This window comes from Schistocerca cancellata, unplaced genomic scaffold (assembly GCF_023864275.1).
Source record: "Schistocerca cancellata isolate TAMUIC-IGC-003103 unplaced genomic scaffold, iqSchCanc2.1 HiC_scaffold_808, whole genome shotgun sequence".
Lineage (NCBI taxonomy): Eukaryota > Metazoa > Arthropoda > Insecta > Orthoptera > Acrididae > Schistocerca > Schistocerca cancellata.
In genome coordinates, this window is record NW_026046819.1 from 2,139,071 (window position 1) to 2,211,159 (window position 72,089).

Sequence of the window (72,089 nt, forward strand, 5' to 3'; positions counted from 1 at the left end):
AATCGCCCAGTAAGAAGAGCTGCAGTTCAAGTTTTAGTTATCGATTAATGAATTATTGGGCGGTTTGGTGCCTTGGACCAGACCGAGGACCTTAAGATTTTGCATGAACCGAGGACTGGAAGCCAGGTAACACGAGAAATTGTGTGAAGTGTTAATATGTAGTAAAAACCCAAGAAAATCTCCCGTTTCCGTCATTTACTATCGAATCGACATAACGCCAGATCGTCACAGTGGTCGCTTTTCTCTCTGAAACGGTTACATTTATCGTCTGCAAGCCCTTGTCGCGTGATGCGGTATGCAGAGTCACTACAAGCGGCATAGCAGAACACTGAAGAAGCATCTAAGTTTATGCAATCGCCCAGTAAGTTGAGCTACATTTCAAGTTATAGTAATCGATTAATGAATTATTGGGCGGTTTGGTGCCTTGGTCCAGACCGAGGACCTTAAGATTTTGCATGAACCGAGGACTGGCAGCCAGGTAACACGAGAAGTTGTGTAAAGTGTTAATATGTAGTAAAAACCTAAGAAAATCTCCCGTTTCCGTCATTTACTATCGAATCGACATAACGCCAGATCGTCACAGTGGTCGCTTTTCTCTCTGAAACGGTTACATTTATCGTCTGCAAGCCCTTGTCGCGTGATGCGGTATGCAGACACAGTACAAGCAGCACACTAGAACACAGAATAAGAATCTACGTTGATGCAATCGGCCAGTAAGAAGAGCTACATTTCAAGTTTTAGTTATCGATTAATGAATTATTGGGCGGTTTGCTGCCGTGGACCAGACCGAGGACCTTAAGATTTTGCATGAACCGAGGACTGGCAGCCAGGTAACACGAGAAATTGTGTAAAGTGTTAATATGTAGTGAAAACCTAAGAAAATCTCCCGTTTCCGTCATTTACTATCGAATCGACATAACGCCAGATCGTCACAGTGGTCGCTTTTCTCTCTGAAACGGTTACATTTATCGTCTGCAAGCCCTTGTCGCGTGATGCGGTATGCAGACACAGTACAAACAGCACACTAGAACACAGAATAAGAATCTACGTTATTGCAATCGGCCAGGAAGAAGAGCTACATTTCAAGTTTTAGTTATCGATTAATGAATTATTGGGCGGTTTGGTGCCTTGGACCAGACCGAGGACCTTAAGATTTTGCATGAACCGAGGACTGGCAGCCAGGTAACACGAGAAATTTGTGAAGTGTTAATATGTAGTAAAAACCCAAGAAAATCTCCCGTTTCCGTCATTTACTATCGAATCGACATAACGCCAGATCGTCACAGTGGTCGCTTTTCTCTCTGAAACGGTTACATTTATCGTCTGCAAGCCCTTGTCGCGTGATGCGGTATGCAGAGTCACTACAAGCGGCATAGTAGAACACTGAAGAAGCATCTAAGTTTATGCGATCGCCCAGTAAGATGAGCTGCAGTTCAAGTTTTAGTTATCGATTAATGAATTATTGGGCGGTTTGGTGCCTTGGACCAGACCGAGGACCTTAAGATTTTGCATGAACCGAGGACTGGCAGCCAGGTAACACGAGAAATTGTGTAAAGTGTTAATATGTAGTAAAAACCTAAGAAAATCTCCCGTTTCCGTCATTTACTATCGAATCGACATAACGCCAGATCGTCACAGAGGTCGCTTTTCTCTCTGAAACGGTTACATTTATCGTCTGCAAGCCCTTGTCGCGTCATGCGGTATGCAGACACAGTACAAGCAGCACACTAGAACACAGAATAAGAATCTACGTTGATGCAATCGGCCAGTAAGAAGAGCTACATTTCAAGTTTTAGTTATCGATTAATGAATTATTGGGCGGTTTGGTGCCTTGGACCAGACCGAGGACCTTAAGATTTTGCATGAACCGAGGACTGGCAGCCAGGTAACACGAGAAATTGTGTAAAGTGTTAATATGTAGTGAAAACCTAAGAAAATCTCCCGTTTCCGTCATTTACTATCGAATCGACATAACGCCAGATCGTCACAGTGGTCGCTTTTCTCTCTGAAACGGTTACATTTATCGTCTGCAAGCCCTTGTCGCGTGATGCGGTATGCAGACACAGTACAAGCAGCACACTAGAACACAGAATAAGAATCTACGTTGATGCAATCGGCCAGTAAGAAGAGCTACATTTCAAGTTTTAGTTATCGATTAATGAATTATTGGGCGGTTTGGTGCCTTGGACCAGACCGAGGACCTTAAGAGTTTGCATGAACCGAGGACTGGCAGCCAGGTAACACGAGAAATTGTGTAAAGTGTTAATATGTAGTAAAAACCTAAGAAAATCTCCCGTTTCCGTCATTTACTATCGAATCGACATAACGCCAGATCGTCACAGTGGTCGCTTTTCTCTCTGAAACGGTTACATTTATCGTCTGCAAGCCCTTGTCGCGTGATGCGGTATGCAGACACAGTACAAGCAGCACACTAGAACACAGAATATGAATCTACGTTGATGCAATCGGCCAGTAAGAAGAGCTGCAGTTCAAGGTTTAGTTATCGATTAATGAATTATTGGGCGGTTTGGTGCCTTGGACCAGACCGAGGACCTTACGATTTTGCATGAACCGAGGACTGGCAGCCAGGTAACACGAGAAATTGTGTAAAGTGTTAATATGTAGTAAAAACCTAAGAAAATCTCCCGTTTCCGTCATTTACTATCGAATCGACATAACGCCAGATCGTCACAGTGGTCGCTTTTCTCTCTGAAACGGTTACATTTATCATCTGCAAGCCCTTGTCGCGTGATGCGGTATGCAGACACAGTACAAGCAGCACACTAGAACACAGAATAAGAATCTACGTTGATGCAATCGGCCAGGAAAAAGAGCTACATTTCAAGTTTTAGTTATCGATTAATGAATTATTGGGCGGTTTGGTGCCTTGGACCAGACCGAGGACCTTAAGATTTTGCATGAACCGAGGACTGGCAGCCAGGTAACACGAGAAATTGTGTAAAGTGTTAATATGTAGTAAAAACCCAAGAAAATCTCCCGTTTCCGTCATTTACTATCGAATCGACATAACGCCAGATCGTCACAGTGGTCGCTTTTCTCTCTGAAACGGTTACATTTATCGTCTGCAAGCCCTTCTCGGGTGATGCGGTATGCAGAGTCACTACAAGCGGCATAGCAGAACACTGAAGAAGCATCTAAGTTTATGCAATCGCCCAGTAAGTAGAGCTACATTTCAAGTTATAGTAATCAATTAATGAATTATTGGGCGGTTTGGTGCCTTGGTCCAGACCGAGGACCTTAAGATTTTGCATGAACCGAGGACTGGCAGCCAGGTAACACGAGAAATTGTGTAAAGTGTTAATATGTAGTAAAAACCTAAGAAAATCTCCCGTTTCCGTCATTTACTATCGAATCGACATAACGCCAGATCGTCACAGTGGTCGCTTTTCTCTCTGAAACGGTTACATTTATCGTCTGCAAGCCCTTGTCGCGTGATGCGGTATGCAGACACAGTACAAGCAGCACACTAGAACACAGAATAAGAATCTACGTTGATGCAATCGGCCAGTAAGAAGAGCTACATTTCAAGTTTTAGTTATCGATTAATGAATTATTGGGCGGTTTGGTGCCTTGGACCAGACCGAGGACCTTAAGATTTTGCATGAACCGAGGACTGGCAGCCAGGTAACACGAGAAATTGTGTAAAGTGTTAATATGTAGTGAAAACCTAAGAAAATCTCCCGTTTCCGTCATTTACTATCGAATCGACATAACGCCAGATCGTCACAGTGGTCGCTTTTCTCTCTGAAACGGTTACATTTATCGTCTGCAAGCCCTTGTCGCGTGATGCGGTATGCAGACACAGTACAAGCGGCACACTAGAACACAGAATAAGAATCTACGTTGATGCAATCGGCCAGTAAGAAGAGCTACATTTCAAGTTTTAGTTATCGATTAATGAATTATTGGGCGGTTTGGTGCCTTGGACCAGACCGAGGACCTTAAGATTTTGCATGAACCGAGGACTGGCAGCCAGGTAACACGAGAAATTGTGTAAAGTGTTAATATGTAGTAAAAACTAAGAAAATCTCCCGTTTCCGTCATTTACTATCGAATCGACATAACGCCAGATCGTCACAGTGGTCGCTTTTCTCTCTGAAACGGTTACATTTATCGTCTGCAAGCCCTTGTCGCGTGATGCGGTATGCAGACACAGTACAAGCAGCACACTAGAACACAGAATAAGAATCTACGTTGATGCAATCGGCCAGTAAGAAGAGCTGCAGTTCAAGGTTTAGTTATCGATTAATGAATTATTGGGCGGTTAGGTGCCTTGGACCAGACCGAGGACCTTAAGATTTTGCTTGAACCGAGGACTGGCAGCCAGGTAATACGAGAAATTGTGTAAAGTGTTAATATGTAGTAAAAACCTAAGAAAATCTCCCGTTTCCGTCATTTACTATCGAATCGACATAACGCCAGATCGTCACAGTGGTCGCTTTTCTCTCTGAAACGGTTACATTTATCATCTGCAAGCCCTTGTCGCGTGATGCGGTATGCAGACACAGTTCAAGCAGCACACTAGAACACAGAATAAGAATCTACGTTGATGCAATCGGCCAGGAAAAAGAGCTACATTTCAAGTTTTAGTTATCGATTAATGAATTATTGGGCGGTTTGGTGCCTTGGACCAGACCGAGGACCTTAAGATTTTGCATGAACCGAGGACTGGCAGCCAGGTAACACGAGAAATTGTGTGAAGTGTTAATATGTAGTAAAAACCCAAGAAAATCTCCCGTTTCCGTCATTTACTATCGAATCGACATAACGCCAGATCGTCACAGTGGTCGCTTTTCTCTCTGAAACGGTTACATTTATCGTCTGCAAGCCCTTGTCGCGTGATGCGGTATGCAGAGTCACTACAAGCGGCATAGTAGAACACTGAAGAAGCATCTAAGTTTATGCAATCGCCCAGTAAGAAGAGCTGCTGTTAGAGTTTTAGTTATCGATTAATGAATTATTGGGCGGTTTGGTTCCTTGGACCAGACCGAGGACCTTAAGATTTTGCACGAACCGAGGACTGGCAGCCAGGTAACACTAGAAATTGTGTAAAGTGTTAATATGTAGTAAAAACCTAAGAAAATCTCCCGTTTCCGTCATTTACTATCGAATCGACATAACGCCAGATCGTCACAGTGGTCGCTTTTCTCTCTGAAACGGTTACATTTATCGTCTGCAAGCCCTTGTCGCGTGATGCGGTATGCAGACACAGTACAAGCAGCACACTAGAACACAGAATAAGAATCTACGTTGATGCAATCGGCCAGTAAGAAGAGCTACATTTCATGTTTTAGTTATCGATTAATGAATTATTGGGCGGTTTGGTGCCTTGGACCAGACCGAGGACCTTAAGATTTTGCATGTACCGAGGACTGGCAGCCAGCTAACACGAGAAATTGTGTGAAGTGTTAATATGTAGTAAAAACCCAAGAAAATCTCCCGTTTCCGTCATTTACTATCGAATCGACATAACGCAAGATCGTCACAGTGGTCGCTTTTCTCTCTGAAACGGTTACATTTATCGTCTGCAAGCCCTTGTCGCGTGATGCGGTATGCAGAGTCACTACAAGCGGCATAGTAGATCACTGAAGAAGCATCTAAGTTTATGCAATCGCCCAGTAAGAAGAGCTACATTTCAAGTTTTAGTTATCGATTAATGAATTATTGGGCGGTTTGGTGCCTTGGACCAGACCGAGGACCTTAAGATTTTGCATGAACCGAGGACTGGCAGCCAGGTAACACGAGAAATTGTGTGAAGTGTTAATTTGTATTAAAAACCCAAGAAAATCTCCCGTTTCCGTCATTTACTATCGAATCGACATAACGCCAGATCGTCACAGTGGTCGCTTTTCTCTCTGAAACGGTTACATTTATCGCCTGCAAGCCCTTGTCGCGTATTGCGGTATGCAGAGTCACTACAAGCGGCACAGTAGAACACTGAAGAAGCATCTAAGTTTATGCAATCGCCCAGTAAGAAGAGCTGCAGTTCAAGTTTTAGTTATCGATTAATGAATTGTTGGGCGGATTGGTGCCTTGGACCAGACCGAGGACCTTAAGATTTTGCATGAACCGAGGACTGGCAGCCAGGTAACACGAGAAATTGTGTAAAGTGTTAATATGTAGTAAAAACCTAAGAACATCTCCCGTTTCCGTCATTTACTATCGAATCGACATAACGGCAGATCGTCACAGTGGGCGCTTTTCTCTCTGAAACGGTTACATTTATCGTCTGCAAGCCCTTGTCGCGTGATGCGGTATGCAGACACAGTACACGCAGCACACTAGAACACAGAAGAAGAATCTACGTTGATGCAATCGGCCAGTAAGAAGAGCTACATTTCAAGTTTTAGTATCGATTAATGAATTATTGGGCGGTTTGGTGCCTTGGACCAGACCGAGGTTTTAAGATGTTGCATGAACCGAGGACTGGCAGCCAGGTAACACGAGAAATTGTGTAAAGTGTTAATATGTAGTAAAAACTAAGAAAATCTCCCGTTTCCGTCATTTACTATCGAATCGACATAACGCCAGATCGTCACAGTGGTCGCTTTTCTCTCTGAAACGGTTACATTTATCGTCTGCAAGCCCTTGTCGCGTGATGCGGTATGCAGACACAGTACAAGCAGCACACTAGAACACAGAATAAGAATCTACGTTGATGCAATCGGCCAGTAAGAAGAGCTGCAGTTCAAGGTTTAGTTATCGATTAATGAATTATTGGGCGGTTAGGTGCCTTGGACCAGACCGAGGACCTTAAGATTTTGCTTGAACCGAGGACTGGCAGCCAGGTAATACGAGAAATTGTGTAAAGTGTTAATATGTAGTAAAAACCTAAGAAAATCTCCCGTTTCCGTCATTTACTATCGAATCGACATAACGCCAGATCGTCACAGTGGTCGCTTTTCTCTCTGAAACGGTTACATTTATCATCTGCAAGCCCTTGTCGCGTGATGCGGTATGCAGACACAGTTCAAGCAGCACACTAGAACACAGAATAAGAATCTACGTTGATGCAATCGGCCAGGAAAAAGAGCTACATTTCAAGTTTTAGTTATCGATTAATGAATTATTGGGCGGTTTGGTGCCTTGGACCAGACCGAGGACCTTAAGATTTTGCATGAACCGAGGACTGGCAGCCAGGTAACACGAGAAATTGTGTGAAGTGTTAATATGTAGTAAAAACCCAAGAAAATCTCCCGTTTCCGTCATTTACTATCGATTCGACATAACGCCAGATCGTCACAGTGGTCGCTTTTCTCTCTGAAACGGTTACATTTATCGTCTGCAAGCCCTTGTCGCGTGATGCGGTATGCAGACACAGTACAAGCAGCACACTAGAACACAGAATAAGAATCTACGTTGATGCAATCGGCCAGTAAGAAGGGCTACATTTCATGTTTTAGTTATCGATTAATGAATTATTGGGCGGTTTGGTGCCTTGGACCAGACCGAGGACCTTAAGATTTTGCATGTACCGAGGACTGGCAGCCAGGTAACACGAGAAATTGTGTGAAGTGTTAATATGTAGTAAAAACCCAAGAAAATCTCCCGTTTCCGTCATTTACTATCGAATCGACATAACGCCAGATCGTCACAGTGGTCGCTTTTCTCTCTGAAACGGTTACATTTATCGTCTGCAAGCCCTTGTCGCGTGATGCGGTATGCAGAGTCACTACAAGCGGCATAGTAGATCACTGAAGAAGCATCTAAGTTTATGCAATCGCCCAGTAAGAAGAGCTACATTTCAAGTTTTAGTTATCGATTAATGAATTATTGGGCGGGTTGGTGCCTTGGACCAGACCGAGGACCTTAAGATTTTGCATGAACCGAGGACTGGCAGCCAGGTAACACGAGAAATCGTGTGAAGTGTTAATATGTATTAAAAACCCAAGAAAATCTCCCGTTTCCATCATTTACTATCGAATCGACATAACGCCAGATCGTCACAGTGGTCGCTTTTCTCTCTGAAACGGTTACATTTATCGCCTGCAAGCCCTTGTCGCGTATTGCGGTATGCAGAGTCACTACAAGCGGCATAGTAGAACACTGAAGAAGCATTTAAGTTTATGCAATCGCCCAGTAAGAAGAGCTGCAGTTCAAGTTTTAGTTATCGATTAATGAATTGTTGGGCGGATTGGTGCCTTGGACCAGACCGAGGACCTTAAGATTTTGCATGAACCGAGGACTGGCAGCCAGGTAACACGAGAAATTGTGTAAAGTGTTAATATGTAGTAAAAACCTAAGAACATCTCCCGTTTCCGTCATTTACTATCGAATCGACATAACGCCAGATCGTCACAGTGGTCGCTTTTCTCTCTGAAACGGTTACATTTATCGTCTGCAAGCCCTTGTCGCGTGATGCGGTATGCAGACACAGTACACGCAGCACACTAGAACACAGAAGAAGAATCTACGTTGATGCAATCGGCCAGTAAGAAGAGCTACATTTCAAGTTTTAGTTATCGATTAATGAATTATTGGGCGGTTTGGTGCCTTGGACCAGACCGAGGTTTTAAGATTTTGCATGAACCGAGGACTGGCAGCCAGGTAACACGAGAAATTGTGTAAAGTGTTAATATGTAGTAAAAACCTAAGAAAATCTCCCGTTTCCGTCATTTACTATCGAATCGACATAACGCCAGATCGTCACAGTGGTCGCTTTTCTCTCTGAAACGGTTACATTTATCATCTGCAAGCCCTTGTCGCGTGATGCGGTATGCAGACACAGTACAAGCAGCACACTAGAACACAGAATAAGAATCTACGTTTATGCAATCGGCCAGGAAAATGAGCTACATTTCAAGTTTTAGTTATCGATTAATGAATTATTGGGCGGTTTGGTGCCTTGGACCAGACCGAGGACCTTAAGATTTTGCATGAACCGAGGACTGGCAGCCAGGTAACACGAGAAATTGTGTATAGTGTTAATATGTAGTAAAAACCCAAGAAAATCTCCCGTTTCCGTCATTTACTATCGAATCGACATAACGCCAGATCGTCACATTGGTCGCTTTTCTCTCTGAAACGGTTACATTTATCGTCTGCAAGCCCTTGTCGCGTGATGCAGTATGCAGAGTCACTACAAGCGGCATAGCAGAACACTTAAGAAGCATCTAAGTTTATGCAATCGCCCAGTAAGTAGAGCTACATTTCAAGTTTTAGTTATCGATTAATGAATTATTGGGCGGTTTGGTGCCTTGGTCCAGACCGAGGACCTTAAGATTTTGCATGAACCGAGGACTGGCAGCCAGGTAACACGAGAAATTGTGTAAAGTGTTAATATGTAGTAAAAACCTAAGAAAATCTCCCGTTTCCGTCATTTACTATCGAATCGACATAACGCCAGATCGTCACAGTGGTCGCTTTTCTCTCTGAAACGGTTACATTTATCGTCTGCAAGCCCTTGTCGCGTGATGCGGTATGCAGACACAGTACAAGCAGCACACTAGAACACAGAATAAGAATCTACGTTGATGCAATCGGCCAGTAAGAAGAGCTGCAGTTCAAGTTTTAGTTATCGATTAATGAATTATTAGGCGGTTTGGTGCCTTGGACCAGACCAAGGACCTTAAGATTTTGCATGAACCGAGGACTGGCAGCCACGTAACACGAGAAAATGTGGAAAGTGTTAATATGTAGTAAAAATATGAGATAATCTCCTGTTTCCGTTATTTACTATCGAATCGACATAACTCCAGATAGTCAAAATGGTTGCTTTTCTCTCTGAAACGGTTATATTTATCGTCTGCAAGCCCTTTTCGCGTGATGCGGTATGCAGACACAGTACAAGCAGCACACTAGAACACAGAATAAGAATCTACGTTATTGCAATCGGCCAGGAAGAAGAGCTACATTTCAAGTTTTAGTTATCGATTAATTAATTATTGGGCGGTTTGGTGCCTTGGACCAGACCGAGGACCTTAAGATTTTGCATGAACCGAGGACTTGCAGCCAGGTAACACGAGAAATTGTGTAAAGTGTTAATATGTAGTAAAAACCCAAGAAAATCTCCCGTTTCCGTCATTTACTATCGAATCGACATAACGCCAGATCGTCACAATGGTCGCTTTTCTCTCTGAAACGGTTACATTTATCGTCTGCAAGCCCTTGTCGCGTGATGCGGTATGCAGAGTCACTACAAGCGGCATAGTAGAACACTGAAGAAGCATCTAAGTTTATGCAATCGCCCAGTAAGAAGAGCTGCAGTTAGAGTTTTAGTTATCGATTAATGAATTATTGGGCGGTTTGGTGCCTTGGACCAGACCGAGGTTTTAAGATTTTGCATGAACCGAGGACTGGCAGCCAGGTAACACGAGAAATTGTGTAAAGTGTTAATATGTAGTAAAAACCTAAGAAAATCTCCCGTTTCCGTCATTTACTATCGAATCGACATAACGCCAGATCGTCACAGTGGTCGCTTTTCTCTCTGAAACGGTTACATTTATCATCTGCAAGCCCTTGTCGCGTGATGCGGTATGCAGACACAGTACAAGCAGCACACTAGAACACAGAATAAGAATCTACGTTTATGCAATCGGCCAGGAAAATGAGCTACATTTCAAGTTTTAGTTATCGATTAATGAATTATTGGGCGGTTTGGTGCCTTGGACCAGACCGAGGACCTTAAGATATTGCATGAACCGAGGACTGGCAGCCAGGTAACACGAGAAATTGTGAATAGTGTTAATATGTAGTAAAAACCCAAGAAAATCTCCCGTTTCCGTCATTTACTATCGAATCGACATAACGCCAGATCGTCACATTGGTCGCTTTTCTCTCTGAAACGGTTACATTTATCGTCTGCAAGCCCTTGTCGCGTGATGCGGTATGCAGAGTCACTACAAGCGGCATAGCAGAACACTTAAGAAGCATCTAAGTTTATGCAATCGCCCAGTAAGTAGAGCTACATTTCAAGTTTTAGTTATCGATTAATGAATTATTGGGCGGTTTGGTGCCTTCGTCCAGACCGAGGACCTTAAGATTTTGCATGAACCGAGGACTGGCAGCCAGGTAACACGAGAAATTGTGTAAAGTGTTAATATGTAGTAAAAACCTAAGAAAATCTCCCGTTTCCGTCATTTACTATCGAATCGACATAACGCCAGATCGTCACAGTGGTCGCTTTTCTCTCTGAAACGGTTACATTTATCGTCTGCAAGCCCTTGTCGCGTGATGCGGTATGCAGACACAGTACAAGCAGCACACTAGAACACAGAATAAGAATCTACGTTGATGCAATCGGTTAGTAAGAAGAGCTGCAGTTCAAGTTTTAGTTATCGATTAATGAATTATTAGGCGGTTTGGTGCCTTGGACCAGACCAAGGACCTTAAGATTTTGCATGAACCGAGGACTGGCAGCCACGTAACACGAGAAAATGTGGAAAGTGTTAATATGTAGTAAAAATATGAGATAATCTCCTGTTTCCGTTATTTACTATCGAATCGACATAACTCCAGATAGTCAAAATGGTTGCTTTTCTCTCTGAAACGGTTATATTTATCGTCTGCAAGCCCTTTTCGCGTGATGCGGTATGCAGACACAGTACAAGCAGCACACTAGAACACAGAATAAGAATCTACGTTATTGCAATCGGCCAGGAAGAAGAGCTACATTTCAAGTTTTAGTTATCGATTAATTAATTATTGGGCGGTTTGGTGCCTTGGACCAGACCGAGGACCTTAAGATTTTGCATGAACCGAGGACTTGCAGCCAGGTAACACGAGAAATTGTGTAAAGTGTTAATATGTAGTAAAAACCCAAGAAAATCTCCCGTTTCCGTCATTTACTATCGAATCGACATAACGCCAGATCGTCACAATGGTCGCTTTTCTCTCTGAAACGGTTACATTTATCGTCTGCAAGCCCTTGTCGCGTGATGCGGTATGCAGAGTCACTACAAGCGGCATAGTAGAACACTGAAGAAGCATCTAAGTTTATGCAATCGCCCAGTAAGAAGAGCTGCAGTTAGAGTTTTAGTTATCGATTAATGAATTATTGGGCGGTTTGGTGCCTTGGACCAGACCGAGGACCTTAAGATTTTGCATGAACCGAGGACTGGCAGCCAGGTAACACGAGAAATTGTGTGAAGTGTTAATATGTAGTAAAAACCCAAGAAAATCTCCCGTTTCCGTCATTTACTATCGAATCGACATAACGCCAGATCGTCACAGTGGTCGCTTTTCTCTCTGGAACGGTTACATATATCGTCTGCAAGCCCTTGTCGCGTGATGCGGTATGCAGAGTCACTACAAGCGGCATAGCAGAACACTTAAGAAGCATCTAAGTTTATGCAATCGCCTAGTAAGTAGAGCTACATTTCAAGTTTTAGTTATCGATTAATGAATTATTGGGCGGTTTGGTGCCTTGGTTAAGACCTAGGACCTTAAGATTTTGCATGAACCGAGGACTGGCAGCCAGGTAACACGAGAAATTGTGTAAAGTGTTAATATGTAGTAAAAACCTAAGAAAATCTCCCGTTTCCGTCATTTACTATCGAATCGACATAACGCCAGATCGTCACAGTGGTCGCTTTTCTCTCTGAAACGGTTACATTTATCGTCTGCAAGCCCTTGTCGCGTGATGCGGTATGCAGACACAGTACAAGCAGCACACTAGAACACAGAATAAGAATCTACGTTGATGCAATCGGCCAGTAAGAAAAGCTGCAGTTCAAGTTTTAGTTATCGATTAATGAATTATTGGGCGGTTTGGTGCCTTGGACCAGACCAAGGACCTTAAGATTTTGCATGAACCGAGGACTGGCAGCCACGTAACACGAGAAAATGTGGAAAGTGTTAATATGTAGTAAAAATATAAGATAATCTCCTGTTTCCGTTATTTACTATCGAATCGACATAACTCCAGATAGTCAAAATGGTTGCTTTTCTCTCTGAAACGGTTATATTTATCGTCTGCAAGCCCTTGTCGCGTGATGCGGTATGCAGACACAGTACAAGCAGCACACTAGAACACAGAATAAGAATCTACGTTGATGCAATCGGCCAGTAAGAAGAGCTACATTTCATGTTTTAGTTATCGATTAATGAATTATTGGGCGGTTTGGTGCCTTGGACCAGACCGAGGACCTTAAGATTTTGCATGAACCGAGGACTGGCAGCTAGGTAACACGAGAAATTGTGTGAAGTGTTAATATGTAGTAAAAACCCAAGAAAATCTCCCATTTCCGTCATTTACTATCGAATCGACATAACGCCAGATCGTCAAAGTGGTCGCTTTTCTCTCTGAAACGGTTACATTTATCGTCTGCAAGCCCTTGTCGCGTGATGCGGTATGCAGAGTCACTACAAGCGGCATAGTAGAACACTGAAGAAGCATCTAAGTTTATACAATCGCCCAGTAAGAAGAGCTGCAGTTCAAGTTTTAGTTATCGATTAATGAATTGTTGGGCGGTTTGGTGCCTTGGACCAGACCGAGGACCTTAAGATTTTGCATGATCCGAGGACTGGCAGCCAGGTAACACGAGAAATTGTGTAAAGTGTTAATATGTAGTAAAAACCTAAGAACATCTCCCGTTTCCGTCATTTACTATCGAATCGACATAACGGCAGATCGTCACAGTGGTCGCTTTTCTCTCTGAAACGGTTACATTTATCGTCTGCAAGCCCTTGTCGCGTGATGCGGTATGCAGACACAGTACAAGCAGCACACTAGAACACAGAAGAAGAATCTACGTTGATGCAATCGGCCAGTAAGAAGAGCTACATTTCAAGTTTTAGTTATCGATTAATGAATTATTGGGCGGTTTGGTGCCTTGGACCAGACCGAGGACCTTAAGATTTTGCATGAACCGAGGACTGGCAGCCAGGTAACACGATAAATTGTGTAAAGTGTTAATATGTAGTAAAAACCTAAGAAAATCTCCCGTTTCCGTCATTTACTATCGAATCGACATAACGCCAGATCGTCACAGTGGTCGCTCTTCTCTCTGAAACGGTTACATTTATCGTCTGCAAGCACTTGACGCGTGATGCGGTATGCAGACACAGTACAAGCAGCACACTAGAACACAGAATAAGAATCTACGTTGATGCAATCGGCCAGTAAGAAGAGCTACATTTCAAGTTTTAGTTATCGATTAATGAATTATTGGGCGGTTTGGTGCCTTAGACCAGACCGAGGACCTTAAGATTTTGCATGAACCGAGGACTGGCAGCCAGGTAACACGACAAATTGTGTAAAGTGTTAGTATGTAGTATAAACCTAAGAAGATCTCCCGTTTCCGTCATTTACTATCGAATCGACATAACGCCAGATCGTCACAGTGGTCGCTTTTCTCTCTGAAACGGTTACATTTATCGTCTGCAAGCCCTTGTCGCGTGATGCGGTATGCAGACACAGTACAAGCAGCACACTAGAACACAGAATAAGAATCTACGTTGATGCAATCGGCCAAAAAGAAGAGCTACACTTCAAAATTTAGTTATCGAAAATTGAATTATTGGCCGGTTTAATGCCTTTGACATGACCGTGGACCTTAAGATTTTGCATGAACCGAGGACTGGCAGCCAGGTAACACGAGAAATTGTGTAAAGTGTTAATGTGTAGTAAAAACCTAAGAAAATCTCCCGTTTCCGTCATTTACTATCGAATCGACATAACGCCAGATCGTCACAGTTGTCGCTTTTCTCTCTGAAACGGTTACATTTATCATCTGCAAGCCCTTGTCGCGTGATGCGGTATGCAGAGTCACTACAAGCGGCATAGCAGAACACTTAAGAAGCATCTAAGTTTATGCAATCGCCCAGTAAGTAGAGCTACATTTCAAGATTTAGTTATCCATTAATGAATTAATGGGCGGTTTGGTGCCTTGGTCCAGACCGAGGACCTTAAGATTTTGCATGAACCGAGGACTGGCAGCCTGGTAACACGAGAAATTGTGTAAAGTGTTAATATGTAGTAAAAACCTTAGAAAATCTCCCGTTTCCGTCATTTACTATCGAATCGACATAACGCCAGATCGTCACAGTTGTCGCTTTTCTCTCTGAAACGGTTACATTTATCGTCTGCAAGCCCTTGTCGCGTGATGCGGTATGCAGACACAGTACAAGCAGCACACAAGAACACTGAATATAATCTTCGTTGATGCAATCGGCCAGTAAGAAGAGCTGCATTTCAAGTTTTAGTTATCGATTAATGAATTATTGGGCGGTTTGGTGCCTTGGACCAGACCAAGGACCTTAAGATTTTGCATGAACCGAGGACTGGCAGCCACGTAACACGAGAAAATATGGAAAGTGTTAATATGTAGTAAAAATATAAGATAATCTCCTGTTTCCGTTATTTACTATCGAATCGACATAACTCCAGATAGTCAAAATGGTTGCTTTTCTCTCTGAAACGGTTATATTTATCGTCTGCAAGCCCTTTTCGCGTGATGCGGTATGCAGACACAGTACAAGCAGCACACTAGAACACAGAATAAGAATCTACGTTATTGCAATCGGCCAGGCAGAAGAGCCACATTTCAAGTTTTAGTTATCGATTAATGAATTATTGGGCGGTTTGGTGCCTTGGACCAGACCGAGGACCTTAAGATTTTGCATGAACCGAGGACTGGCAGCCAGGTAACACGAGAAATTGTGTAAAGTGTTAATATGTAGTAAAAACCCAAGAAAATCTCCCGTTTCCGTCATTTACTATCGAATCGACATAACGCCAGATCGTCACAATGGTCGCTTTTCTCTCTGAAACGGTTACATTTATCGTCTGCAAGCCCTTGTCGCGTGATGCGGTATGCAGAGTCACTACAAGCGGCATAGTAGAACACTGAAGAAGCATCTAAGTTTATGCAATCGCCCAGTAAGAAGAGCTGCAGTTAGAGTTTTAGTTATCGATTAATGAATTATCGGGCGGTTTGGTGCCTTGGACCAGACCGAGAACCTTAAGATTTTGCATGAACCGAGGACTGGCAGCCAGGTAACACGAGAGATTGTGTGAAGTGTTAATATGTAGTAAAAACCCAAGAAAATCTCCCGTTTCCGTCATTTACTATCGAATCGACCTAACGCCAGATCGTCACAGTGGTCGCTTTTCTCTCTGGAACGGTTACATATATCGTCTGCAAGCCCTTGTCGCGTGATGCGGTATGCAGAGTCACTACAAGCGGCATAGCAGAACACTTAAGAAGCATCTAAGTTTATGCAATCGCCCAGTAAGTAGAGCTACATTTCAAGTTTTAGTTATCGATTAATGAATTATTGGGCGGTTTGGTGCCTTGGTCCAGAACGAGGACCTTAAGATTTTGCATGAACCGAGGACTGGCAGCCACGTAACACGAGAAATTGTGTAAAGTGTTAATATGTAGTAAAAACCTAAGAAAATCTCCCGTTTCCGTCATTGACTATCGAATCGACATAACGCCAGATCGTCACAGTGGTCGTTTTTCTCTCTGAAACGGTTACATTTATCGTCTGCAAGCCCTTGTCGCGTGATGCGGTATGCAGACACAGTACAAGCAGCACACTAGAACACAGAATAAGAATCTACGTTGATGCAATCGGCCAGTAAGAAGAGCTGCAGTTCAAGTTTTAGTTATCGATTAATGAATTATTGGGCGGTTTGGTGCCTTGGACCAGACCGAGGACCGTAAGATTTTGCATGAACCGAGGACTGGCAGCCAGGTAACACGAGAAATTGTGTGAAGTGTTAATATGTGGTAAAAACCCAAGAAAATCTCCCGTTTCCGTCATTTACTATCGAATCGACATAACGCCAGATCGTCACAATGGTCGCTTTTCTCTCTGAAACGGTTACATTTATCGTCTGCAAGCCCTTGTCGCGTGATGCGGTATGCAGAGTCACTACAAGCGGCATAGTAGAACACTGAAGAAGCATCTAAGTTTATGCAATCGCCCAGTAAGAAGAGCTGCAGTTAGAGTTTTAGTTATCGATTAATGAATTATTGGGCGGTTTGGTGCCTTGGACCAGACCGAGGACCTTAAGATTTTGCATGAACCGAGGACTGGCAGCCAGGTAACACGAGAAATTGTGTAAAGTGTTAATATGTAGTAAAAACCTAAGAAAATCTCCCGTTTCCGTCATTTACTATCGAATCGACATAACGCCAGATCGTCACATTGGTCGCTTTTCACTCTGAAACGGTTACATTTATCGCCTGCAAGCCCTTGTCGCGTATTGCGGTATGCAGAGTCACTACAAGCGGCATAGTAGAACACTGAAGAAGCATCTAAGTTTATGCAATCGCCCAGTAAGAAGAGCTGCAGTTCAAGTTTTAGTTATCGATTAATGAATTGTTGGGCGGTTTGGTGCCTTGGACCAGACCGAGGACCTTAAGATTTTTCATGAACCGAGGACTGGCAGCCAGGTAACACGAGAAATTGTGTAAAGTGTTAATATGTAGTAAAAACCTAAGAACATCTCCCGTTTCCGTCATTTACTATCGAATCGACATAACGCCAGATCGTCACAGTGGTCGCTTTTCTCTCTGAAACGGTTACATTTATCGTCTGCAAGCCCTTGTCGCCTGATGCGGTATGCAGACACAGTACAAGCAGCACACTAGAACACAGAAGAAGAATCTACGTTGATGCAATCGGCCAGTAAGAAGAGCTACATTTCAAGTTTTAGTTATCGATTAATGAATTATTGGGCTGTTTGGTGCCTTGGACCAGACCGAGGACCTTAAGATTTTGCATGAACCGAGGACTGGCAGCCAGGTAACACGAGAAATTGTGTAAAGTGTTAATATGTAGTAAAAACCTAAGAAAATCTCCCGTTTCCGTCATTTACTATCGAATCGACATAACGCCAGATCGTCACAGTGGTCGCTTTTCTCTCTGAAACGGTTACATTTATCGTCTGCAAGCCCTTGTCGCGTGATGCGGTATGCAGACACAGTACAAGCAGCACACTAGAACACAGAATAAGCATCTACGTTGATGCAATCGGCCAGTAAGAAGAGCTACATTTCAAGTTTTAGTTATCGATTAATGAATTATTGGGCGGTTTGGTGCCTTGGACCAGACCGAGGACCTTAAGATTTTGCATGAACCGAGGACTGGCAGCCAGGTAACACGACAAATTGTGTAAAGTGTTAGTATGTAGTATAAACCTAAGAAGATCTCCCGTTTCCGTCATTTACTATCAAATCGACATAACGCCAGATCGTCACAGTGGTCGCTTTTCTCTCTGAAACGGTTACATTTATCGTCTGCAAGCCCTTGTCGCGTGATGCGGTATGCAGACACAGTACAAGCAGCACACTAGAACACAGAATAAGAATCTACGTTGACGCAATCGGCCAAAAAGAAGAGCTACACTTCAAATTTTAGTTATCGAAAATTGAATTATTGGCCGGTTTAATGCCTTTGACATGACCGTGGACCTTAAGATTTTGCATGAACCGAGGACTGGCAGCCAGGTAACACGAGAAATTGTGTAAAGTGTTAATATGTAGTAAAAACCTAAGAAAATCTCCCGTTTCCGTCATTTTCTATCGAATCGACATAACGCCAGATCGTCACAGTGGTCGCTTTTCTCTCTGAAACGGTTACATTTATCGTCTGCAAGCCCTTGTCGCCTGATGCGGTATGCAGACACAGTACAAGCAGCACACTAGAACACAGAATAAGCATCTACGTTGATGCAATCGGCCAGTAAGAAGAGCTACATTTCAAGTTTTAGTTATCGATTAATGAATTATTGGGCGGTTTGGTGCCTTGGACCAGACCGAGGACCTTAAGATTTTGCATGAACCGAGGACTGGCAGCCAGGTAACACGACAAATTGTGTAAAGTGTTAGTATGTAGTATAAACCTAAGAAGATCTCCCGTTTCCGTCATTTACTATCAAATCGACATAACGCCAGATCGTCACAGTGGTCGCTTTTCTCTCTGAAACGGTTACATTTATCGTCTGCAAGCCCTTGTCGCGTGATGCGGTATGCAGACACAGTACAAGCAGCACACTAGAACACAGAATAAGAATCTACGTTGATGCAATCGGCCAAAAAGAAGAGCTACACTTCAAATTTTAGTTATCGAAAATTGAATTATTGGCCGGTTTAATGCCTTTGACATGACCGTGGACCTTAAGATTTTGCATGAACCGAGGACTGGCAGCCAGGTAACACGAGAAATTGTGTAAAGTGTTAATATGTAGTAAAAACCTAAGAAAATCTCCCGTTTCCGTCATTTACTATCGAATCGACATAACGCCAGATCGTCACAGTGGTCGCTTTTCTCTCTGAAACGGTTACATTTATCATCTGCAAGCCCTTGTCGCGTGATGCGGTATGCAGACACAGTACAAGCAGCACACTAGAACACAGAATAAGAATCTACGTTGATGCAATCGGCCAGGAAAATGAGCTACATTTCAAGTTTTAGTTATCGATTAATGAATTATTGGGCGGTTTGGTGCCTTGGACCAGACCGAGGACCTTAAGATCTTGCATGAACCGAGGACTGGCAGCCAGGTAACACGAGAAATTGTGTATAGTGTTAATATGTAGTAAAAACCCAAGAAAATCTCCCGTTTCCGTCATTTACTATCGAATCGACATAACGCCAGATCGTCACATTGGTCGCTTTTCTCTCTGAAACGGTTACATTTATCGTCTGCAAGCCCTTGTCGCGTGATGCGGTATGCAGAGTCACTACAAGCGGCATAGCAGAACACTTAAGAAGCATCTAAGTTTATGCAATCGCCCGTAAGTAGAGCTACATTTCAAGATTTAGTTATCGATTAATGAATTATTGGGCGGTTTGGTGCCTTGGTCCAGACCGAGGACCTTAAGATTTTGCATGAACCGAGGACTGGCAGCCAGGTAACACGAGAAATTGTGTAAAGTGTTAATATGTAGTAAAAACCTAAGAAAATCTCCCGTTTCCGTCATTTACTATCGAATCGACATTACGCCAGATCGTCACAGTGGTCGCTTTTCTCTCTGAAACGCTTACATTTATCGTCTGCAAGCCCTTGTCGCGTGATGCGGTATGCAGACACAGTACAAGCAGCACACTAGAACACAGAATAAGAATCTACGGTGATGCAATCGGCCAGTAAGAAGAGCTGCAGTTCAAGTTTTAGTTATCGATTAATGAATTATTGGGCGGTTTGGTGCCTTGGACCAGACCAAGGACCTTAAGATTTTGCATGAACCGAGGACTGGCAGCCACGTAACACGAGAAAATGTGGAAAGTGTTAATATGTAGTAAAAATATAAGATAATCTCCTGTTTCCGTTATTTACTATCGAATCGACATAACTCCAGATAGTCAAAATGGTTGCTTTTCTCTCTGAAACGGTTATATTTATCGTCTGCAAGCCCTTTTCGCGTGATGCGGTATGCAGACACAGTACAAGCAGCACACTAGAACACAGAATAAGAATCTACGTTATTGCAATCGGCCAGGAAGAAGAGCTACATTTCAAGTTTTAGTTATCGATTAATGAATTATTGGGCGGTTTGGTGCCTTGGACCAGACCGAGGACCTTAAGATTTTGCATGAACCGAGGACTGGCAGCCAGGTAACACGAGAAATTGTGTAAAGTGTTAATATGTAGTAAAAACCCAAGAAAATCTCCCGTTTCCGTCATTTACTATCGAATCGACATAACGCCAGATCGTCACAATGGTCGCTTTTCTCTCTGGAACGGTTACATATATCGTCTGCAAGCCCTTGTCGCGTGATGCGGTATGCAGACACAGTACAAGCAGCACACTAGAACACAGAATAAGAATCTACGTTGATGCAATCGGCCAGGAAGAAGAGCTACATTTCAAGTTTTAGTTATCGATTAATGAATTATTGGGCGGTTTGGTGCCTTGGACCAGACCGAGGACCTTAAGATTTTGCATGAACCGAGGACTGGCAGCCAGGTAACACGAGAAATTGTGTAAAGTGTTAATATGTAGTAAAACCCTAAGAAAATCTCCCGTTTCCGTCATTTACTATCGAATCGACATAACGCCAGATCGTCACAGTGGTCGCTTTTCTCTCTGAAACGGTTACATTTATCGTCTGCAAGCCCTTGTCGCGTGATGCGGTATGCAGAGTCACTACAAGCGGCATAGTAGAACACTGAAGAAGCATCAAAGTTTATGCAATCGCCCAGTAAGAAGAGCTACATTTCAAGTTTTAGTTATCGATTAATGAATTATTGGGCGGTTTGGTGCCTTGGACCAGACCGAGGACCTTAAGATTTTGCATGAACCGAGGACTGGCAGCCAGGTAACACGAGAAATTGTGTAAAGTGTTAATATGTAGTAAAAACCTAAGAAAATCTCCCGTTTCCGTCATTTACTATCGAATCGACATAACGCCAGATCGTCACAGTGGTCGCTTTTCTCTCTGAAACGGTTACATTTATCGTCTGCAAGCCCTTGTCGCGTGATGCGGTATGCAGAGTCACTACAAGCGGCATAGTAGAACACTGAAGAAGCATCTAAGTTTATGCAATCGCCCAGTAAGAAGAGCTACATTTCAAGTTTTAGTTATCGATTAATGAATTATTGGGCGGTTTGGTGCCTTGGACCAGACCGAGGACCGTAAGATTTTGCATGAACCGAGGACTGGCAGCCAGGTAACACGAGATATTGTGTGAAGTGTTAATATGTAGTAAAAACCCAAGAAAATCTCCCGTTTCCGTCATTTACTATCGAATCGACATAACGCCAGATCGTCACAATGGTCGCTTTTCTCTCTGAAACGGTTACATTTATCGTCTGCAAGCCCTTGTCGCGTGATGCGGTATGCAGAGTCACTACAAGCGGCATAGTAGAACACTGAAGAAGCATCTAAGTTTATGCAATCGCCCAGTAAGAAGAGCTGCAGTTAGAGTTTTAGTTATCGATTAATGAATTATTGGGCGGTTTGGTGCCTTGGACCAGACCGAGGACCTTAAGATTTTGCATGAACCGAGGACTGGCACCCAGGTAACACGAGAAATTGTGTGAAGTGTTAATATGTAGTAAAAACCCAAGAAAATCTCCCGTTTCCGTCATTTACTAACGAATCGACATAACGCCAGATCGTCACAGTGGTCGCTTTTCTCTCTAAAACGGTTACATTTATCGTCTGCAAGCCCTTGTCGCGTGATGCGGTATGCAGACACAGTACAAGCAGCACACTAGAACACAGAATAAGAGTCTACGTTGATGCAATCGGCCAGTAAGAAGAGCTACATTTCAAGTTTTAGTTATCGATTAATGAATTATTGGGCGGTTTGGTGCCTTGGACCAGACCGAGGACCTTAAGATTTTGCATGAACCGAGGACTGGCAGCCAGGTAACACGAGAAATTGTGTAAAGTGTTAATATGTAGTAAAAACCTAAGAAAATCTCCCGTTTCCGTCATTTACTATCGAATCGACATAACGCCAGATCGTCACATTGGTCGCTTTTCACTCTGAAACGGTTACATTTATCGTCTGCAAGCCCTTGTCGCGTGCTGCGGTATGCAGACACAGTACAAGCAGCACACTAGAACACAGAATAAGAATCTACGTTGATGCAATCGGCCAAAAAGAAGAGCTACACTTCAAATTTTAGTTATCGAAAATTGAATTATTGGCCGGTTTAATGCCTTTGACATGACCAAGGACCTTAAGATTTTGCATGAACCGAGGACTGGCAGCCACGTAACACGAGAAAATGTGGAAAGTGTTAATATGTAGTAAAAACCTAAGAAAATCTCACGTTTCCGTCATTTACTATCGAATCGACATAACGCCAGATCGTCACAGTGGTCGCTTTTCTCTCTGAAACGGTTACATTTATCGTCTGCAAGCCCTTGTCGCGTGATGCGGTATGTAGAGTCACTACAAGCGGCATAGTAGAACACTGAAGAAGCATCTAAGTTTATGCAATCGCCCAGTAAGAAGAGCTACATTTCAAGTTTTAGTTATCGATTAATGAACTATTGGGCGGTTTGGTGCCTCGCACCAGACCGAGGACCTTAAGATTTTGCATGAACCGAGGACTGGCAGCCAGGTAACACGAGAATTTGTGTAAAGTGTTAATATGTAGTAAAAACCTAAGAAAATCTCCCGTTTCCGTCATTTACTATCGAATCGACATAACGCCAGATCGTCACATTGGTCGCTTTTCTCTCTGAAAGGGTTACATTTATCGTCTGCAAGCCCTTGTCGCGTGCTGCGGTATGCAGACGCAGTACAAGCAGCACACTAGAACACAGAAGAAGAATCTACGTTGATGCAATCGGCCAAAAAGAAGAGCTACACTTCAAATTTTAGTTATCGAAAATTGACTTATTGGCCGGTTTAATGCCTTTGACATGACCGAGGACCTTAAGATTTTGCATGAACCGAGGACTGGCAGCCACGTAACACGAGAAAATGTGGAAAGTGTTAATATGTAGTAAAAACCTAACAAAATCTCCCGTTTCCGTCATTTACTATCGAATCGACATAACGCCAGATCGTCACAGTGGTCGCCTTTCTCTCAGAAACGGTTACATTTATCGTCTGCAAGCCCTTGTCGCGTGATGCGGTATGCCGAGTCACTACAAGCGGCATAGTAGAACACTGAAGAAGCATCTAAGTTTATGCAATCGCCCAGTAAGAAGAGCTACATTTCAAGTTTTAGTTATCGATTAATGAATTATTGGGCGGTTTGGTGCCTTGGACCAGACCGAGGACCTTAAGATTTTGCATGAACCGAGGACTGGCAGCCAGGTAACACGAGAAATTGTGTAAAGTGTTAATATGTAGTAAAAACCCAAGAAAATCTCCCGTTTTCGTCATTTACTATCGAATCGACATAACGCCAGATCGTCACAGTGGTCGCTTTTCTCTCTGAAACGGTTACATTTATCGTCTGCAAGCCCTTGTAGCGTGATTCGGTATGCAGAGTCACTACAAGCGGCATAGTAGAACACTGAAGAAGCATCTAAGTTTATGCAATCGCCCAGTAAGAAGAGCTACATTTCAAGTTTTAGTTATCGATTAATGAATTATTGGGCGGTTTGGTGCCTTGGACCAGACCGAGGACCTTAAGATTTTGCATGAACCGAGGACTGGCAGCCAGGTAACACGAGAAATTGTGTAAAGTGTTAATATGTAGTAAAAACCTAAGAAAATCTCCCGTTTCCGTCATTTACTGTCGAATCGACATAACGCCAGATCGTCACATTGGTCGCTTTTCTCTCTGAAACGGTTACATTTATCGTCTGCAAGCCCTTGTCGCGTGATGCGGTATGCAGACACAGTACAAGCAGCACACTAGAACACAGAATAAGAATCTACGTTGATGCAATCGGCCAGGAAGAAGAGCTACATTTCAAGTTTTAGTTATCGATTAATGAACTATTGGGCGGTTTGGTGCCTTGGACCAGAACGAGGACCTTAAGATTTTGCATGAACCGAGGACTGGCAGCCAGGTAACACGAGAATTTGTGTAAAGTGTTAATATGTAGTAAAAACCTAAGAAAATCTCCCGTTTCCGTCATTTACTATCGAATCGACATAACGCCAGATCGTCACATTGGTCGCTTTTCTCTCTGAAAGGGTTACATTTATCGTCTGCAAGCACTTGTCGCGTGCTGCGGTATGCAGACGCAGTACAAGCAGCACACTAGAACACAGAATAAGAATCTACGTTGATGCAATCGGCCAAAAAGAAGAGCTACACTTCAAATTTTAGTTATCGAAAATTGACTTATTGGCCGGTTTAATGCCTTTGACATGACCGAGGACCTTAAGATTTTGCATGAACCGAGGACTGGCAGCCACGTAACACGAGAAAATGTGGAAAGTGTTAATATGTAGTAAAAACCTAACAAAATCTCCCGTTTCCGTCATTTACTATCGAATCGACATAACGCCAGATCGTCACAGTGGTCGCTTTTCTCTCAGAAACGGTTACATTTATCGTCTGCAAGCCCTTGTCGCGTGATGCGGTATGCCGAGTCACTACAAGCGGCATAGTAGAACACTGAAGAAGCATCTAAGTTTATGCAATCGCCCAGTAAGAAGAGCTACATTTCAAGTTTTAGTTATCGATTAATGAATTATTGGGCGGTTTGGTGCCTTGGACCAGACCGAGGACCTTAAGATTTTGCATGAACCGAGGACTGGCAGCCAGGTAACACGAGAAATTGTGTAAAGTGTTAATATGTAGTAAAAACCCAAGAAAATCTCCCGTTTTCGTCATTTACTATCGAATCGACATAACGCCAGATCGTCACAGTGGTCGCTTTTCTCTCTGAAACGGTTACATTTATCGTCTGCAAGCCCTTGTCGCGTGATGCGGTATGCAGAGTCACTACAAGCGGCATAGTAGAACACTGAAGAAGCATCTAAGTTTATGCAATCGCCCAGTAAGAAGAGCTACATTTCAAGTTTTAGTTATCGATTAATGAATTATTGGGCGGTTTGGTGCCTTGGACCAGACCGAGGACCTTAAGATTTTGCATGAACCGAGGACTGGCAGCCAGGTAACACGAGAAATTGTGTAAAGTGTTAATATGTAGTAAAAACCTAAGAAAATCTCCCGTTTCCGTCATTTACTATCGAATCGACATAACGCCAGATCGTCATATTGGTCGCTTTTCTCTCTGAAACGGTTACATTTATCGTCTGCAAGCCCTTGTCGCGTGATGCGGTATGCAGACACAGTACAAGCAGCACACTAGAACACAGAATAAGAATCTACGTTGATGCAATCGGCCAGTAAGAAGAGCTGCAGTTGAAGTTTTAGTTATCGATTAATGAATTATTGGGCGGTTTGGTGCCTTGGACCAGACCGAGGACCTTAAGATTTTGCATGAACCGAGGACTGGCAGCCAGGTAACACGAGAAATTGTGTAAAGTGTTAATATGTAGTAAAAACCCAAGAAAATCTCCCGTTTCCGTCATTTACTATCGAATCGACATAACGCCAGATCGTCACAGTGGTCGCTTTTCTCTCTGAAACGGTTACATTTATCGTCTGCAAGCCCTTGTCGCCTGATGCGGTATGCAGACACAGTACAAGCAGCACACTAGAACACAGAATAAGAATCTACGTTGATGCAATCGGCCAGGAAGAAGAGCTACATTTCAAGTTTTAGTTATCGATTAATGAACTATTGGGCGGTTTGGTGCCTTGGACCAGAACGAGGACCTTAAGATTTTGCATGAACCGAGGACTGGCAGCCAGGTAACACGAGAAATTGTGTAAAGTGTGAATATGTAGTAAAAACCCAAGAAAATCTCCCGTTTCTGTCATATACTATCGAATCGACATAACGCCAGATCGTCACTGTGGTCGCTTTTCTCTCTGAAACGGTTACATTTATCGTCTGCAAGCCCTTGTCGCGTGATGCGGTATGCAGAGTCACTACAAGCGGCATAGTAGAACACTGAAGAAGCATCTAAGTTTATGCAATCGCCCAGTAAGAAGAGCTACATTTCAAGTTTTAGTTATCGATTAATGAATTATTGGGCGGTTTGGTGCCTTGGACCAGACCGAGGACCTTAAGATTTTGCATGAACCGAGGACTGGCAGCCAGGTAACACGAGAAATTGTGTAAAGTGTTAATATGTAGTAAAAACCTAAGAAAATCTCCCGTTTCCGTCATTGACTATCGAATCGACATAACGCCAGATCGTCACAGTGGTCGCTTTTCTCTCTAAAACGGTTACATTTATCGTCTGCAAGCCCTTGTCGCGTGATGCGGTATGCAGACACAGTACAAGCAGCACACTAGAACACAGAATAAGAATCTACGTTGATGCAATCGGCCAGTAAGAAGAGCTGCAGTTCAAGTTTTAGTTATCGATTAATGAATTATTGGGCGGTTTAGTGCCTTGGACCAGACCAAGGTCCTTAAGATTTTGCATGAACCGAGGACTGGCAGCCAGGTAACACGAGAAATTGTGTAAAGTGTTAATATGTAGTAAAAACCCAAGAAAATCTCCCGTTTCCGTCATTTACTATCGAATCGACATAACGCCAGATCGTCACAGTGGTCGCTTTTCTCTCTGAAACGGTTACATTTATCGTCTGCAAGCCCTTGTCGCGTGATGCGGTATGCAGAGTCACTACAAGCGGCATAGTAGAACACTGAAGAAGCATCTAAGTTTATGCAATCGCCCAGTAAGAAGAGCTACATTTCAAGTTTTAGTTATCGATTAATGAATTATTGGGCGGTTTGGTGCCTTGGACCAGACCGAGGACCGTAAGATTTTGCATGAACCGAGGACTGGCAGCCAGGTAACACGAGATATTGTGTGAAGTGTTAATATGTAGTAAAAACCCAAGAAAATCTCCCGTTTCCGTCATTTACTATCGAATCGACATAACGCCAGATCGTCACAATGGTCGCTTTTCTCTCTGAAACGGTTACATTTATCGTCTGCAAGCCCTTGTCGCGTGATGCGGTATGCAGAGTCACTACAAGCGGCATAGTAGAACACTGAAGAAGCATCTAAGTTTATGCAATCGCCCAGTAAGAAGAGCTGCAGTTAGAGTTTTAGTTATCGATTAATGAATTATTGGGCGGTTTGGTGCCTTGGACCAGACCGAGGACCTTAAGATTTTGCATGAACCGAGGACTGGCACCCAGGTAACACGAGAAATTGTGTGAAGTGTTAATATGTAGTAAAAACCCAAGAAAATCTCCCGTTTCCGTCATTTACTAACGAATCGACATAACGCCAGATCGTCACAGTGGTCGCTTTTCTCTCTAAAACGGTTACATTTATCGTCTGCAAGCCCTTGTCGCGTGATGCGGTATGCAGACACAGTACAAGCAGCACACTAGAACACAGAATAAGAGTCTACGTTGATGCAATCGGCCAGTAAGAAGAGCTACATTTCAAGTTTTAGTTATCGATTAATGAATTATTGGGCGGTTTGGTGCCTTGGACCAGACCGAGGACCTTAAGATTTTGCATGAACCGAGGACTGGCAGCCAGGTAACACGAGAAATTGTGTAAAGTGTTAATATGTAGTAAAAACCTAAGAAAATCTCCCGTTTCCGTCATTTACTATCGAATCGACATAACGCCAGATCGTCACATTGGTCGCTTTTCACTCTGAAACGGTTACATTTATCGTCTGCAAGCCCTTGTCGCGTGCTGCGGTATGCAGACACAGTACAAGCAGCACACTAGAACACAGAATAAGAATCTACGTTGATGCAATCGGCCAAAAAGAAGAGCTACACTTCAAATTTTAGTTATCGAAAATTGAATTATTGGCCGGTTTAATGCCTTTGACATGACCAAGGACCTTAAGATTTTGCATGAACCGAGGACTGGCAGCCACGTAACACGAGAAAATGTGGAAAGTGTTAATATGTAGTAAAAACCTAAGAAAATCTCACGTTTCCGTCATTTACTATCGAATCGACATAACGCCAGATCGTCACAGTGGTCGCTTTTCTCTCTGAAACGGTTACATTTATCGTCTGCAAGCCCTTGTCGCGTGATGCGGTATGTAGAGTCACTACAAGCGGCATAGTAGAACACTGAAGAAGCATCTAAGTTTATGCAATCGCCCAGTAAGAAGAGCTACATTTCAAGTTTTAGTTATCGATTAATGAACTATTGGGCGGTTTGGTGCCTCGCACCAGACCGAGGACCTTAAGATTTTGCATGAACCGAGGACTGGCAGCCAGGTAACACGAGAATTTGTGTAAAGTGTTAATATGTAGTAAAAACCTAAGAAAATCTCCCGTTTCCGTCATTTACTATCGAATCGACATAACGCCAGATCGTCACATTGGTCGCTTTTCTCTCTGAAAGGGTTACATTTATCGTCTGCAAGCCCTTGTCGCGTGCTGCGGTATGCAGACGCAGTACAAGCAGCACACTAGAACACAGAAGAAGAATCTACGTTGATGCAATCGGCCAAAAAGAAGAGCTACACTTCAAATTTTAGTTATCGAAAATTGACTTATTGGCCGGTTTAATGCCTTTGACATGACCGAGGACCTTAAGATTTTGCATGAACCGAGGACTGGCAGCCACGTAACACGAGAAAATGTGGAAAGTGTTAATATGTAGTAAAAACCTAACAAAATCTCCCGTTTCCGTCATTTACTATCGAATCGACATAACGCCAGATCGTCACAGTGGTCGCCTTTCTCTCAGAAACGGTTACATTTATCGTCTGCAAGCCCTTGTCGCGTGATGCGGTATGCCGAGTCACTACAAGCGGCATAGTAGAACACTGAAGAAGCATCTAAGTTTATGCAATCGCCCAGTAAGAAGAGCTACATTTCAAGTTTTAGTTATCGATTAATGAATTATTGGGCGGTTTGGTGCCTTGGACCAGACCGAGGACCTTAAGATTTTGCATGAACCGAGGACTGGCAGCCAGGTAACACGAGAAATTGTGTAAAGTGTTAATATGTAGTAAAAACCCAAGAAAATCTCCCGTTTTCGTCATTTACTATCGAATCGACATAACGCCAGATCGTCACAGTGGTCGCTTTTCTCTCTGAAACGGTTACATTTATCGTCTGCAAGCCCTTGTAGCGTGATTCGGTATGCAGAGTCACTACAAGCGGCATAGTAGAACACTGAAGAAGCATCTAAGTTTATGCAATCGCCCAGTAAGAAGAGCTACATTTCAAGTTTTAGTTATCGATTAATGAATTATTGGGCGGTTTGGTGCCTTGGACCAGACCGAGGACCTTAAGATTTTGCATGAACCGAGGACTGGCAGCCAGGTAACACGAGAAATTGTGTAAAGTGTTAATATGTAGTAAAAACCTAAGAAAATCTCCCGTTTCCGTCATTTACTGTCGAATCGACATAACGCCAGATCGTCACATTGGTCGCTTTTCTCTCTGAAACGGTTACATTTATCGTCTGCAAGCCCTTGTCGCGTGATGCGGTATGCAGACACAGTACAAGCAGCACACTAGAACACAGAATAAGAATCTACGTTGATGCAATCGGCCAGGAAGAAGAGCTACATTTCAAGTTTTAGTTATCGATTAATGAACTATTGGGCGGTTTGGTGCCTTGGACCAGAACGAGGACCTTAAGATTTTGCATGAACCGAGGACTGGCAGCCAGGTAACACGAGAATTTGTGTAAAGTGTTAATATGTAGTAAAAACCTAAGAAAATCTCCCGTTTCCGTCATTTACTATCGAATCGACATAACGCCAGATCGTCACATTGGTCGCTTTTCTCTCTGAAAGGGTTACATTTATCGTCTGCAAGCACTTGTCGCGTGCTGCGGTATGCAGACGCAGTACAAGCAGCACACTAGAACACAGAATAAGAATCTACGTTGATGCAATCGGCCAAAAAGAAGAGCTACACTTCAAATTTTAGTTATCGAAAATTGACTTATTGGCCGGTTTAATGCCTTTGACATGACCGAGGACCTTAAGATTTTGCATGAACCGAGGACTGGCAGCCACGTAACACGAGAAAATGTGGAAAGTGTTAATATGTAGTAAAAACCTAACAAAATCTCCCGTTTCCGTCATTTACTATCGAATCGACATAACGCCAGATCGTCACAGTGGTCGCTTTTCTCTCAGAAACGGTTACATTTATCGTCTGCAAGCCCTTGTCGCGTGATGCGGTATGCCGAGTCACTACAAGCGGCATAGTAGAACACTGAAGAAGCATCTAAGTTTATGCAATCGCCCAGTAAGAAGAGCTACATTTCAAGTTTTAGTTATCGATTAATGAATTATTGGGCGGTTTGGTGCCTTGGACCAGACCGAGGACCTTAAGATTTTGCATGAACCGAGGACTGGCAGCCAGGTAACACGAGAAATTGTGTAAAGTGTTAATATGTAGTAAAAACCCAAGAAAATCTCCCGTTTTCGTCATTTACTATCGAATCGACATAACGCCAGATCGTCACAGTGGTCGCTTTTCTCTCTGAAACGGTTACATTTATCGTCTGCAAGCCCTTGTCGCGTGATGCGGTATGCAGAGTCACTACAAGCGGCATAGTAGAACACTGAAGAAGCATCTAAGTTTATGCAATCGCCCAGTAAGAAGAGCTACATTTCAAGTTTTAGTTATCGATTAATGAATTATTGGGCGGTTTGGTGCCTTGGACCAGACCGAGGACCTTAAGATTTTGCATGAACCGAGGACTGGCAGCCAGGTAACACGAGAAATTGTGTAAAGTGTTAATATGTAGTAAAAACCTAAGAAAATCTCCCGTTTCCGTCATTTACTATCGAATCGACATAACGCCAGATCGTCATATTGGTCGCTTTTCTCTCTGAAACGGTTACATTTATCGTCTGCAAGCCCTTGTCGCGTGATGCGGTATGCAGACACAGTACAAGCAGCACACTAGAACACAGAATAAGAATCTACGTTGATGCAATCGGCCAGTAAGAAGAGCTGCAGTTGAAGTTTTAGTTATCGATTAATGAATTATTGGGCGGTTTGGTGCCTTGGACCAGACCGAGGACCTTAAGATTTTGCATGAACCGAGGACTGGCAGCCAGGTAACACGAGAAATTGTGTAAAGTGTTAATATGTAGTAAAAACCCAAGAAAATCTCCCGTTTCCGTCATTTACTATCGAATCGACATAACGCCAGATCGTCACAGTGGTCGCTTTTCTCTCTGAAACGGTTACATTTATCGTCTGCAAGCCCTTGTCGCCTGATGCGGTATGCAGACACAGTACAAGCAGCACACTAGAACACAGAATAAGAATCTACGTTGATGCAATCGGCCAGGAAGAAGAGCTACATTTCAAGTTTTAGTTATCGATTAATGAACTATTGGGCGGTTTGGTGCCTTGGACCAGAACGAGGACCTTAAGATTTTGCATGAACCGAGGACTGGCAGCCAGGTAACACGAGAAATTGTGTAAAGTGTGAATATGTAGTAAAAACCCAAGAAAATCTCCCGTTTCTGTCATATACTATCGAATCGACATAACGCCAGATCGTCACTGTGGTCGCTTTTCTCTCTGAAACGGTTACATTTATCGTCTGCAAGCCCTTGTCGCGTGATGCGGTATGCAGAGTCACTACAAGCGGCATAGTAGAACACTGAAGAAGCATCTAAGTTTATGCAATCGCCCAGTAAGAAGAGCTACATTTCAAGTTTTAGTTATCGATTAATGAATTATTGGGCGGTTTGGTGCCTTGGACCAGACCGAGGACCTTAAGATTTTGCATGAACCGAGGACTGGCAGCCAGGTAACACGAGAAATTGTGTAAAGTGTTAATATGTAGTAAAAACCTAAGAAAATCTCCCGTTTCCGTCATTTACTATCGAATCGACATAACGCCAGATCGTCACATTGGTCGCTTTTCTCTCTGAAACGGTTACATTTATCGTCTGCAAGCCCTTGTCGCGTGATGCGGTATGCAGACACAGTACAAGCAGCACACTAGAACACAGAATAAGAATCTACGTTGATGCAATCGGCCAGGAAGAAGAGCTACATTTCAAGTTTTAGTTATCGATTAATGAATTATTGGGCGGTTTGGTGCCTTGGACCAGACCGAGGACCTTAAGAATTTGCATGAACCCAGGACTGGCAGCCAGGTAACACGAGAAATTGTGTAAAGTGTTAATATGTAGTAAAAACCCAAGAAAATCTACCGTTTCCGTCATTTACTATCGAATCGACATAACGCCAGATCGTCACAGTGGTCGCTTTTCTCTCTGAAACGGTTACATTTATCGTCTGCAAGCCCTTGTCGCGTGATGCAGTATGCAGACACAGTACAAGCAGCACACTAGAACACAGAATAAGAATCTACGTTGATGCAATCGGCCAGTAAGAAGAGCTACATTTCAAGTTTTAGTTATCGATTAATGAATTATTGGGCGGTTTGGTGCCTTGGACCAGACCGAGGACCTTAAGATTTTGCATGAACCGAGGACTGGCAGCCAGGTAACACGAGAAATTGTGTAAAGTGTTAATATGAAGTAAAAACCTAAAAAAATCTCCCGTTTCCGTCATTTACTATCGAATCGACATAACGCCAGATCGTCACATTGGTCGCTTTTCTCTCTGAAACGGTTACATTTATCGTCTGCAAGCCCTTGTCGCGTGATGCGGTATGCAGACACAGTACAAGCAGCACACTAGAACACAGAATAAGAATCTACGTTGATGCAATCGGCCAGTAAGAAGAGCTACATTTCAAGTTTTAGTTATCGATTAATGAATTATTGGGCGGTTTGGTGCCTTGGACCAGACCGAGGACCTTAAGATATTGCATGAACCGAGGACTGGCAGCCAGGTAACACGAGAAATTGTGTAAAGTGTTAATATGTAGTAAAAACCTAAGAAAATCTCCCGTTTCCGTCATTTACTATCGAATCGACATAACGCCAGATCGTCACATTGGTCGCTTTTCACTCTGAAACGGTTACATTTATCGTTTGCAAGCCCTTGTCGCGTGATGCGGTATGCAGACACAGTACAAGCAGCACACTAGAACACAGAATAAGAATCTACGTTGATGCAATTGCCCAGTAAGAAGAGCTACATTTCAAGTTTTAGTTATCGATTAATGAATTATTGGGCGGTTTGGTGCCTTGGACCAGACCGAGGACCTTAAGATTTTGCACGAACCGAGGACTGGCAGCCAGGTATCACGAGAAATTGTGTAAAGTGTTAATATGTAGTAAAAACCTAAGAAAATCTCCCGTTTCCGTCATTTACTATCGAATCGACATAACGCCAGATCGTCACAGTGGTCGCTTTTCTCTCTGAAACGGTTACATTTATCGTCTGCAAGCCCTTGTCGCGTGATGCGGTATGCAGAGTCACTACAAGCGGCATAGTAGAACACTGAAGAAGCATCTACGTTGATGCAATCGGCCAGTAAGAAGAGCTACATTTCAAGTTTCAGTTATCGATTAATGAATTATTGAGCGGTTTGGTGCCTTGGACCAGACCGAGGACCTTAAGATTTTGCATGAACCGAGGACTGGCAGCCAGGTAACACGAGAAATTGTGTAAAGTGTTAATATGTAGTAAAAACCCAAGAAAATCTCCCGTTTCCGTCATTTACTATCGAATCGACATAACGCCAGATCGTCACATTGGTCGCTTTTCTCTCTGAAACGGTTACATTTATCGTCTGCAAGCCCTTGTCGCCTGATGCGGTATGCAGACACAATACAAGCAGCACACTAGAACACAGAATAAGAATCTACGTTGATGCAATCGGCCAGTAAGAAGAGCTACATTTCAAGTTTTAGTTATCGATTAATGAATTATTGGGCGGTTTGGTGCCTTGGACCAGACCGAGGACCTTAAGATTTTGCATGAACCGAGGACTGGCAGCCAGGTAACACGAGAAATTGTGTAAAGTGTTAATATGTAGTAAAAACCTAAGAAAATCTTCCGTTTCCGTCATTTACTATCGAATCGACATAACGCCAGATCGTCACTGTGGTCGCTTTTCTCTCTGAAACGGTTACATTTATCGTCTGCAAGCCCTTGTCGCGTGATGCGGTATGCAGACACAGTACAAGCAGCACACTAGAACACAGAATAAGAATCTACGTTGATGCAATCGGCCAGTAAGAAGAGCTACATTTCAAGTTTTAGTTATCGATTAATGAATTATTGGGCGGTTTGGTGCCTTGGACCAGACCGAGGACCTTAAGATTTTGCATGAACCGAGGACTGGCAGCCAGGTAACACGAGAAATTGTGTAAAGTGTTAATATGTAGTAAAAACTTAAAAAAATCTCCCGTTTCCGTCATTTACTATCGAATCTACATAACGCCAGATCGTCACATTGGTTGCTTTTCACTCTGAAACGGTTTCATTTATCGTTTGCAAGCCCTTGTCGCGTGATGCGGTATGCAGACACAGTACAAGCAGCACACTAGAACACAGAATAAGAATCTACGTTGATGCAATCGCCCAGTAAGAAGAGCTACATTTCAAGTTTCAGTTATCGATTAATGAATTATTGGGCGGTTTGGTGCCTTGGACCAGACCGAGGACCTTAAGATTTTGCACGAACCGAGGACTGGCAGCCAGGTATGACGAGAAATTGTGTAAAGTGTTAATATGTAGTAAAAACCTAAGAAAATCTCCCGTTTCCGTCATTTACTATCGAATCGACATAACGCCAGATCGTCACAGTGGTCGCTTTTCTCTCTGAAACGGTTACATTTATCGTCTGCAAGCCCTTGTCGCGTGATGCGGTATGCAGAGTCACTACAAGAGGCATAGTAGAACACTGAAGAAGCATCTACGTTGATGCAATCGGCCAGTAAGAAGAGCTACATTTCAAGTTTTAGTTATCGATTAATGAATTATTGGGCGGTTTGGTGCCTTGGACCAGACCGAGGACCTTAAGATTTTGCATGAACCGAGGACTGGCAGCCAGGTAACACGAGAAATTGTGTAAAGTGTTAATATGTAGTAAAAACCTAAGAAAATCTCCCGTTTCCTTCATTTACTATCGAATCGACATAACGCCAGATCGTCACAGTGGTCGCTTTTCTCTCTGAAACGGTTACATTTATCGTCTGCAAGCCCTTGTCGCGTGATGCGGTATGCAGACACAGTACAAGCAGCACACTAGAACACTGAATAAGAATCTACGTTGATGCAATCGGCCAGTAAGAAGAGCTACATTTCAAGTTTTAGTTATCGATTAATGAATTATTGGGCGGTTTGGTGCCTTGGACCAGACCGAGGACCTTAAGATTTTGCATGAACCGAGGACTGGCAGCCAGGTAACACAAGAAATTGTGTAAAGTGTTAATATGTAGTAAAAACCTAAGAAAATCTCCCGTTTCCTTCATTTACTATCGAATCGACATAACGCCAGATCGTCAAATTGGTCGCTTTTCTCTCTGAAACGGTTACATTTATCGTCTGCAAGCCCTTGTCGCGTGATGCGGTATGCAGACACAGTACAAGCAGCACACTAGAACACAGAATAAGAATCTACGTTGATGCAATCGGCGAGTAAGAAGAGCTACATTTCAAGTTTTAGTTATCGATTAATGAATTATTGGGCGGTTTGGTGCCTTGGACCAGACCGAGGACCTTAAGATTTTGCATGAACCGAAGACTGGCAGCCAGGTAACACGAGAAATTGTGTAAAGTGTTAATATGTAGTAAAAACCTAAGAAAATCTCCCGTTTCCGTCATTTACTATCGAATCGACATAACGCCAGATCGTCACAGTGGTCGCTTTTCTCTCTGAAACGGTTATATTTATCGTCTGCAAGCCCTTGTCGCGTGATGCGGTATGCAGAGTCACTACAAGCGGCATAGTAGAACACTGAAGAAGCATCTACGTTGATGCAATCGGCCAGTAAGAAGAGCTACATTTCAAGTTTTAGTTATCGATTAATGAATTATTGGGCGGTTTGGTGCCTTGGACCAGACCGAGGACCTTAAGATTTTGCATGAACCGAGGACTGGCAGCCAGGTAACACGAGAAATTGTGTAAAGTGTTAATATGTAGAAAAAACCTAAGAAAACCTCCCGTTTCCCTCATTTACTATCGAATCGACATAACGCCAGATCGTCACATTGGTCGCTTTTCTCTCTGAAACGGTTACATTTATCGTCTGCAAGCCCTTGTCGCGTGATGCGGTATGCAGACACAGTACAAGCAGCACACTAGAACTCAGAATAAGAATCTACGTTAATGCAATCGGCCAGTAAAAAGAGCTACATTTCAAGTTTTAGCTATCGATTAATGAATTATTGGGCTGTTTGGTGCCTTGGACCAGACCAAGGACCTTAAGATTTTGCATGAACCGAGGACTGGCAGCCAGGTAACACGAGAAATTGTGTAAAGTGTTAATATGTAGTAAAAACCTAAGAAAATCTCCCGTTTCCGTCATTTACTATCGAATCGACATAACGCCAGATCTTCACAGTGGTCGCTTTTCTCTCTGAAACGGTTACATTTATCGTCTGCAAGCCCTTGTCGCGTGATGCGGTATGCAGACACAGTACAAGCAGCACACTAGAACACAGAATAAGAGTCTACGTTGATGCAATCGGCCAGTAAGAAGAGCTACATTTCAAGTTTTAGTTATTGATTTATGAATTATTGGGCGGTTTGGTGCCTTGGACCAGACCGAGGACCTTAAGATTTTGCATGAACCGAGGACTGGCAGCCAGGTAACACGAGAAATTGTGTAAAGTGTTAATATGTAGTAAAAACCTAAGAAAATCTCCCGTTTCCTTCATTTACTATCGAATCGACATAACGCCAGATCGTCACAGTGGTCGCTTTTCTCTCTGAAACTGTTACATTTATCGTCTGCAAGCCCTCTTCGCGTGATGCGGTATGCAGACACAGTACAAGCAGCACACTAGAACACAGAATAAGAATCTACGTTGATGCAATCGGCCAGTAAGAAGAGCTACATTTCAAGTTTTAGTTATCGATTAATGAATTATTGGGCGGTTTGGTGCCTTGGACCAGACCGAGAACCTTAAGATTTTGCATGAACCGAGGACTTGCAGCCAGGTAACACGAGAAATTGTGTAAAGTGTTAATATGTAGTAAAAACCTAAGAAAATCTCCCGTTTCCTTCATTTACTATCGAATCGACATAACGCCAGATCGTCACAGTGGTCGCTTTTCTCTCTGAAACGGTTACATTTATCGTCTGCAAGCCCTTGTCGCGTGATGCGGTATGCAGACACAGTACAAGCAGCACACTAGAACACAGAATAAGAATCTACGTTGATGCAATCGGCCAGGAAGAAGAGCTACATTTCAAGTTTTAGTTATCGATTTATGAATTATTGGGCGGTTTGGTGCCTTGGACCAGACCGAGGACCTTAAGATTTTGCATGAACCGAGGACTGGCAGCCAGGTAACACGAGAAATTGTGTAAAGTGTTAATATGTAGTAAAAACCTAAGAAAATCTCCCGTTTCCGTCAGTTACTATCGAATAGACATAACGCCAGATCGTCACAGTAGTCGCTTTTCTCTCTGAAACGGTTACATTTATCGTCTGCAAGCCCTTGTCGCGTGATGCGTTATGCAGAGTCACTACAAGCGGCATAGTAGATCACCGAAGAAGCATCTAAGTTTATGCAATCGCCCAGTAAGAAGAGCTACATTTCAAGTTTTAGTTATCGATTAATAAATTATTGGGCGGTTTGGTGCCTTGGACCAGACCGAGGACCTTAAGATTTTTCATGATCCGAGGACTGGCAGCCAGGTAACACGAGAAATTGTGTAAAGTGTTAATAAGTAGTAAAAACCTAAGAAAATCTCCCGTTCCCGTCATTTACTATCGAATCGACATAACGCCAGATCGTCACAGTGGTCGCTTTTCTCTCTGAAACGGTTACATTTATCGTCTGCAAGCCCTTGTCGCGTGATGCGGTATGCATACACAGTATAAGCAGCACACTAGAACACAGAATAAGAATCTACGTTGATGCAATCGGCCAGTAAGAAGAGCTACATTTCAAGTTTTAGTTATCGATTAATGAATTATTGGGCGGTTTGGCGACTTGGACCAGACCGAGGACCTTAAGATTTTGCATGAACCGAGGACTGGCAGCCAGGTAACACGAGAAATTGTGTAAAGTGTTAATATGTAGTAAATACATAAGAAAATCTCCCGTTTCCGTCATTTACTATCGAATCGACATAACGCCAGATCGTCACAGTGGTCGCTTTTCTCTCTGAAACGGTTACATTTATCGTCTGCAAGCCCTTGTCGCGTGATGCGGTATGCAGACACAGTACAAGCAGCACACTAGAACACAATAAGAGTCTACGTTGATGCAATCGGCCAGTAAGAAGAGCTACATTTCAAGTTTTAGTTATCGATTTATGAATTATTGGGCGGTTTGGTGCCTTGGACCAGACCGAGGACCTTAAGATTTTGCATGAACCGAGGACTGGCAGCCAGGTAACACGTTTTAGTTATCGATTAATGAATTATTGGGCGGTTTGGTGCCTTGGACCAGACCGAGGACCTTAAGATTTTGCATGAACCGAGGACTGGCAGCCAGGTAACACGAGAAATTGTGTAAAGTGTTAATAAGTAGTAAAAACCTAAGAAAATCTCCCGTTTCCGTCATTTACTATCGAATCGACATAACGCCAGATCGTCACAGTGGTCGCTTTTCTCTCTGAAACGGTTACATTTATCGTCTGCAAGCTCTTGTCGCGTGATGCGGTATGCAGACACAGTACAAGCAGCACACTAGAACACAGAATAAGAATCTACGTTAATGCAATCGGCCAGTAAGAAGAGCTACATTTCAAGTTTTAGTTATCGATTAATGAATTATTGGGCGGTTTGGTGCCTTGGACCAGACTGAGGACCTTAAGATTTTGCATGAACCGAGGACTGGCAGCCAGGTAACACGAGAAATTGTGTAAAGTGTTAATATGTAGTAAAAACCTAAGAAAATCTCCCGTTTCCGTCATTTACTATCGAATCGACATAACGCCAGATCGTCACATTGGTCGCTTTTCTCCCTGAAACGGTTACATTTATCGTCTGCAAGCCCTTGTCGCGTGATGCGGTATTCAGACACAGTACAAGCAGCACACTAGAACACAGAATAAGAATCTACGTTGATGCAATCGGCCAAAAAGAAGAGCTACACTTCAAATTTTAGTTATCGAAAATTGAATTATTGGCCGGTTTAATGCCTTTGACATGACCGTGGACCTTAAGATTTTGCATGAACCGAGGACTGGCAGCCAGGTAACACGAGAAATTGTGTAAAGTGTTAATATGTAGTAAAAACCTAAAAAATCTCCCGTTTCCGTCATTTACTATCGAATCGACATAACGCCAGATCGTCACAGTGGTCGCTTTTCTCTCTGAATCGGTTACATTTATCGTCTGCAAGCCCTTGTCGCGTGATGCGGTATGCAGACACAGTACAAGCAGCACACTAGAACACAGAATAAGAATCTACGTTGATGCAATCGGCCAGTAAGAAGAGCTACATTTCAAGTTTTAGTTATCGATTTATGAATTATTGGGCGGTTTGGTGCCTTGGACCAGACCGAGGACCTTAAGATTTTGCATGAACCGAGGACTGGCAGCCAGGTAACACGAGAAATTGTGTAAAGTGTTAATATGTAGTAAAAACCTAAGAAAATCTCCCGTTTCCTTCATTTACTATCGAATCGACATAACGCCAGATCGTCACATTGGTCGCTTTTCTCTCTGAAACGGTTTTATTTATCGTCTGCAAGCCCTCTTCGCGTGATGCGGTATGCAGACACAGTACAAGCAGCACACTAGAACACAGAATAAGAATCTACGTTGATGCAATCGGCCAGTAAGAAGAGCTACATTTCAAGTTTTAGTTATCGATTAATGAATTATTGGGCGGTTTGGTGCCTTGGACCAGACCGAGAACCTTAAGATTTTGCATGAACAGAGGACTTGCAGCCAGGTAACACGAGAAATTGTGTAAAGTGTTAATATGTAGTAAAAACCTAAGAAAATCTCCCGTTTCCGTCATTTACTATCGAATCGACATAACGCCAGATCGTCACAGTGGTCGCTTATCTCTCTGAAACGGTTACATTTATCGTCTGCAAGCCCTTGTCGCGTGATGCGGTATGCAGACACAGTACAAGCAGCACACTAGAACACAGAATAAGAATATACGTTGATGCAATCGGCCAGGAAGAAGAGCTACATTTCAAGATTTAGTTATCGATTAATGAATTATTGGGCGGTTTGGTGCCTTGGACCAGACCGAGGACCTTAAGATTTAGCATGAACCGAGGACTGGCAGCCAGGTAACACGAGAAATTGTGTAAAGTGTTAATATGTAGTAAAAACCTAAGAAAATCTCCCGTTTCCGTCATTTACTATCGAATCGACATAACGCCAGATCGTCACAGTGGTCGCTTTTCTCTCTGAAACGGTTATATTTATCGTCTGCAAGCCCTTGTCGCGTGATGCGGTATGCAGAGTCACTACAAGCGGCATAGTAGAACACTGAAGAAGCATCTACGTTGATGCAATCGGCCAGTAAGAAGAGCTACATTTCAAGTTTTAGTTATCGATTAATGAATTATTGGGCGGTTTGGTGCCTTGGACCAGACCGAGGACCTTAAGATTTTGCATGAACCGAGGACTGGCAGCCAGGTAACACGAGAAATTGTGTAAAGTGTTAATATGTAGAAAAAACCTAAGAAAACCTCCCGTTTCCCTCATTTACTATCGAATCGACATAACGCCAGATCGTCACATTGGTCGCTTTTCTCTCTGAAACGGTTACATTTATCGTCTGCAAGCCCTTGTCGCGTGATGCGGTATGCAGACACAGTACAAGCAGCACACTAGAACTCAGAATAAGAATCTACGTTAATGCAATCGGCCAGTAAAAAGAGCTACATTTCAAGTTTTAGCTATCGATTAATGAATTATTGGGCTGTTTGGTGCCTTGGACCAGACCAAGGACCTTAAGATTTTGCATGAACCGAGGACTGGCAGCCAGGTAACACGAGAAATTGTGTAAAGTGTTAATATGTAGTAAAAACCTAAGAAAATCTCCCGTTTCCGTCATTTACTATCGAATCGACATAACGCCAGATCTTCACAGTGGTCGCTTTTCTCTCTGAAACGGTTACATTTATCGTCTGCAAGCCCTTGTCGCGTGATGCGGTATGCAGACACAGTACAAGCAGCACACTAGAACACAGAATAAGAGTCTACGTTGATGCAATCGGCCAGTAAGAAGAGCTACATTTCAAGTTTTAGTTATTGATTTATGAATTATTGGGCGGTTTGGTGCCTTGGACCAGACCGAGGACCTTAAGATTTTGCATGAACCGAGGACTGGCAGCCAGGTAACACGAGAAATTGTGTAAAGTGTTAATATGTAGTAAAAACCTAAGAAAATCTCCCGTTTCCTTCATTTACTATCGAATCGACATAACGCCAGATCGTCACAGTGGTCGCTTTTCTCTCTGAAACTGTTACATTTATCGTCTGCAAGCCCTCTTCGCGTGATGCGGTATGCAGACACAGTACAAGCAGCACACTAGAACACAGAATAAGAATCTACGTTGATGCAATCGGCCAGTAAGAAGAGCTACATTTCAAGTTTTAGTTATCGATTAATGAATTATTGGGCGGTTTGGTGCCTTGGACCAGACCGAGAACCTTAAGATTTTGCATGAACCGAGGACTTGCAGCCAGGTAACACGAGAAATTGTGTAAAGTGTTAATATGTAGTAAAAACCTAAGAAAATCTCCCGTTTCCTTCATTTACTATCGAATCGACATAACGCCAGATCGTCACAGTGGTCGCTTTTCTCTCTGAAACGGTTACATTTATCGTCTGCAAGCCCTTGTCGCGTGATGCGGTATGCAGACACAGTACAAGCAGCACACTAGAACACAGAATAAGAATCTACGTTGATGCAATCGGCCAGGAAGAAGAGCTACATTTCAAGTTTTAGTTATCGATTTATGAATTATTGGGCGGTTTGGTGCCTTGGACCAGACCGAGGACCTTAAGATTTTGCATGAACCGAGGACTGGCAGCCAGGTAACACGAGAAATTGTGTAAAGTGTTAATATGTAGTAAAAACCTAAGAAAATCTCCCGTTTCCGTCAGTTACTATCGAATAGACATAACGCCAGATCGTCACAGTAGTCGCTTTTCTCTCTGAAACGGTTACATTTATCGTCTGCAAGCCCTTGTCGCGTGATGCGTTATGCAGAGTCACTACAAGCGGCATAGTAGATCACCGAAGAAGCATCTAAGTTTATGCAATCGCCCAGTAAGAAGAGCTACATTTCAAGTTTTAGTTATCGATTAATAAATTATTGGGCGGTTTGGTGCCTTGGACCAGACCGAGGACCTTAAGATTTTTCATGATCCGAGGACTGGCAGCCAGGTAACACGAGAAATTGTGTAAAGTGTTAATAAGTAGTAAAAACCTAAGAAAATCTCCCGTTCCCGTCATTTACTATCGAATCGACATAACGCCAGATCGTCACAGTGGTCGCTTTTCTCTCTGAAACGGTTACATTTATCGTCTGCAAGCCCTTGTCGCGTGATGCGGTATGCATACACAGTATAAGCAGCACACTAGAACACAGAATAAGAATCTACGTTGATGCAATCGGCCAGTAAGAAGAGCTACATTTCAAGTTTTAGTTATCGATTAATGAATTATTGGGCGGTTTGGCGACTTGGACCAGACCGAGGACCTTAAGATTTTGCATGAACCGAGGACTGGCAGCCAGGTAACACGAGAAATTGTGTAAAGTGTTAATATGTAGTAAATACATAAGAAAATCTCCCGTTTCCGTCATTTACTATCGAATCGACATAACGCCAGATCGTCACAGTGGTCGCTTTTCTCTCTGAAACGGTTACATTTATCGTCTGCAAGCCCTTGTCGCGTGATGCGGTATGCAGACACAGTACAAGCAGCACACTAGAACACAATAAGAGTCTACGTTGATGCAATCGGCCAGTAAGAAGAGCTACATTTCAAGTTTTAGTTATCGATTTATGAATTATTGGGCGGTTTGGTGCCTTGGACCAGACCGAGGACCTTAAGAATTTGCATGAACCGAGGACTGGCAGCCAGGTAACACGTTTTAGTTATCGATTAATGAATTATTGGGCGGTTTGGTGCCTTGGACCAGACCGAGGACCTTAAGATTTTGCATGAACCGAGGACTGGCAGCCAGGTAACACGAGAAATTGTGTAAAGTGTTAATAAGTAGTAAAAACCTAAGAAAATCTCCCGTTTCCGTCATTTACTATCGAATCGACATAACGCCAGATCGTCACAGTGGTCGCTTTTCTCTCTGAAACGGTTACATTTATCGTCTGCAAGCCCTTGTCGCGTGATGCGGTATGCAGACACAGTACAAGCAGCACACTAGAACACAGAATAAGAATCTACGTTAATGCAATCGGCCAGTAAGAAGAGCTACATTTCAAGTTTTAGTTATCGATTAATGAATTATTGGGCGGTTTGGTGCCTTGGACCAGACTGAGGACCTTAAGATTTTGCATGAACCGAGGACTGGCAGCCAGGTAACACGAGAAATTGTGTAAAGTGTTAATATGTAGTAAAAACCTAAGAAAATCTCCCGTTTCCGTCATTTACTATCGAATCGACATAACGCCAGATCGTCACATTGGTCGCTTTTCTCCCTGAAACGGTTACATTTATCGTCTGCAAGCCCTTGTCGCGTGATGCGGTATTCAGACACAGTACAAGCAGCACACTAGAACACAGAATAAGAATCTACGTTGATGCAATCGGCCAAAAAGAAGAGCTACACTTCAAATTTTAGTTATCGAAAATTGAATTATTGGCCGGTTTAATGCCTTTGACATGACCGTGGACCTTAAGATTTTGCATGAACCGAGGACTGGCAGCCAGGTAACACGAGAAATTGTGTAAAGTGTTAATATGTAGTAAAAACCTAAAAAATCTCCCGTTTCCGTCATTTACTATCGAATCGACATAACGCCAGATCGTCACAGTGGTCGCTTTTCTCTCTGAATCGGTTACATTTATCGTCTGCAAGCCCTTGTCGCGTGATGCGGTATGCAGACACAGTACAAGCAGCACACTAGAACACAGAATAAGAATCTACGTTGATGCAATCGGCCAGTAAGAAGAGCTACATTTCAAGTTTTAGTTATCGATTTATGAATTATTGGGCGGTTTGGTGCCTTGGACCAGACCGAGGACCTTAAGATTTTGCATGAACCGAGGACTGGCAGCCAGGTAACACGAGAAATTGTGTAAAGTGTTAATATGTAGTAAAAACCTAAGAAAATCTCCCGTTTCCTTCATTTACTATCGAATCGACATAACGCCAGATCGTCACATTGGTCGCTTTTCTCTCTGAAACGGTTTTATTTATCGTCTGCAAGCCCTCTTCGCGTGATGCGGTATGCAGACACAGTACAAGCAGCACACTAGAACACAGAATAAGAATCTACGTTGATGCAATCGGCCAGTAAGAAGAGCTACATTTCAAGTTTTAGTTATCGATTAATGAATTATTGGGCGGTTTGGTGCCTTGGACCAGACCGAGAACCTTAAGATTTTGCATGAACCGAGGACTTGCAGCCAGGTAACACGAGAAATTGTGTAAAGTGTTAATATGTAGTAAAAACCTAAGAAAATCTCCCGTTTCCGTCATTTACTATCGAATCGACATAACGCCAGATCGTCACAGTGGTCGCTTATCTCTCTGAAACGGTTACATTTATCGTCTGCAAGCCCTTGTCGCGTGATGCGGTATGCAGACACAGTACAAGCAGCACACTAGAACACAGAATAAGAATATACATTGATGCAATCGGCCAGGAAGAAGAGCTACATTTCAAGATTTAGTTATCGATTAATGAATTATTGGGCGGTTTGGTGCCTTGGACCAGACCGAGGACCTTAAGATTTAGCATGAACCGAGGACTGGCAGCCAGGTAACACGAGAAATTGTGTAAAGTGTTAATATGTAGTAAAAACCTAAGAAAATCTCCCGTTTCCGTCATTTACTATCGAATCGACATAACGCCAGATCGTCACAGTGGTCGCTTTTCTCTCTGAAACGGTTACATTTATCGTCTGCAAGCCCTTGTCGCGTGATGCGGTATGCAGAGCCACTACAAGCGGCATAGTAGAACACTGAAGAAGCATCTAAGTTTATGCAATCGGCCAGTAAGAAGAGCTACATTTCAAGTTTTAGTTATCGATTAATGAATTATTGGGCGGTTTGGTGCCTTGGACCAGACCGAGGACCTTAAGGTTTTGCATGAACCGAGGACTGGCAGCCAGGTAACACGAGAAATTGTGTAAAGTGTTAATATGTAGTAAAAACCTAAGAAAATCTCCCGTTTCCGTCATTTACTATCGAATCGACATAACGTCAGATCGTCACAGTGGTCGCTTTTCTCTCTGAAACGGTTACATTTATCGTCTGCAAGCCCTTGTCGCGTGATGCGGTATGCAGACACAGTACAAGCAGCACACTAGAACACAGAATAAGAATCTACGTTGATGCAATCGGCCAGTAAGAAGAGCTACAATTCAAGTTTTGGATATCGATTAATGAATTATTGGGCGGTTTGGTGCCTTGGACCAGACCGAGGACCATTAGATTTTGCATGAACCGAGGACTGGCAGCCAGGTAACACGAGAAATTGTGTAAAGTGTTAATATGTAGTAAAAACCTAAGAAAACCTCCCGTTTCCGACATTTACAATCGAATCGACATAACGCCAGGTCGTCACAGTGGTCGCTTTTCTCTCTGAAACGGTTACATTTATCGTCTGCAAGCCCTTGTCGCGTGATGCGGTATGCAGACACAGTACAAGCAGCACACTAGAACACAGAATAAGAATCTACGTTGATGCAATCGGCCAGTAAGAGGAGTTACATTTCAAGTTTTAGTTTTCGATTAATGAATTATTGGGCGGTTTGGTGCCTTGGACCAGACCGAGGACCTTAAGATTTTGCATGAACCGAGGACTGGCAGCCAGGTAACACGAAAAATTGTGTAAAGTGTTGATATGTAGTAAAAACCCAAGAAAATCTCCCGTTTCCGTCATTTACTATCGAATCGACATAACGCCAGATCGTCACATTGGTCGCTTTTCTCTCTGAAACGGTTACATTTATCGTCTGCAAGCCCTTGTCGCGTGATGCGGTATGCAAAGTCACTACAAGCGGCATAGTAGAACACTGAAGAAGCATCTAAGTTTCACGTTATGTCGCATCACGCGACAAGGGCTTGCAGACGATAAATGTTGTAAATTTCAAGTTGTAGTAATCGATTAATGAATTATTGGGCGGTTTGGTGCCTTGGACCAGACCGCGGACCTTAAGATTTTGCATGAACCGAGGACTGGCAGCCAGGTAACACGAGAAATTGTGTGAAGTGTTAATATGTAGTAAAAACCTAAGAAAATCTCCCGTTTCCGTCATTGGCTTGCAGACGATAAATGTAACCGTTTCAGAGAGAAAAGCGACCACTGTGACGATCTGGCGTTATTTCGATTCGATAGTAAATGACGGAAACGGGAGATTGTCTTAGGTTTTTACTACATATTAACACTTTACACAATTTCTCGTGTTACCTGGCTTTTTACTCTGAAACGGTTACATTTATCGTCTGCAAGCCCTTGTCGCGTGTTGCGGTATGCAGACACAGTACAAGCAGCACACTAGAACACAGAATAAGAATCTACGTTGATGCAATCGGCCAGTAAGAAGAGCTACATTTCAAGTTTTAGTTATCGATTAATGAATTATTGGGCGGTTTGGTGCCTTGGACCAGACCGAGGACCTTAAGATTTTGCGTGAACCGAGGACTGGCAGCCAGGTAACACAAGAAATTGTGTAAAGTGTTAATATGTAGTATAAACCTAAGAAAATCTCCCGTTTCCGTCATTTACTATCGAATCGACATAACGCCAGATCGTCACAGTGGTCGCTTTTCTCTCTGAAACGGTTACATTTATCGTCTGCAAGCCCTTGTCGCGTGATGCGGTATGCAGAGTCACTACAAGCGGCATAGTAGAACACTGAAGAAGCATCGAAGTTTATGCAATCGCCCAGTAAGAAGAGCTACATTTCAAGTTTTAGTTATCGATTAATGAATTATTGGGCGGTTTGGTGCCTTGGACCAGACCGAGGACCTTAAGATTTTGCATGAACCGAGGACTGGCAGCCAGGTAACACGAGAAATTGTGTAAAGTGTTAATATGTAGTAAAAACCTAAGAAAATCTCCCGTTTCCGTCATTTACTATCGAATCGACATAACGCCAGATCGTCACATTGGTCGCTTTTCTCTCTGAAACGGTTACATTTATCGTCTGCAAGCCCTTGTCGCGTGATGCGGTATGCAGACACAGTACAAGCAGCACACTAGAACACAGAATAAGAATCTACGTTGATGCAATCGGCCAGGAAGGAGAGCTACATTTCAAGTTTTAGTTATCGATTAATGAATTATTGGGCGGTTTGGTGCCTTGCACCAGACCGAGGACCTTAAGATTCTGCATGAACCGAGGACTGGAAGCCAGGTAACACGAGAAATTGTGTAAAGTGTTAATATGTAGTAAAAACCTAAGAAAATCTCCCGTTTCCGTCATTTACTATCGAATCGACATAACGCCAGATCGTCACAGTGGTCGCTTTTCTCTCTGAAACGGTTACATTTATCGTCTGCAAGCCCTTGTCGCGTGATGCGGTATGCAGAGTCACTACAAGCGGCATAGTAGAACACTGAAGAAGCATCTACGTTGATGCAATCGGCCAGTAAGAAGAGCTACATTTCAAGTTTTAGTTATCGATTAATGAATTATTGGGCGGTTTGGTGCCTTGGACCAGACCGAGGACCTTAAGATTTTGCATGAACCGAGGACTGGCAGCCAGGTAACACAAGAAATTGTGTAAAGTGTTAATATGTAGTAAAAACCTAAGAAAATCTCCCGTTTCCGTCATTTACTATCGAATCGACATAACGCCAGATCGTCACATTGGTCGCTTTTCTCTCTGAAACGGTTACATTTATCGTCTGCAAGCCCTTGTCGCGTGATGCGGTATGCAGAGTCACTACAAGCGGCATAGTAGAACACTGAAGAAGCATCTAAGTTTATGCAATCGCCCAGTAAGAAGAGCTACATTTCAAGTTTTAGTTATCGATTAATGATTTATTGGGCGGTTTGGTGCCTTGGACCAGACCGAGGACCTTAAGATTTTGCATGAACCGAGGACTGGCAGCCAGGTAACACGAGAAATTGTGTAAAGTGTTAATATGTTGTAAAAACCTAAGAAAATCTCCCGTTTCCGTCATTTACTATCGAATCGACATAACGCCAGATCGTCACAGTGGTCGCTTTTCTCTCTGAAACGGTTACATTTATCGTCTGCAAGCCCTTGTCGCGTGATGCGGTATGCAGAGTCACTACAAGCGGCATAGCAGAACACTGAAGAAGCATCTAAGTTTATGCAATCGCCCAGTAAGAAGAGCTACATTTCAAGTTTTAGTTATCGATTAATGAATTATTGGGCGGTTTGGTGCCTTGGACCAGACCGAGGACCTTAAGATTTTGCATGAACCGAGGACTGGCAGCCAGGTAACACGAGAAATTGTGTAAAGTGTTAATATGTAGTAAAAACCTAAGAAAATCTCCCGTTTCCGTCATTTACTATCGAATCGACATAACGCCAGATCGTCACATTCGTCGCTTTTCTCTCTGAAACGGTTACATTTATCGTCTGCAAGCCCTTGTCGCGTGCTGCGGTATGCAGACACAGTACAAGCAGCACACTAGAACACAGAATAAGAATCTACGTTGATGCAATCGGCCAAGAAGAAGATTTACATTTAAAGATTTAGTTATCGATAAAGGAATTATTGGGCGGTTTGGTGCCTTGGACCAGACCGAGGATCTTAAGATTTTGCATGAACCGAGGACTGGCAGCCAGGTAACACGAAAAATTGTGTAAAGTGTTAATATGTAGTAAAAACCTAAGAAAATCTCCCGTTTCCGTATTTACTATCGAATCGACATAACGCTAGATCGTCACAGTGGTCGCTTTTCTCTCTGAAACGGTTACATTTATCGTCTGCAAGCCCTTGTCGCGTGATGCGGTATGCAGACACAGTACATGCAGCACACTAGAACACAGAATAAGAATTTACGTTGATGCAATCGGCCAGTAAGAAGAGCTACATTTCAAGTTTTAGTTATCGATTAATGAATTATTGGGCGGTTTGGTGCCTTGGACCAGACCGAGGACCTTAAGATTTTGCATGAACCGAGGACTGGCAGCCAGGTAACACGAGAAATTGTGTAAAGTGTTAATATGTAGTAAAAACCTAAGAAAATCTCCCGTTTCCCTCATTTACTATCGAATCGACATAACGCCAGATCGTCACAGTGGTCGCTTTTCTCTCTGAAACGGTTACATTTATCGTCTGCAAGCCCTTGTCGCGTGATGCGGTATGCAGAGTCACTACAAGCGGCATAGTAGAACACTGAAGAAGCATCTAAGTTTATGCAATCGCCCAGTAAGAAGAGCTACATTTCAAGCTTTAGTTATCGATTAATGAATTATTGGGCGGTTTGGTGCCTTGGACCAGACTGAGGACCTTAAGATTTTGCATGAACCGAGGACTGGCAGCCAGGTAACACGAGAAATTGTGTAAAGTGTTAATATGTAGTAAAAACCTAAGATAATCTCCCGTTTCCGTCATTTACTATCGAATCGACATAACGCCAGATCGTCACAGTGGTCGCTTTTCTCTCTGAAACGGTTACATTTATCGTCTGCAAGCCCTTGTCGCGTGATGCGGTATGCAGAGTCACAACAAGCGGCATAGTAGAACACTGAAGAAGCATCTAAGTCTATGCAATCGCCCAGTGAGAAGAGCTACATTTCAAGTTTTAGTTATCGATTAATGAATTATTGGGCGGTTTGGTGCCTTGGACCAGACCGAGGACCTTAAGAATTTGCATGATCCGAGGACTGGCAGCCAGGTAACACGAGAAATTGTGTAAAGTGTTAATATGTAGTAAAAACCTAAGAAAATCTCCCGTTTCCGTCATTTACTATCGAATCGACATAACGCCAGATCGTCACATTGGTCGCTTTTCTCTCTGAAACGGTTACATTTATCGTCTGCAAGCCTTTGTCGCGTGATGCGGTATGCAGAGTCACTACAAGCGGCATAGTAGAACACTGAAGAAGCATCTAAGTTTATGCAATCGCCCAGTAAGAAGAGCTACATTTCAAGTTTTAGTTATCGATTAATGAATTATTGGGCGGTTTGGTGCCTTGGACCAGACCGAGGACCTTAAGATTTTGCATGAACCGAGGACTGGCAGCCAGGTAACACGAGAAAAATGGTGTAAAGTGTTAATATGTAGTAAAAACCTAAGAAAATCTCCCGTTTCCGTCATTTACTATCGAATCGACATAACGCCAGATCGTCACAGTGGTCGCTTTTCTCTCTGAAACGGTTACATTTATCGTCTGCAAGCCCTTGTCGCGTGATGCGGTATGCAGAGTCACAACAAGCGGCATAGTAGAACACTGAAGAAGCATCTAAGTCTATGCAATCGCCCAGTAAGAAGAGCTACATTTCAAGTTTTAGTTATCGATTAATGAATTATTGGGCGGTTTGGTGCCTTGGACCAGACCGAGGAACTTAAGATTTTGCATGATCCGAGGACTGGCAGCCAGGTAACACGAGAAATTGTGTAAAGTGTTAATATGTAGTAAAAACCTAAGAAAATCTCCCGTTTCCGTCATTTACTATCGAATCGACATAACGCCAGATCGTCACATTGGTCGCTTTTCTCTCTGAAACGGTTACATTTATCGTCTGCAAGCCCTTGTCGCGTGATGCGGTATGCAGAGTCACTACAAGCGGCATAGTAGAACACTGAAGAAGCATCTAAGTTTATGCAATCGCCCAGTAAGAAGAGCTACATTTCAAGTTTTAGTTATCGATTAATGAATTATTGGGCGGTTTGGTGCCTTGGACCAGACCGAGGACCTTAAGATTTTGCATGAACCGAGGACTGGCAGCCAGGTAACACGAGAAATTGTGTAAAGTGTTAATATGTAGTAAAAACCTAAGAAAATCTCCCGTTTCCGTCATTTACTATCGAATCGACCTAACGCCAAATCGTCACAGTGGTCGCTTTTCTCTCTGAAACGGTTACATTTATCGTCTGCAAGCCCTTGTCGCGTGATGCGGTATGCAGACACAGTACAAGCAGCACACTAGAACACAGAATAAGAATCTACGTTGATGCAATCGGCCAGTAAGAAGAGCTACATTCAAGTTTTAGTTATCGATTAATGAATTATTGGGCAGTTTGGTGCTTTGGACCAGACCGAGGACCTTAAGATTTTGCATGAACCGAGGACTGGCAGCCAGGTAACACGAGAAATTGTGTAGAGTGTTAATATGTAGTAAAAACCCAAGAAAATCTCCCGTTTCCGTCATTTACTATCGAATCGACATAACGCCAGATCGTCACAGTGGTCGCTTTTCTCTCTGAAACGGTTACATTTATCGTCTGCAAGCCCTTGTCGCGTGATGCGGTATGCAGAGTCACTACAAGCGGCATAGTAGAACACTGAAGAAGCATCTAAGTTTATGCAATCGCCCAGTAAGAAGAGCTACATTTCAAGTTTTAGTTATCGATTAATGAATTATTGGGCGGTTTGGTGCCTTGGACCAGACCGAGGACCTTAAGATTTTGCATGAACCGAGGACTGGCAGCCAGGTAACACGAGAAATTGTGTAAAGTGTTAATATGTAGTAAAAACCTAAGAAAATCTCCCGTTTCCGTCATTTACTATCGAATCGACATAACGCCAGATCGTCACATTGGTCGCTTTTCTCTCTGAAACGGTTACATTTATCGTCTGCAAGCCCTTGTCGCGTGATGCGGTATGCAGACACAGTACAAGCAGCACACTAGAACACAGAATAAGAATCTACGTTGATGCAATCGGCCAGTAAGAAGAGCTACATTTCAAGTTTTAGTTATCGATTAATGAACTATTGGGCGGTTTGGTGACTTGGACCAGACCGAGGACCTTAAGATTTTGCATGAACCGAGGACTGGCAGCCAGGTAACACGAGAAATTGTGTAAAGTGTTAATATGTAGTAAAAACCTAAGAAAATCTCCCGTTTCCGTCATTTACTATCGAATCGACATAACGCCAGATCGTTACAGTGGTCGCTTTTCTTTCTGAAACGGTTACATTTATCGTCTGCAAGCCCTTGTCGCGTGATGCGGTATGCAGAGTCACTACAAGCGGCATAGTAGAACACTGAAGAAGCATCTAAGTTTATGCAATCGCCCAGTAAGAAGAGCTACATTTCAAGTTTTAGTTATCGATTAATGAATTATTGGGCGGTTTGGTGCCTTGGACCAGACCGAGGACCTTAAGATTTTGCATGAACCGAGGACTGGCAGCCAGGTAACACGAGAAATTGTGTAAAGTGTTAATATGTAGTAAAAACCTAAGAAAATCTCCCGTTTCCGTCATTTACTATCGAATCGACATAACGCCAGATCGTCACATTGGTCGCTTTTCTCTCTGAAACGGTTACATTTATCGTCTGCAAGCCCTTGTCGCGTGATGCGGTATGCAGACACAGTACAAGCAGCACACTAGAACACAGAATAAGAATCTACGTTGATGCAATCGGCCAGTAAGAAGAGCTACATTTCAAGTTTTAGTTATCGATTAATGAATTATTGGGCGGTTTGGTGCCTTGGACCAGACCGAGGACCTTAAGATTTTGCATGAACCGAGGACTGGCAGCCAGGTAACACGAGAAATTGTGTAAAGTGTTAACATGTAGTAAAAACCCAAGAAAATCTCCCGTTTCCGTCATTTACTATCGAATAGACATAACGCCAGATCGTCACAGTGGTCGCTTTTCTCTCTGAAACGGTTACATTTAACGTCTGCAAGCCCTTGTCGCGTGATGCGGTATACAGACACAGTACAAGCAGCACACTAGAACACAGAATAAGAATCTACGTTGATGCAATCGGCCAGTAAGAAGAGCTACATTTCAAGTTTTAGTTATCGATTAATGAATTATTGGGCGGTTTGGTGCCTTGGACCAGACCGAGGACCTTAAGATTTTGCATGAACCGAGGACTGGCAGCCAGGTAACACGAGAAATTGTGTAAAGTGTTAATATGTAGTAAAAACCTAAGAAAATCTCCCGTTTCCGTCATTTACTATCGAATCGACATAACGCCAGATCGTTACAGTGGTCGCTTTTCTTTCTGAAACGGTTACATTTATCGTCTGCAAGCCCTTCTCGCGTGATGCGGTATGCAGAGTCACTACAAGCGGCATAGTAGAACACTGAAGAAGCATCTAAGTTTATGCAATCGCCCAGTAAGATGAGCTACATTTCAAGTTTTAGTTATCGATTAATGAATTATTGGGCGGTTTGGTGCCTTGGACCAGACCGAGGACCTTAAGATTTTGCATGAACCGAGGACTGGCAGCCAGGTAACACGAGAAATTGTGTAAAGTGTTAATATGTAGTAAAAACCTAAGAAAATCTCCCGTTTCCGTCATTTACTATCGAATCGACATAACGCCAGATCGTCACATTGGTCGCTTTTCTCTCTGAAACGGTTACATTTATCGTCTGCAAGCCCTTGTCGCGTGATGCGGTATGCAGACACAGTACAAGCAGCACACTAGAACACAGAATAAGAATCTACGTTGATGCAATCGGCCAGTAAGAAGAGCTACATTTCAAGTTTTAGTTATCGATTAATGAATTATTGGGCGGTTTGGTGCCTTGGACCAGACCGAGGACCTTAAGATTTTGCATGAACCGAGGACTGGCAGCCAGGTAACACGAGAAATAGTGTAAAGTGTTAACATGTAGTAAAAACCCAAGAAAATCTCCCGTTTCCGTCATTTACTATCGAATAGACATAACGCCAGATCGTCACAGTGGTCGCTTTTCTCTCTGAAACGGTTACATTTAACGTCTGCAAGCCCTTGTCGCGTGATGCGGTATACAGACACAGTACAAGCAGCACACTAGAACACAGAATAAGAATCTACGTTGATGCAATCGGCCAGTAAGAAGAGCTACATTTCAAGTTTTAGTTATCGATTAATGAATTATTGGGCGGTTTGGTGCCTTGGACCAGACCGAGGACCTTAAGATTTTGCATGAACCGAGGACTGGCAGCCAGGTAACACGAGAAATTGTGTAAAGTGTTAATATGTAGTAAAAACCTAAGAAAATCTCCCGTTTCCGTCATTTACTATCGAATCGACATAACGCCAGATCGTCACAGTGGTCGCTTTTCTCTCTGAAACGGTTACATTTATCGTCTGCAAGCCCTTGTCGCTTGATGCGGTATGCAGAGTCACTACAAGCGGCATAGTAGAACACTGAAGAAGCATCTAAGTTTATGCAATCGCCCAGTAAGAAGAGCTACATTTCAAATTTTAGTTATCGATTAATGAATTATTGGGCGGTTTGGTGCCTTGGACCAGACCGAGGACCTTAAGATTTTGCATGAACCGAGGACTGGCAGCCAGGTAACACGAGAAATTGTGTAAAGTGTTAATATGTAGTAAAAACCTAAGAAAATCTCCCGTTTCCGTCATTTACTATCGAATCGACATAACGCCAGATCGTCACATTGGTCGCTTTTCTCTCTGAAACGGTTACATTTATCGTCTGCAAGCCCTTGTCGCGTGATGCGGTATGCAGAGTCACTACAAGCGGCATAGTAGAACACTGAAGAAGCATCTAAGTTTATGCAATCGCCCAGTAGGAAGAGCTACATTTCAAGTTTTAGTTATCGATTAATGAATTATTGGGCGATTTGGTGCCTTGGACCAGACCGAGGACCTTAAGATTTTGCATGAACCGAGGACTGGCAGCCAGGTAACACGAGAAATTGTGTAAAGTGTTAATATGTAGTAAAAACCTAAGAAAATCTCCCGTTTCCGTCATTTACTATCGAATCGACATAACGCCAGATCGTCACATTGGTCGCTTTTCTCTCTGAAACGGTTACATTTATCGTCTGCAAGCCCTTGTCGCGTGATGCGGTATGCAGACACAGTACAAGCAGCACACTAGAACACAGAATAAGAATCTACGTTGATGCAATCGGCCAGGAAGAAGAGCTACATTTCAAGTTTTAGTTATCGGTTAATGAATTATTGGGCGGTTTGATGCCTTGGACCAGACCGAGGACCTTAAGATTTTGCATGAACCGAGGACTGGCAGCCAGGTAACACGAGAAATTGTGTAAAGTGTTAATATGTAGTAAAAACCCAAGAAAATCTCCCGTTTCCGTCATTTACTATCGAATCGACATAACGCCAGATCGTCACAGTGGTCGCTTTTCTCTCTGAAACGGTTACATTTATCGTCTGCAAGCCCTTGTCGCGTGATGCGGTATGCAGAGTCACTACAAGCGGCATAGTAGAACACTGAAGAAGCATCTAAGTTTATGCAATCGCCCAGTAAGAAGAGCTACATTTCAAGTTTTAGTTATCGATTAATGAATTATTGGGCGGTTTGGTGCCTTGGACCAGACCGCGGACCTTAAGATTTTGCATGAACCGAGGACTGGCAGCCAGGTAACACGAGAAATTGTGTAAAGTGTTAATATGTAGTAAAAACCTAAGAAAATCTCCCGTTTCCGTCATTTACTATCGAATCGACATAACGCCAGATCGTCACATTGGTCGCTTTTCTCTCTGAAACGGTTACATTTATCGTCTGCAAGCCCTTGTCGCGAGATGCGGTATGCAGAGTCACTACAAGCGGCATAGTAGAACACTGAAGAAGCATCTAAGTTTATGCAATCGCCCAGTAAGAAGAGCTACATTTCAAGTTTTAGTTATCGATTAATGAATTATTGGGCGGTTTGGTGCCTTGGACCAGACCGAGGACCTTAAGATTTTGCATGAACCGAGGACTGGCAGCCAGGTAACACGAGAAATTGTGTAAAGTGTTAATATGTAGTAAAAACCTAAGAAAATCTCCCGTTTCCGTCATTTACTATCGAATCGACATAACGCCAGATCGTCACAGTGGTCGCTTTTCTCTCTGAAACGGTTACATTTATCGTCTGCAAGCCCTTGTCGCGTGATGCGGTATGCAGACACAGTACAAGCAGCACACTAGAACACAGAATAAGAATCTACGTAGATGCAATCGGCCAGTAAGAAGAGCTACATTTTAAGTTTTAGTTATCGATTAATGAATTATTGGGCGGTTTGGTGCCTTGGACCAGACCGAGGATCTTAAGATTTTGCATGAACTGAGGACTGGCAGCCAGGTAACACGAGAAATTGTGTAAAGTGTTAATATGTAGTAAAAACCCAAGAAAATCTCCCGTTTCCGTCATTTACTATCGAATCGACATAACGCCAGATCGTCACAGTGGTCGCTTTTCTCTCTGAAACGGTTACATTTATCGTCTGCAAGCCCTTGTCGCGTGATGCGGTATGCAGAGTCACTACAAGCGGCATAGTAGAACACTGAAGAAGCATCTAAGTTTATGCAATCGCCCAGTAAGAAGAGCTACATTTCAAGTTTTAGTTATCGATTAATGAATTATTGGGCGGTTTGGTGCCTTGGACCAGACCGAGGACCTTAAGATTTTGCATGAACCGAGGACTGGCAGCCAGGTAACACGAGAAATTGTGTAAAGTGTTAATATGTAGTAAAAACCTAAGAAAATCTCCCGTTTCCGTCATTTACTATCGAATCGACATAACGCCAGATCGTCACATTGGTCGCTTTTCTCTCTGAAACGGTTACATTTTTCGTCTGCAAGCCCTTGTCGCGTGATGCGGTATGCAGACACAGTCCAAGCAGCACACTAGAACACAGAATAAGAATCTACGTTAATGCAATCGGCCAGTAAGAAGAGCTACATTTCAAGTTTTAGTTATCGATTAATGAATTATTGGGCGGTTTGGTGCCTTGGACCATACCGAGGACCTTAAGATTTTGCATGAACCGAGGACTGGCAGCCAGGTAACACGAGAAATTGTGTAAAGTGTTAATATGTAGTAAAAACCCAAGAAAATCTCCCGTTTCCGTCATTTACTATCGAATCGACATAACGCCAGATCGTCACAGTGGTCGCTTTTCTCTCTGAAACGGTTACATTTATCGTCTGCAAGCCCTTGTCGCGTGATGCGGTATGCAGAGTCACTACAAGCGGCATAGTGGAACACTGAAGAAGCATCTATGTTTATGCAATCGCCCAGTAAGAAGAGCTACATTTCAAGTTTTAGTTATCGATTAATGAATTATTGGGCGGTTTGGTGCCTTGGACCAGACCGAGGACCTTAAGATTTTGCATGAACCGAGGACTGGCAGCCAGGTAACACGAGAAATTGTGTAAAGTGTTAATATGTAGTAAAAACCTAAGAAAATCTCCCGTTTCCGTCATTTACTATCGAATCGACATAACGCCAGATCGTCACATTGGTCGCTTTTCTCTCTGAAACGGTTACATTTATCGTCTGCAAGCCCTTGTCGCGTGATGCGGTATGCAGACACAATACAAGCAGCACACTAGAACACAGAATAAGAATCTACGTTGATGCAATCGGCCAGGAAGAAGAGCTACATTTCAAGTTTTAGTTATCGATTAATGAATTATTGGGCGGTTTGATGCCTTGGACCAGACCGAGGACCTTAAGATTTTGCATGAACCGAGGACTGGCAGCCAGGTAACACGAGAAATTGTGTAAAGTGTTAATATGTAGTAAAAACCCAAGAAAATCTCCCGTTTCCGTCATTTACTATCGAATCGACATAACGCCAGATCGTCACAGTGGTCGCTTTTCTCTCTGAAACGGTTACATTTATCGTCTGCAAGCCCTTGTCGCGTGATGCGGTATGCAGAGTCACTACAAGCGGCATAGTAGAACACTGAAGGAGCATCTAAGTTTATGCAATCGCCCAGTAAGAAGAGCTACATTTCAAGTTTTAGTTATCGATTAATGAATTATTGGGTGGTTTGGTGCCTTTGACCAGACCGCGGACCTTAAGATTTTGCATGAACCGAGGACTGGCAGCCAGGTAACACGAGAAATTGTGTAAAGTGTTAATATGTAGTAAAAACCTAAGAAAATCTCCCGTTTCCGTCATTTACTATCGAATCGACATAACGCCAGATCGTCACATTGGTCGCTTTTCTCTCTGAAACGGTTACATTTATCGTCTGCAAGCCCTTGTCGCGTGATGCGGTATGCAGAGTCACTACAAGCGGCATAGTAGAACACTGAAGAAGCATCTAAGTTTATGCAATCGCCCAGTAAGAAGAGCTACATTTCAAGTTTTAGTTATCGATTAATGAATTATTGGGCGGTTTGGTGCCTTGGACCAGACCGAGGACCTTAAGATTTTGCATGAACCGAGGACTGGCCGCCAGGTAACACGAGAAATTGTGTAAAGTGTTAATATGTAGTAAAAACCTAAGAAAATCTCCCGTTTCCGTCATTTACTATCGAATCGACATAACGCCAGATCGTCACATTGGTCGCTTTTCTCTCTGAAACGGTTACATTTATCGTCTGCAAGCCCTTGTCGCGTGATGCGGTATGCAGACACAGTACAAGCAGCACACTAGAACACAGAATAAGAAACTACGTTGATGCAATCGGCCAGTAAGAAGAGCTACATTTTAAGTTTTAGTTATCGATTAATGAATTATTGGGCGGTTTGGTGCCTTGGACCAGACCGAGGACCTTAAGATTTTGCATGAACCGAGGACTGGCAGCCAGGTAACACGAGAAATTGTGTAAAGTGTTAATATGTAGTAAAAACCCAAGAAAATCTCCCGTTTCCGTCATTTACTATCGAATCGACATAACGCCAGATCGTCACAGTGGTCGCTTTTCTCTCTGAAACGGTTACATTTATCGTCTGCAAGCCCTTGTCGCGTGATGCGGTATGCAGAGTCACTACAAGCGGCATAGTAGAACACTGAAGAAGCATCTAAGTTTATGCAATCGCCCAGTAAGAAGAGCTACATTTCAAGCTTTAGTTATCGATTAATGAATTATTGGGCGGTTTGGTGCCTTGGACCAGACCGAGGACCTTAAGATTTTGCATGAACCGAGGACTGGCAGCCAGGTAACACGAGAAATTGTGTAAAGTGTTAATATGTAGTAAAAACCTAAGAAAATCTCCCGTTTCCGTCATTTACTATCGAATCGACATAACGCCAGATCGTCACAGTGGTCGCTTTTCTCTCTGAAACGGTTACATTTATCGTCTGCAAGCCCTTGTCGCGTGATGCGGTATGCAGAGTCACTACAAGCGGCATAGTAGAACACTGAAGAAGCATCTAAGTTTATGCAATCGGCCAGTAAGAAGAGCTACATTTCAAGTTTTAGTTATCGATTAATGAATTATTGGGCGGTTTGGTGCCTTGGACCAGACCGAGGACCTTAAGATTTTGCATGAACCGAGGACTGGCAGCCAGGTAACACGAGAAATTGTGTAAAGTGTTAATATGTAGTAAAAACCCAAGAAAATCTCCCGTTTCCGTCATTTACTATCGAATCGACATAACGCCAGATCGTCACAGTGGTCGCTTTTCTCTCTGAAACGGTTACATTTATCGTCTGCAAGCCCTTGTCGCGTGATGCGGTATGCAGAGTCACTACAAGCGGCATAGTAGAAGAAGCATCTAAGTTTATGCAATCGCCCAGTAAGAAGAGCTACATTTCAAGTTTTAGTTATCGATTAATGAATTATTGGGCGGTTTGGTGCCTTGGACCAGACCGAGGACCTTAAGATTTTGCATGAACCGAGGACTGGCAGCCAGGTAACACGAGAAATTGTGTAAAGTGTTAATATGTAGTAAAAACCTAAGAAAATCTCCCGTTTCCGTCATTTACTATCGAATCGACATAACGCCAGATCGTCACAGTGGTCGCTTTTCTCTCTGAAACGGTTACATTTATCGTCTGCAAGCCCTTGTCGCGTGATGCGGTATGCAGAGTCACTACAAGCGGCATAGTAGAACACTGAAGAAGCATCTAAGTTTATGCAATCGCCCAGTAAGAAGAGCTACATTTCAAGTTTTGGTTATCGATTAATGAATTATTGGGCGGTTTGGTGCCTTGGACCAGACCGAGGACCTTAAGATTTTGCATGAACCGAGGACTGGCAGCCTGGTAATACGAGAAATTGTGTAAAGTGTTAATATGTAGTAAAAACCTAAGAAAATCTCCCGTTTCCGTCATTTACTATCGAATCGACATAACGCCAGATCGTCCCATTGGTCGCTTTTCTCTCTGAAACGGTTACATTTATCGTCTGCAAGCCCTTGTCGCGTGATGCGGTATGCAGACACAGTACAAGCAGCACACTAGAACACAGAATAAGAATCTACGTTGATGCAATCGGCCAGTAAGAAGAGCTACATTTCATGTTTTAGTTATCGATTAATGAATTATTGGGCGGTTTGGTGCCTTGGACCAGACCGAAGACCTTAAGATTTTGCATGAACCGAGGACTGGCAGCCAGGTAACACGAGAAATTGTGTAAAGTGTTAATATGTAGTAAAAACCTAAGAAAATCTCCCGTTTCCGTCATTTACTATCGAATCGACATAACGCCAGATCGTCACAGTGGTCGCTTTTCTCTCTGAAACGGTTACATTTATCGTCTGCAAGCCCTCTTCGCGTGATGCGGTATGCAGAGTCACTACAAGCGGCATAGTAGAACACTGAAGAAGCATCTAAGTTTATGCAATCGCCCAGTAAGAAGAGCTACATTTCAAGGTTTAGTTATCGATTAATGAATTATTGGGCGGTTTGGTGCCTTGGACCAGACCGAGGACCTTAAGATTTTGCATGAACCGAGGACTGGCAGCCAGGTAACACGAGAAATTGTGTAAAGTGTTAATATGTAGTAAAAACCTAAGAAAATCTCCTGTTTCCGTCATTTACTATCGAATCGACATAACGCCAGATCGTCACAGTGGTCGCTTTTCTCTCTGAAACGGTTACATTTATCGTCTGCAAGCCCTTGTCGCGTGATGCGGTATGCAGAGTCACTACAAGCGGCATAGTAGAACACTGAAGAAGCAACTAAGTTTATGCATTCGCCCAGTAAGAAGAGCTACATTTCAAGTTTTAGTTATCGATTAATGAATTATTGGGCGGTTTGGTGCCTTGGACCAGACCGAAGACCTTAAGATTTTGCATGAACCGAGGACTGGCAGCCAGGTAACACGAGAAATTGTGTAAAGTGTTAATATGTAGTAAAAACCTAAGAAAATCTCCCGTTTCCGTCATATACTATCGAATCGACATAACGCCAGATCGTCACAGTCGTCGCTTTTCTCTCTGAAACGGTTACATTTATCGTCTGCAAGCCCTTTTCGCGTGATGCGGTATGTAGAGTCACTACAAGCGGCATAGTAGAACACTGAAGAAGCATCTAAGTTTATGCAATCGCCCAGTAAGAAGAGCTACATTTCAAGTTTTAGTCATCGATTAATGAATTATTGGGCGGTTTGGTGCCTTGGACCAGACCGAGGACCTTAAGATTTTGCATGAACCGAGGACTGGCAGCCAGGTAACACGAGAAATTGTGTAAAGTGTTAATATGTAGTAAAAAGCTAAGAAAATCTCCCGTTTCCGTCATTTACTATCGAATCGACATAGCGCCAGATCGTCACAGTGGTCGCTTTTCTCTCTGAAACGGTTACATTTATCGTCTACAAGCCCTTGTCGCGTGATGCGGTATGAAGACACAGTACAAGCAGCACACTAGAACACAGAATAAGAATCTACGTTGATGCAATCGGCCAGGAAGAAGAGCTACATTTCAAGTTTTAGTTATCGATTAATGAATTATTGGACGGTTTGGTGCCTTGGACCAGACCGAGGACCTTAAGATTTTGCATGAACCGAGGACTGGCAGCCAGGTAACACGAGAAATTGTGTAAAGTGTTAATATGTAGTAAAAACCTAAGAAAATCTCCCGTTTCCGTTATTTACTATCGAATCGACATAACGCCAGATCGTCAAATTGGTCGCTTTTCTCTCTGAAACGGTTACATTTATCGTCTGCAAGCCCTTGTCGCGTGATGCGGTATGCAGAGTCACTACAAGCGGCATAGTAGAACACTGAAGAAGCATCTAAGTTTATGCAATCGCCCAGTAAGAAGAGCTACATTTCAAGTTTTAGTTATCGATTAATGAATTATTGGGCGGTTTGGTGCCTTGGACCAGACCGAGGACCTTAAGATTTTGCTTGAACCGAGGACTGGCAGCCAGGTAACACGAGAAATTGTGTAAAGTGTTAATATGTAGTTAAAACCTAAGAAAATCTCCCGTTTCCGTCATTTACTATCGAATCGACATAACGCCAGATCGTCACAGTCGTCGCTTTTCTCTCTGAAACGGTTACATTTATCGTCTGCAAGCCCTTGTCGCGTGATGCGGTATGCAGAGTCACTACAAGCGGCATAGTAGAACACTGAAGAAGCATCTAAGTTTATGCAATCGCCCAGTAAGAAGAGCTACATTTCAAGTTTTAGTTATCGATTAATGAATTATTGGGCGGTTTGGTGCCTTGGACCAGACCGAGGACCTTAAGATTTTGCATGAACCGAGGACTGGCAGCCAGGTAACACGAGAAATTGTGTAAAGTGTTAATATGTAGTAAAAACCTAAGAAAATCTCCCGTTTCCGTCATTTACTATCGAATCGACATAACGCCAGATCGTCACATTGGTCGCTTTTCTCTCTGAAACGATTACATTTATCGTCTGCAAGCCCTTGTCGCGTGATGCGGTATGCAGACACAGTACAAGCAGCACACTAGAACACAGAATAAGAATCGACGTTGATGCAATCGGCCAGTAAGAAGAGCTACATTTCAAGTTTTAGTTATCGATTAATGAATTATTGGACGGTTTGGTGCCTTGGACCAGACCGAGGACCTTAAGATTTTGCATGAACCGAGGACTGGTAGCCAGGTAACACGAGAAATTGTGTAAAGTGTTAATATGTAGTAAAAACCTAAGAAAATCTCCCGTTTCCGTCATTTACTATCGAATCGACATAACGCCAGATCGTCACAGTGGTCGCTTTTCTCTCTGAAACGGTTACATTTATCGTCTGCAAGCCCTTGTCGCGTGATGCGGTATGCAGAGTCACTACAAGCGGCATAGTAGAACACTGAAGAAGCATCTAAGTTTATGCAATCGCCCAGTAAGAAGAGCTACATTTCAAGTTTTAGTTATCGATTAATGAATTATTGGGCGGTTTGGTGCCTTGGACCAGACCGACTACCTTAAGATTTTGCATGAACCGAGGACTGGCAGCCAGGTAACACGAGAAATTGTGTAAAGTGTTAATATGTAGTAAAAACCAAAGAAAATCTCCCGTTTCCGTCATTTACTATCGAATCGACATAACGCCAGATGGTCACAGTCGTCGCTTTTCTCTCTGAAACGGTTACATTTATCGTCTGCAAGCCCTTGTCGCGTGATGCGGTATGCAGAGTCACTACAAGCGGCATAGTAGAACACTGAAGAAGCATCTAAGTTTATGCAATCGCCCAGTAAGGAGAGCTATATTTCAAGTTTTAGTTATCGATTAATGAATTATTGGGCGGTTTGGTGCCTTGGACCAGACCGAGGACCTTAAGATTTTGCTTGAACCGAGGACTGGCAGCCAGGTAACACGAGAAATTGTGTAAAGTGTTAATATGTAGTAAAAACCTAAGAAAATCTCCCGTTTCCGTCATTTACTATCGAATCGACATAACGCCAGATCGTCACATTGGTCGCTTTTCTCTCTGAAACGGTTACATTTATCGTCTACAAGCCCTTGTCGCGTGATGCGGTATGCAGACACAGTACAAGCAGCACACTAGAACACAGAATAAGAATCTACGTTGATGCAATCGGCTAGTAAGAAGAGCTACATTTCAAGTTTTAGTTATCGATTAATGAATTATTGGACGGTTTGGTGCCTTGGACCAGACCGAGGACCTTAAGATTTTGCATGAACCGAGGAATGGCAGCCAGGTAACACGAGAAATTGTGTAAAGTGTTAATATGTAGTAAAAACCTAAGAAAATCTCCCGTTTCCGTCATTTACTATCGAATCGACATAACGCCAGATCGTCACATTGGTCGCTTTTCTCTCTGAAACGGTTACATTTATCGTCTGCAAGCCCTTGTCGCGTGATGCGGTATGCAGACACAGTACAAGCAGCACACTAGAACACAGAATAAGAATCTACGTTGATGCAATCGGCTAGTAAGAAGAGCTACATTTCAAGTTTTAGTTATCGATTAATGAATTATTGGACGGTTTGGTGCCTTGGACCAGACCGAGGACCTTAAGATTTTGCATGAACCGAGGAATGGCAGCCAGGTAACACGAGAAATTGTGTAAAGTGTTAATATGTAGTAAAAACCTAAGAAAATCTCCCGTTTCCGTCATTTACTATCGAATCGACATAACGCCAGATCGTCACAGTGGTCGCTTTTCTCTCTGAAACGGTTACATTTATCGTCTGCAAGCCCTTGTCGCGTGATGCGGTATGCAGAGTCACTACAAGCGGCATAGTAGAACACTGAAGAAGCATCTAAGTTTATGCAATCGCCCAGTAAGAAGAGCTACATTTCAAGTTTTAGTTATCGGTTAATGAATTATTGGGCGGTTTGGTGCCTTGGACCTGACCGAGGACCTTACGATTTTGCATGAACCGTGGACTGGCAGCCAGGTAACACGAGAAATTGTGTAAAGTGTTAATATGTAGTAAAAACCTAAGAAAATCTCCCGTTTCCGTCATTTACTATCGAATCGACATAACGCCAGATCGTCACAGTGGTCGCTTTTCTCTCTGAAACGGTTACATTTATCGTCTGCAAGCCCTTGTCGCGTGATGCGGTATGCAGAGTCACTACAAGCGGCATAGAAGAACACTGAAGAAGCATCTAAGTTTATGCAATCGCCCAGTAAGGAGAGCTACATTTCAAGTTTTAGTTATCGATTAATGAATTATTGGACGGTTTGGTGCCTTGGACCAGACCGAGGACCTTAAGATTTTGCATGAACCGAGGACTGGCAGCCAGGTAACACGAGAAATTGTGTAAAGTGTTAATATGTAGTAAAAACCTAAGAAAATCTCCCGTTTCCGTCATTTAGTATCGAATCGACATAACGCCAGATCGTCACATTGGTCGCTTTTCTCTCTGAAACGGTTACATTTATCGTCTGCAAGGCCTTGTCGCGTGATGCGGTATGCAGACACAGTACAAGCAGCACACTAGAACACAGAATAAGAATCTACGTTGATGCAATCGGCCAGGAAGAAGAGCTACATTTCAAGTTTTAGTTATCGATTAATGAATTATTGGGCGGTTTGGTGCCTTGGACCAGACCGAGGACCTTAAGATTTTGCATGAACCGAGGACTGGCAGCCAGGTAACACGAGAAATTGTGTAAAGTGTTAATATGTAGTAAAAACCTAAGAAAATCTCCCGTTTCCGTCATTTACTATCGAATCGACATAACGCCAGATCGTCACATTGGTCGCTTTTCTCTCTGAAACGGTTACATTTATCGTCTGCAAGCCCTTGTCGCGTGATGCGGTATGCAGACACAGTACAAGCAGCACACTAGAACACAGAATAAGAATCTACGTTGATGCAATCGGCCAGGAAGAAGAGCTACATTTCAAGTTTTAGTTATCGATTAATGAATTATTGGGCGGTTTGGTGCCTTGGACCAGACCGAGGACCTTAAGATTTTGCATGAACCGAGGACTGGCAGCCAGGTAACACGAGAAATTGTGTAAAGTGTTAATACGTAGTAAAAACCTAAGAAAATCTCCCGTTTCCGTCATTTACTATCGAATCGACATAACGCCAGATCGTCACAGTGGTCGCTTTTCTCTCTGAAACGGTTACATTTATCGTCTGCAAGCCCTTGTCGCGTGATGCGGTATGCAGAGTCACTACAAGCGGCATAGTAGAACACTGAAGAAGCATCTAAGTTTATGCAATCGCCCAGTAAGAAGAGCTACATTTCGAGTTTTAGTTATCGATTAATGAATTATTGGGCGGTTTGGTGCCTTGGACCAGACCGAGGACCTTAAGATTTTGCATGAACCGAGGACTGGCAGCCAGGTAACACGAGAAATTGTGTAAAGTGTTAATATGTAGTAAAAACCTAAGAAAATCTCCCGTTTCCGTCATTTACTAACGAATCGACATAACGCCAGTTCGTCACAGTGGTCGCTTTTCTCTCTGAAACGGTTACATTTATCGTCTGCAAGCTATTGTCGCGTGATGCGGTATGCAGAGTCACTACAAGCGGCATAGTAGAACACTGAAGGAGCATCTAAGTTTATGCAATCGCCCAGTAAGGAGACTTACATTTCAAGTTTTAGTTATCGGTTAATGAATTATTGGGCGGTTTGGTGCCTTGGACCTGACCGAGGACCTTACGATTTTGCATGAACCGAGGACTGGCAGCCAGGTAACACGAGAAATTGTGTAAAGTGTTAATATGTAGTAAAAACCTAAGAAAATCTCCCGTTTCCGTCATTTACTATCGAATCGACATAACGCCAGATCGTCACAGTGGTCGCTTTTCTCTCTGAAACGGTTACATTTATCGTCTGCAAGCCCTTGTCGCGTGATGCGGTATGCAGAGTCACTACAAGCGGCATAGTAGAACACTGAAGAGGCATCTAAGTTTATGCAATCGCCCAGTAAGAAGAGCTACATTTCAAGTTTTAGTTATCGGTTAATGAATTATTGGGCGGTTTGGTGCCTTGGACCTGACCGAGGACCTTACGATTTTGCATGAACCGTGGACTGGCAGCCAGGTAACACGAGAAATTGTGTAAAGTGTTAATATGTAGTAAAAACCTAAGAAAATCTCCCGTTTCCGTCATTTACTATCGAATCGACATAACGCCAGATCGTCACAGTGGTCGCTTTTCTCTCTGAAACGGTTACATTTATCGTCTGCAAGCCCTTGTCGCGTGATGCGGTATGCAGAGTCACTACAAGCGGCATAGAAGAACACTGAAGAAGCATCTAAGTTTATGCAATCGCCCAGTAAGGAGAGCTACATTTCAAGTTTTAGTTATCGATTAATGAATTATTGGACGGTTTGGTGCCTTGGACCAGACCGAGGACCTTAAGATTTTGCATGAACCGAGGACTGGCAGCCAGGTAACACGAGAAATTGTGTAAAGTGTTAATATGTAGTAAAAACCTAAGAAAATCTCCCGTTTCCGTCATTTACTATCGAATCGACATAACGCCAGATCGTCACATTGATCGCTTTTCTCTCTGAAACGGTTACATTTATCGTCTGCAAGCCCTTGTCGCAAGATGCGGTATGCAGACACAGTACAAGCAGCACACTAGAACACAGAATAAGAATCTACGTTGATGCAATCGGCCAGGAAGAAGAGCTACATTTCAAGTTTTAGTTATCGATTAATGAATTATTGGGCGGTTTGGTGCCTTGGACCAGACCGAGGACCTTAAGATTTTGCATTAACCGAGGACTGGCAGCCAGGTAACACGAGAAATTGTGTAAAGTGTTAATATGTAGTAAAAACTCAAGAAAATCTCCCGTTTCCGTCATTTACTATCGAATCGACATAACGCCAGATCGTCACATTGGTCGCTTTTCTCTCTGAAACGGTTACATTTATCGTCTGCAAGCCCTTGTCGCGTGATGCGGTATGCAGACACAGTACAAGCAGCACACTAGAACACAGAATAAGAATCTACGTTGATGCAATCGGCCAGGAAGAAGAGCTACATTTCAAGTTTTAGTTATCGATTAATGAATTATTGGGCGGTTTGGTGCCTTGGACCAGACCGAGGACCTTAAGATTTTGCATGAACCGAGGACTGGCAGCCAGGTAACACGAGAAATTGTGTAAAGTGTTAATACGTAGTAAAAACCTAAGAAAATCTCCCGTTTCCGTCATTTACTATCGAATCGACATAACGCCAGATCGTCACAGTGGTCGCTTTTCTCTCTGAAACGGTTACATTTATCGTCTGCAAGCCCTTGTCGCGTGATGCGGTATGCAGAGTCACTACAAGCGGCATAGTAGAACACTGAAGAAGCATCTAAGTTTATGCAATCGCCCAGTAAGAAGAGCTACATTTCGAGTTTTAGTTATCGATTAATGAATTATTGGGCGGTTTGGTGCCTTGGACCAGACCGAGGACCTTAAGATTTTGCATGAACCGAGGACTGGCAGCCAGGTAACACGAGAAATTGTGTAAAGTGTTAATATGTAGTAAAAACCTAAGAAAATCTCCCGTTTCCGTCATTTACTAACGAATCGACATAACGCCAGTTCGTCACAGTGGTCGCTTTTCTCTCTGAAACGGTTACATTTATCGTCTGCAAGCCCCTGTCGCGTGATGCGGTATGCAGAGTCACTACAAGCGGCATGTTAGAACACTGAAGAAGCATCTAAGTTTATGCAATCTCCCAGTAAGAAGGGCTACATTTCAAGTTTTAGTTATCGATTAATGAATTATTGGGCGGTTTGGTGCCTTGGACCAGACCGAGGACCTTAAGATTTTGCATGAACCGAGGACTGGCAGCCAGGTAACACGAGAAATTGTGTAAAGTGTTAATATGTAGTAAAAACATAAGAAAATCTCCCGTTTCCGTCATTTACTATCGAATCGACATAACGCCAGATCGTCACAGTGGTCGCTTTTCTCTCTGAAACGGTTACATTTATCGTCTGCAAGCCCTTGTCGCGTGATGCGGTATGCAGTGTCACTACAAGCGGCATAGTAGAACACTGAAGAAGCATCTAAGTTTATGCAATCGCCCAGTAAGAAGAGCTACATTTCAAGTTTTAGTTATCGATTAATGAATTATTGGGCGGTTTGGTGCCTTGGACCAGACCGAGGACCTTAAGATTTTGCATGAACCGAGGACTGGCAGCCAGGTAACACGAGAAATTGTGTAAAGTGTTAATATGTAGTAAAAACCTAAGAAAATCTCCCGTTTCCGTCATTTACTATCGAATCGACATAACGCCAGATCGTCACAGTGGTCGCTTTTCTCTCTGAAACGGTTACATTTATCGTCTGCAAGCCCTTGTCGCGTGATGCGGTATGCAGACACAGTACAAGCAGCACACTAGAAAACAGAATAAGAATCTACGTTGATGCAATCGGCCAGTAATTAGAGCTACATTTCAAGTTTTAGTTATCGATTAATGAAATATTGGGCGGTATGGTGCCTTGGACCAGACCGAGGACCTTAAGATTTTGCATGAACCGAGGACTGGCAGCCAGGTAACACGAGAAATTGTATAAAGTGTTAATATGTAGTAAAAACCTAAGAAAATCCCCCGTTTCCGTCATTTACTATCGAATCGACATAACGCCAGATCGTCACAGTGGTCGCATTTCTCTCTGAAATGGTTACATTTATCGTCTGCAAGCTATTGTCGCGTGATGCGGTATGCAGAGTCACTACAAGCGGCATAGTAGAACACTGAAGGAGCATCTAAGTTTATGCAATCGCCCAGTAAGGAGAGCTACATTTCAAGTTTTAGTTATCGGTTAATGAATTATTGGGCGGTTTGGTGCCTTGGACCTGACCGAGGACCTTACGATTTTGCATGAACCGAGGACTGGCAGCCAGGTAACACGAGAAATTGTGTAAAGTGTTAATATGTAGTAAAAACCTAAGAAAATCTCCCGTTTCCGTCATTTACTATCGAATCGACATAACGCCAGATCGTCACAGTGGTCGCTTTTCTCTCTGAAACGGTTACATTTATCGTCTGCAAGCCCTTGTCGCGTGATGCGGTATGCAGAGTCACTACAAGCGGCATAGTAGAACACTGAAGAGGCATCTAAGTTTATGCAATCGCCCAGTAAGAGGAGCTACATTTCAAGTTTTAGTTATCGATTAATGAATTATTGGGCGGTTTGGTTCCTTGGACCAGACCGAGGACCTTAAGATTTTGCATGAACCGAGGACTGGCAGCCAGGTAACACGAGAAATTGTGTAAAGTGTTAATATGTAGTAAAAACCTAAGAAAATCTCCCGTTTCCGTCATTTACTATCGAATCGACATAACGCCAGATCGTCACAGTGGTTGCTTTTCTCTCTGAAACGGTTACATTTATCGTCTGCAAGCCCTTGTCGCGTGATGCGGTATGCAGAGTCACTGCAAGCGGCATAGTAGAACAGTGGAGAAGCATCTAAGTTTATGCAATCGCCCAGTAAGGAGAGCTACATTTCAAGTTTTAGTTATCGATTAATGAATTATTGGGCGGTTTGGTGCCTTGGACCAGACCGAGGACCTTAAGATTTTGCATGAACCGAGGACTGGCAGCCAGGTAACACGAGAAATTGTGTAAAGTGTTAATATGTAGTAAAAACCTAAGAAAATCTCCCGTTTCCGTCATTTACTATCGAATCGACATAACGCCAGATCGTCACATTTGTCGCTTTTCTCTCTGAAACGGTTACATTTATCGTCTGCAAGCCCTTGTCGCGTGATGCGGTATGCAGAGTCACTACAAGCGGCATAGTAGAACACTGAAGAAGCATCTAAGTTTATGCAATCGCCCAGTAAGAAGAGCTACATTTCAAGTTTTAGTTATCGATTAATGAATTATTGGGCGGTTTGGTGCCTTGGACCAGACCGAGGACCTTAAGATTTTGCATGAACCGAGGACTGGCAGCCAGGTAACACGAGAAATTGTGTAAAGTGTTAATATGTAGGAAAAACCTAAGAAAATCTCCCGTTTCCGTCATTTACTATCGAATCGACATAACGCCAGATCGTCACAGTGGTCGCTTTTCTCTCTGAAACGGGTACATTTATCGTCTGCAAGCCCTTGTCGCGTGAAGCGGTATGTAGAGTCACTACAAGCGGCATGTTAGAACACTGAAGAAGCATCTAAGTTTATGCAATCGCCCAGTAAGAAGAGCTACATTTCAAGTTTTAGTTATCGATTAATGAATTATTGGGCGGTTTGGTGCCTTGGACCAGACCGAGGACCTTAAGATTTTGCATGAACCGAGGACTGGCAGCCAGGTAACACGAGAAATTGTGTAAAGTGTTAATATGTAGTAAAAACCCAAGAAAATCCCCCGTTTCCGTCATTTACTATCGAATCGACATAACGCCAGATCGTCACAGTGGTCGCTTTTCGCTCTGAAACGGTTACATTTATCGTCTGCAAGCCCTTGTCGCGTGATGCGGTATGCAGAGTCACTACAAGCGGCATAGTAGAACACTGAAGAAGCATCTAAGTTTATGCAATCTCCCAGTAAGAAGGGCTACATTTCAAGTTTTAGTTATCGATTAATGAATTAGTGGGCGGTTTGGTGCCTTGGACCAGACCGAGGACCTTAAGATTTTGCATGAACCGAGGACTGGCAGCCAGGTAACACGAGAAATTGTGTAAAGTGTTAATATGTAGTAAAAACCTAAGAAAATCTCCCGTTTCCGTCATTTACTATCGAATCGACATAACGCCAGATCGTCACAGTGGTCGCTTTTCTCTCTGAAACGGTTACATTTATCGTCTGCAAGCCCTTGTCGCGTGATGCGGTATGCAGTGTCACTACA